The sequence below is a fragment of the Humulus lupulus genome, chromosome X (genome assembly GCF_963169125.1).
Source record: "Humulus lupulus chromosome X, drHumLupu1.1, whole genome shotgun sequence".
NCBI lineage: Eukaryota > Viridiplantae > Streptophyta > Magnoliopsida > Rosales > Cannabaceae > Humulus > Humulus lupulus.
The window spans coordinates 85259649-85331737 of NC_084802.1; the positions used below are offsets into that span (position 1 = coordinate 85259649).

Sequence of the window (72089 nt, forward strand, 5' to 3'; positions counted from 1 at the left end):
AGGGTGCATTGCTAGGCACCAAGTTCACGGTCTTAACCGAGCGGGTGTGTACAACACCCTTAGAATGACCCACCCTGGAAGTCTGCATTCAGCATGCTTAATGTCGATCCCGGCCTTTTCCGCTCCCGACCTTTGTCGTTCCCGGCCTTTGCCGATCCCGTCACAAACCCACGTATGACATAGAAGTTACACACGCCTGCATTCATCATGCTTAATGCCAATCCCGGCCTTTGCTACTCCCAGCCTTTGCCGATCCCATCACAAACACACATAAGATATAGAAGTTAGACACAATTACACATAAAACTAGACACAATATAAGCACAGATAATCAGGTCATGTCCTGATCTATGGGTACAGACAGTTTTCTTACCTGAGCTCGAGCTGACTGTATAGTGCGATCCCGAGCACGATATCCTAAACCCGAGCCTTAGCGGTAAAACCTCTGAATCTCTCAGCATAATTTGAATCCTCTCAGCTGTTGGTACTCCTTAGCTGCCTTTAGTCCTCAATTCTAACTAAATTCATCACTAGATTAAGAGCCCCAAGAATTTCCACACTTCCTAGCTTGAGAGAAAACTTAGAAGGAGATAGAGAGAGAGCTAGTGTATGGCATAATGACTAAACCTTTAGAAAAACTGTAGTGACCCAATTTTGCTAATAAGGCTTGGGGCCTTAATTAGCGTGCCTGGAGGGCAATAATTGTTATATTGTATTAATATATGTGAATTTAATGAATATGTGATTAGAGTGCATGTTTAGGCGATTACATATGCATGTGGGCCCCGTTTGGATGTTAGGGGCATATTTGAAATCTTAGCCCGTTGAGGGCATAAATGTGATATATGTGATATTTGTGATATAATGGTGATATATTTGTGATGCACGTTTCGAGACGGTCCTAGGGAGCTGTTCAGCTAGGAAGTCACAACGGGGTCAAATACCCGGCTCGGGAGGAGCTTAAGGGTATTTTGGGAATATTATAAGGTGTTCGGGAATTATTGAGTAGTGGTTAATGATAGTAATCGTTTAGACATGTCGGGATTAAAACGGGGATTTTTAGGCATACTCGAGGATTTAGCGGGATGTGTTAAAAGACTAAATCGCCCTTGGTGGCATATGAGGACTTAGGGTAACTTAAGGGGCAATTGGGTCTTTTTGGCAGCTGGTTATGATGAGATAAGGACTGGGAAATTTTAGAACGTTTTAGAAAGGCAAAGGAAAGAAAAAGAACAGAACTTCTCAGCTCTCTCTCTCTCCCATGCGGTTTCCTCTTTCCCTCTCCTTGATGATTGAGAGCTTGCTGAGTCTTGAGAATTTTGGACTAGGAAGTTGAAGGATTTTGGATGCTGTGACTAGGTAAGTTAGCTCAAGGGTGTGTTAAGCTCAGAGGTAAGGAATTCATCTCTGTTTTCTTTAAGTTTCCAAGCTTGACTTCGAGAGTTTGAAAATGGAAGCTGAAAGCTGGATTTGTGGCTGGTTAGTGTGAGAATTCAGCTAGGTAATCAGGGGGCTTAGCTTGGAATTGGAATTGGAGGAAGCTCAAGGTCAAATTCTTAATTGAGGTAAGAATTCCATGCATTTCTGAGGTTAAGCTCTGTTATGGTTTAAGGTTTATAAAGTTTTAAACCAATTTGTGAATCATGGGTTTGAATGTGTGTCTAGGCTTGTTGTTGATGTTTCTGAGTTGTTAGATGGTCTATATGGGGTTTTGGATTGAATTTGAGACTTAGGTATGCTTTGGTATTGATTTGGGAGTGTTTTGGCTCGGGGAAAATGTTGGGAAAAACCCAGATTTCTAGGTTCACGTATGGCCGTTGTGGCCCTGTTCTTCCATGCCGCGGCACTAGGATGCATCAAGGGAAGGGCACCATTCTGGGCGCCGCGGCCCTTATGGGTTAGTGCCGCGGCGCTAAGCCATTTCTGGGCAGGGGAAATTTTCAGTTTTTAGGCTTTTGCCCAGGGGGCTCGGGGGATGCTTCTGTTACCTTGTGGGGGGAAACGGGAGGTCCCAAGAGCTCGGGATTGGCACTGGAAGATGGTTTTAATTGGTTAGTAATGATAGTGCTATGTATGTGTTGTGACTAGGTTTTTAGCGAGGCTTGGGTTAGAGGACCGTGCTCGTGATTTCGGTGCTCAAGAAGCTCAGGACACAGGTAAGAAAACCGCTGCACCCATAGAGCAGGGCGAGGCCACATAGTTGTGCTGCAAGGCATGGCCCTATATGATTATGTGCAGGGCATAGCCCATTGAATATTTTAATGCATGTTTAAGTGTTTGACTAATTATGCTATGTATGCAAATATGTGAAAGATCGGCAAGATCCGGGAACGGTGAAGGCCGAGAACGGCGAAGGTTGAGAGCGGCAAAGGGTCGGGAGCAGTGTTTAGCACGCGGAGTGAGAGTTTCCAGGGTAAGACCCTAAAGGATACCTGGGATATCCTTACGGTGTAGATCGCGAACCCAGGGCCTGGTAAAGCACCTGGGACAGCATGGTCGTATGTGTATAGCCTATTGATGGCCTGTTTATATACTAAGTGATTTATATGCATATGTTATCTGTTTGTATGGGGTTTTCTTGCTGGGCTTCGGCTCACGGGTGCTCTGTGGTGCAGGTAAGGGCAAGAGGAAGATTGGCCAACCTTGAGTACGGAGGGCGTGAGGCAAAGCGTACATGTCTGGTCTGCCTAGCTGCCACTGCCACGGGTATTTTTGGGAGATGTTTTGTACTGGATTCTATTTTGTCGTTTAGTCGACCTAAAACATATTTTGAGATGTAAATATTTATAAACGGTATTTTTGGGATCCCTAATGTAAAACACTTATAATTTTCAATGAATGATTACATATTCAAATTATGTGATTTTAATACATTTTAGTTACACTTTTGAGCTAAACGCTTGGTTATCAAGTTGAATGCACATTTTAAACTCACTTAGTAACAGCTCTAAGGTGGTAGGGCGTTACAAAAATGGTTACCCTTATTCTAGTTATATGGTCAAATGACCAACTTTCCCCCAACCCCTCTTAACCTTCAAGACAACCTCCAAGGGTAATTTAGTCATTTTACCACTACTTCCCCCTAATCCTCAATTATACTTAAGGTTCTCAATTAATCCTGACGTACCCAATTAACCACCAAATAACTACCCGTTACCCGATAAATTCTGAATACTCAATAAGTTCCCAAAATACGCCTAGGCTCACCCCAAGCCGGGTATTTAACCCGGTGTGACTATTCCTCTAATCCGCTTACTAGGATCGCCTCAGACCACACATCTCAAATATATCCCCATAACACCGAGGTCTCACTCATAACACATACATAATACAAATACACCCTCAACAGGTCAAAAATTACAGATGCCCCAATTTACAAAAACGAGCCCACATGCATATTTAATACACATAAACATGCATAACTATTCATACTACTCCATAAATCATTTATAACACATAATCACACGTATATTCAATTAATTCCACATATAAGTCTGATTATGCTCTCCTGGCACAGTAACCAAGGCATTCAGCCTTAATAGAAAATTCAGGACATTACAGGCTCATCCTCAAAATCATCATCAGAAGTGGCCACATGAGCAAACTCAAAACCATATAGATCAAGGATTTCCTTCTCACCAACAGAAGAAACAACAGTCACTACTTTCAGTTATGTAATAGTACAAAAAAACTAATTAGTATAAAAAAAACTTTAAAATAAAAAAATATTTAAACAACAATTGATAAATAAGCCAATCACCTTGGTTGATGAAAAAACTTTAATCTCCAGCTCTTTAAAATTAGGATTTCTAACACTAGACCATCTACAAATCCTATAAACTGCATCATGATCATACTTACATATTCGCTGCTTTTTTAAAACTGGCATGATCTCATAGAACCAAACCTGAAAGGTACAAGGAAATCCAGACAATTTGTAACTTTTAACAGGATTTTTCTCTTTTGCCTTCCCTTTTCCTTTTACTTTATCACCAGAATCCTTATGATTTTTTTTCTTAATTTTTCCCCTAAGACCTAGCCTCAAATTATAAAGAGTCATGTCATAAACTAATTTCCACCATGGAAAACTATCAAACTTACCAAGACCAACCATATTAATTAACTCAGACTTTACTTTTTTGGTAACAGGCTTACTAAGCAAACATCTTGTAGCAAAGTACAAAATGGTCATTTTAACAACAAAATCATTTGTCTTGAAATCATTGTATAAAAACCTCTGTTCCACAGCACTGTTAGTAACTTGTTGGTCACTAAAATACTTTTCAACAAAATCATTTTCCTTCTTAGCAAACTTTGACATATTTGAATCACCTACACGCTTTAGACCAGTTATAACTACAAACTCTTGCAGAATAAACCTAAACTTATCTCACCCAAATTTAAACCACATTTGACGCTCATTTTTTTGATGAATTTCCCTAGATTAAGCACAGCGAATCAACTGAGCCTGCATTGCCATCGGCTTCATCTCTAAAAAGTGACCAAAACATGTACCACTAAACAGATTAAGTTGTTCGCTAGTAAACTTAGACTTTATAGTAGCAATATAGGACATCTCTACAGAAGGATAGAAAATGATTTTACCAGGAACCCTGTTTTTCAGGCTTGAAATAAAACTCTCATTCCCGAAAAAGTAAATTAAATAAAATAGGTTAGAAAAAAAACAAACATGAAACTTAATCTAAAAAATTGGAAACCAAACATATTCTAAAACATACAATAACAACAGAAACCATTTCGAAACCCCAAAAACAATGACACCAAAAAGTAACCAAAAATATAAACCCAAAAATAAATGAACAACTAACTCATTTGAAACCCCTAAAAAAGATACCAACAAGATAAAAATTTAACAAAAAAATGCAAAAAAAAAATCAAACTGAAACCCTAACAAAAGACACCAAGATGTAACCAATAACTAAAAAATTAAACAAAATTGCGTACATTAAAAAAATCCTTAAAAAAAAGAAACCAAAAAGAAAATCAAATTGAAACCCTAAAAATAAAAGATACCAAAAAGTAACCAATAAATAAAAATTTTAACAAACTTGCATACAATAAAAAAAAAAAACTAAAAAAGAAACCAAATAGGTAACCAAAAATGCATATGAAAAATCAAAGGAAAAAGAAAAAAATAAATATCTCACAAACTCCAGACCCACAACAAAAGAAACCAAAAAGAACCCAGAACTGATACTCTTACAAAAAAACACAAAGCGCATACAAAAAAACGTAAAATCAGAAACCATAAATTGTAAAATAATTTCCAGAACGAATGCAAAAAAAGAAAATAAACAGAAACTTAAAACAACAAATATACATTGATTTTCTTAGGGACTTCAATCTCTAAATCATCACTCTCATTACCATCCTCATCTACTACCTTCAACTTCTTCACTGGACGATCATCATTTGAAGACTTCCCCTTAGATTTCTTCTTCACGTACTTTCTCTTACTAGAACCCTCACTCTTACTTAGATTCTTTGAAAAGAAACCACATCAACTGCTATGTCAACACATGTGTAGCCACTCTTGGTGACTCTGCATAATGACTCAAATGCTCTAGAATACTTAGCCAGGACCACAAAGATTAACAAATCACCTTTTGTAACAAATTCTTGTTATTCAGAATATTTTCTATTAGAGATTTATAGCAACATGTATAGAGTCTATTGGACCCCATTGTATTTGTACACTCATACAATAATATATTTATACATTTACTGCAACAGTCTTATTTTGAGCTGCCTATTCTCATTCAACAGAGTCTAAAAATATCACACCAGCATATATTTTCTCTTAGTTTCAGAAGCCCTAGGCCTCCGCCATCATGTCTGAAGCTCCAGTCGACTCCACCTCCGCCAGTGTCGTTGCTACGACTCCGGTGACTGTCGTCGTCAAGGTTCCTGTGGCCCCTGCCACTTCTCCTGCTACTCCCTTCAATACAAACACCCTATCCCAGCATTTTTCCCTTAAGCTCGATCATCAAAAAAATTCCCTCTGGAAGACGATGGTTCTGACCATTATCCAAGGCCATCGCCTCTCTGGGTACTCGACGACACCTTTTCTTGCCCCCCTGAGACCATACCTGACTCCTCTGCTGCTGTTTCTAGCACTACGACTGCCCCACCTCACCCTAATCCCAATTTTGACACATGGATTGTCCATGTCCAGCTCCTTATGGGCTGGCTCTATGGGTCCATGATGGAAGTTGTGGCCATGGAAGTCATGGGGTGCCAGTCCGCTGCTAATCTTTAGCAGTTCCTCGAGCTGCTCTACAAAGCTCACTCCAAGGCTCAGGAAGATGACATTCGAACCAAGATTCAAACTGCTCACAAAGGCTCTTAGTCCATGGCTGATTATCTCCGTCAAATGCGTGTGTGGGAGGATTCTCGCCCTTGCAGGTAGTCCCTATCCTAAATCTCATTTGGTAACTAACGCTCTGAATTGCTTGGACTCAGATTACTTGTCAATTTTGGTTCAAATTGAGGCATGCCCATCTATCAGGTGGCAAGAGCTCCAAGATGTGCTTCTCCGCTATGATAGTCGTCTTGAGCACCTTCATGCCTTACCCACGCCCAAGTTGCTCAGCTCTGTTACTGCCAATGTGGCCACCAAGATTGATTCGTCGTTCTCATTAAAACGTTCTTTGTCATCCTCTAGTGGTGCCTTTCCTACTCGAAGTTGATCTTCTTCCTTTGGTGGTCCTCGGTCTGACCATGGGTTCCGCCAACGCTCCCGAGGAAGGGGAGGCAGAGGACATGGCTCTCGCCCAACATGCCAAGTATGTGGGAAACTTGGTCACACAGCAACAGTGTGCTATAACTGGTTCAATGAAGCATATATGGGTTTGGACCCAAACTACACTCCGACACAACCAGCCTCTCATCATATTTCCTTTGTAGCCTCTCATGAGATCGTTGACAATGTTGATTGGTATGATGACAATGGGGCTAGTGATCATCTTACTTCAGATCTGGCCAAACTTACCACGACAACAGGTTATAATGGTAAGGAATTGGTAGTAATTGGTAACGGTAAGGCACTACCTATAAAAAATATTGGTTCTGACAGCTTGTACACTCATTCACCTAACCCCCTTATTCTTAAACACCTACTTCATGTCCCACAAATAACCAAAAATCTTATAAGTGTTTCAAGACTAACCTTTGATAATAATGTTCACATTGAGTTTCACTTTGATTTTTGTTGTGTGAAGGACAAGGTGACAGGGGCGATGCTACTTCAAGGGCGTCTTAAAGATGGTCTCTACAAGTTTGACATCCCAACTTCCATTTCCCAGTTGCACTCCTCTACTCCAACCAGCCATGTTACCAAGTGTCTACTTAGCTCAGCCCTTAAGATCAATGTAGATCAAACATCTAAGTCTGAAATGTTTTGTACTTCCAAGAACGATGTATGGCATAGGAGACTAGGCCACCCTTCTATTCGAGTTTTAACTCAAGTTTTACAAAAAGTTAATGAAAAATCGTTGATCAATACCTCTATACATTTCTGTGATGCTTGTCAAATGGGCAAATCCCATGCTCTTCCTTTAAAAACTTTTGTTACTAGAGCTTCCCATGCACTAGATCCGATCCGCACGGACCTTTGGAGTCCAACACCAGTTTTGTCTAATACTAAATACAAATTTTATATTCACTTTATCGATTATTTCAGCCGCTTCACTTGGATTTATCCATTATGAGCAAAATCTGAGGCTCTTGCTGCCCTTATTGACTTTAAGAAACTAGTAGTACCACAGTTTGACAGGAAAACCAAAGCACTCAGATCTGATTGGGGAAGGGAATACCTTTCTTCCTCTTAATTTTTGCAAGAACATGGTGTGGTATTTCAACACTCCTACCCACATACTTCCGCTCAAAACAAAAGAGCTAAGCACGAACATAGGCACATCATGGAGATGGATCTTACGTTGCTTGCCCAAGCAGCAATGCCACTAAAATTCTGGGTTGATGCCTTCCACATTTTGGTCTATTTGATCAATAGACTCCCCACACCAGTCCTAGAAAACAAGTCACCCTTTAAAGTCTTAATGTCTAAACAACTAGATTATAGCTCTCTTCGCATGTTTGGTGCAGCATGCTTCCCATGCCTACGCTCTTACAACACCCACAAATTCTAATTTCATGCTCTCAAGTGTGTCAATCTGGGGTTTAGTGAAACTTTTAAGGGGTACAAGTCCCTTAGCTCCTTGGTGAGAGTCTATATTTCTCGTCATGTCACCTTCAATGAGTCTAATTTCCATTTCTGAAATAGTTTTCTAAACACGCACAACTCAGAACTTTAGGCTGAGCATCATATACAGGGTGGTCACACTTGCCATATGTTGAACCTGAACCCGTACCTACCAGCCCTCCTCTTAATGACGACGCCCCTCCAGTAGCACCACCTGCCGTCAACTCCTCTTCTAGTCATACTCAGGTATCATCTCCTTCACCTTCCTCACCTTTACCTTGTACACCTAACTCTACTTGCCCTGTTGCTTCACCTATTGGGTCTCAGCTATCTTCTAGCAGCTCTAGTTCACCTCAACCTCCAGCTCTGCCCAAACCAACTCACCCCATGGTCACTCGGTCCAAGCATGGCATCTACAAACCCAAAGTATATCTTGGCCAATCCAAATGGACTCCCAATAGTGATGAACCAACCACTGTTGATTATGTCTTACAACATGAAGGTTGTCGTGCTGCTATGCAAGAGAAATTTCGTGCTTTAACAGACAACAAAACTTGGACTCTTGTTCCTCACCAAACTCATTACAATCTTGTTGGCAACAAGTGGGTTTTCAAAGTGAAAACCAACTCCAATGGTTCTTTTTAGCAGTTCAAAGCTTGTCTAGTTCCAATGGCTTTCACCAAAAGCCCGACATCGATTTTGGTGAGACATTCAGTCCTGTGGTGAAAGCCTCTACAGATCAGATAGTGCTTACAATAGTTGTCTCCATAAATTGGGATATTAGACAACTCGACATCAATAATGCTTTCTTAAACGGAAACCTTGAGGAAGATGTTTTTATGGCTTAGACATAAGGCTTTGAAGATCAAGATAAACCTCACCATGTGTGCAAACTCCACAAGTCGTTAGACGGGCTGAAACAAGCGCCCCGTGCATGGTTCGATAGACTCAAACAAACATTGGTTTCTTGGAATTTCATTAACTCGAAGGCAGATAATTCATTGTTTTTCTATACTCACGGCAAGATCAAGATATTAGTCCTAATATATGTGGACGATATTATCATTATAAGGAACAATTATAAAGAAGTACAAGGGTTCATAGCTGCTCTCAATAAGAGCTTCACTCTCAAATATCTCGGACCTCTGAATTTCTTCCTTGGTATAGAGGTCGACGACACTGGACTGTATTTGACTCAGACCAAATATATTGAAGAGCTTCTAACTAAGTTTGGCATGAAGAATCTAAAACCAATCTCTACTCCTTTGACTGTGGGAAGACCAATATCTCGAACAGATGGAGAACCCTTGCAAAATCCAACTCACTACGGAAGTCTCATAGGTGCTCTTCAATACCTTTTTCACACAAGACCGGACATAGCATACTCAGTAAACAAACTGAGTCAATTCCTTCCAGAACCAACCAACACACATTGGAGTGCTGCAAAAAGGATCCTGCGATATCTGAAAGGTAGTGCTATTGTTGGTCTTCACATTGCTTATAGTGAGAGTTTGAAATAATAGGATATTCGAATGCTGATTGGGCTTGTTGCCCAAATGATAGACGTTCAGTGGCTGGATATTGTGTCTATCTTGGCAACATGTTGGTGTCATGGTTCTCTAAGAAACAAGCTGTTGTGTCAAGGTCCAACATTGAATCCGAATACAGAGCCTTAACTCAAGTTGCTGCTGAGATTGCGTGGATTGAGTCATTGCACAAGAGCTGAAGTTTCCTGTCATTCAGAAACCAATTACTTGGTGCGATAATTTCAATGTAAGTGCTCAATGAACACTTTGTACGTGACAAAGTATTGAAGAAAGAACTTGAAGTTTGTTACATTCCCTCTACAAACCAAGTAACCGACTACCTCACCAAAAGTCTCTCTCACACTCGATTTCAGTTTCTAGTTTCCAAACTTGGAGTGTTGCCATCACCCTTTCGTTTGAGGGGAGGTGTAAAAGAAACCACACCAGCTGCTATGTCAATACCTGTGTAGCCACTCTTGATGACTCGACATAATGACTCAAATGCTCTAGAATATTCAGCCGGTACCACAAAGATGAGCAAATCACCTTTTGTAACAAATTTTTGTTATTTAGAATATTTTCTATTAGAGATTTATAGCTACGTGTATATTGTCTATTGGACCCCATTGTATTTGTATACTCATAGAATAATATATATATATATATATATGTATGTTTACTGCAACATTCTCATTTTGAGCTACCTATTCTCATTCAACTGAGTCCAAAATTATCACACCTGCATATATTTTCTCGTTCTTCACAAAAGAATCACTAACAACTTCATCTGAATCATTTTTCCCCAAATCAGACATGACTTTTTTCTTTTTATTTTTCTTTTTAGTGCCAGACTTGGACAATGGAGAAATTGACGAACGAGCTATTGCCATTACTTAAACTCTTCCAATATTTAAAGAAGGAACCCTCAAGAACACCACTAACCTATAACTACTATATCGACTATAGCACTACTCGATAATGGCGGGATTAAGAAGACCATATAAACCACAATCGAACAGAAAAACTTTAATTAGACTAGACGTGCTGCAAAAACATGCTAGAGACGTGCTTCACAAAAAGTACACGTGTCATACGTGAAGCAAAAGGTGGCAACCTATTAAAGTCTAAAAGACCGTATATAAAATTTAAAAACTGGTATATTAGCAAATAAAAAAAAGCAACCGTAAAATCATAATTAAAATGTAAAAAAGGATGTCACATGTAATTTTTCCGAGAATATTATCCTTCGGGGGTCCTGATACACTAGAAGGATCAATGAAGAGAATACCAAAGGTCGCTTTAATTTTATATTTAGATGCCATGAATATTTTTTTGTTGTAAATACAAAAATGAATACACGATACAGTCATTTTCAATACAACTATAATAACGCACACAAAGCTACAGGAAAAGGAAAGGGAATAAAAAAAAAATCTCCAAAAGAATTTTCTTTTTGTTGTGAATTTGTGGTGCAAGGGTGTTGATATTGTGTTTACACACAATAAACATTAGCACAACTTGGACACAAAAAATAAAAAATGAGAAGAGAAAAAAATAAGACATTTTCACACACATCTATATGACTACAGAAGAATTTCTTCTCCTGAAAACTTTGCTGTTAACAAACATTGTAGAACTCCTCGATGAGGGAGACCTTTTCTCCCCAAAGGTTCATGACTTGCTGTCACACCTTTGGTGTCTTCTTCTAACTATGTAGGCAACCTGACTAGCATCAACACAGCTTTACAAGATGCACCAAGGGTGGTGTAGCCATGGCCAAATTTTCAAGATCACAAACCTAACTTTTTCCAATCAGGTAATCATCCTTGGCATAAACAGAGATCCCCAACAGCTACTTACAGCATGCTGCATCATTCAAACGAGGCACTACAAGTAACATTCTTTCTTTTTCTGAAACAGCTGATCATGAAGATCTTATTTTAGAAGAAACTGTGAGAATGAAATTTATAATTGTTACCTGCACTTATTTCTATGTTTCCCATGCCACATGTTTGGGACCAATGCTTTTTAGGCCAAGGACGAAACGTGGTTAACAAAAGGCTGGTGATCCACGAACAATTAATCACCTTGAACTACTTCTAACAGCTTGTAGCCGAGGCCTTGATCTCATGAGTGTTTCATCACTGTATCTAATCCATTCCGACAGTTTCCATGGCTTCTGCCATTTCCATTTGAATTGTAACAGCCACTGATGATGACTCCTCTTCCATCTCCATAGCTTTCCAGATTGTCCTAGAGCTGCTAACTTTTTCATTGACAACTGCCCAATGGGTACTATCTGCAATAACAGAAACTCACTTAATAGATGAAGAGGAAAGACATCAAAATTTCCATAATCAAGGAAGAAAAAAATTAACCTTTCGAGTTTGATCCAAGAATGCCGCTGGGCCCTTGACTAAACCATTCGCAATGCCTGCTGTATACTTTATTTGTTTATGTGCTGGCACAGGTACTGGAGACAGTGAACCACTCACTTCTTCAGCCATGTGTTCCAATGAATTGGGTGAGTTACCCTGCTGAAGTCCAGTGCGAAGCATTGAAACAAGGTAATTTCTAAGGTACTGAATATAAAGCTCTTGGATTAACAATCAATGTAACTTAATAGAATATTATAGTAATTGTAATTTCACATCTTTGATGTTTCTCATGCAAAAAAAGTCTCACCGGCGCTGTCGTAGCCAATGCAATTGCAATGGCTTGCTCTCTCACTTTTAGTTCCTTCTCAACTTCTTTTCTTCGCATCTCACTCTGCCGCAAAAGACCTACGAGTTCCTTAAGTTGCTCTTGCATTTCCTTAATTTCAATTTCCTTCTCCCATAATTGGCACCTGTGAACATGTCATTTGATACTAAAACTTTCAGAGCAAATTTCAGAATAGAACAACCCTGATAAACAAATTTATCGAAAGAGATTAATAATGGTTTTTATTATTCAACATTGCAAACAGCAAGCTAAAACCAGACTATTTAAAATGTCTGGTAAGATCAGGATTAACCGATCTATAAGCTCAAGTTGCAGTTTAAAAATTAGAAAGAAGAAAAACTGCACACAAAAAGAAAAGAAACAAAAAGCTAAAAAGAAAACATTTAAAAAAACAATCATTTTAAAAAAACAAAAACAAGGGTTCTACTTTCTAAAACCACTTAACACAAGTAAATGAGATTCATAGCAAAAAGTCAAAAGCTGTTTAGGACACTAGGTCAAAACTGCACCTTGCATCTGCAACAGAAGTAAACATATATTGAAGCAAATTCTTTGCATCCCCCATGGAGCGTAGCTGGTTCCAACGCCCACGGCTAGTGAATGCACGTTCCCGTTCTTCTGCCTCTGAAAGTTGGGATGCCATTGCCACAAGTGAGTTGGATGAAATGCTCAGCATGTTCTCAAGTGAAGATATTCTTGCCATTCTTGCATTTGGTGACATGGAACACACTCTGAGAGACAAAGTTGACTAGTAAAGAGACAACAGAGTGATTGAATTATGTAATATTATTTATTTCACAAACACAACTAGTACCTGGCAAAACCATTCTTTCCTCTTGGAGGCCTAAGGCCTTTCGAAGAAAATTCATCCACTTGCCTAAGCATGGATAACTCTTCCGCCAGTGCAGCTCGCCTGGGGATTACATCATAATTTTAAAAAGTTAAAATAATGGTTTATTTAAAAACTTAAGCTTATAATAAAGACAAATCAAATACATACACTTGACTTTGCTTCTCATATTCATAACGAACTTCGTGCACATTCACCATCACTTCTAACTCATTGTCAAGCCAACGTTGCAAAGATTTTTCATTGCTCTGTAATACAGCTGAAGTTAAATTAATTGTAAACTCAGGAAGAAGAAAACACGGACCAAGAAAAGGAAACAATCCATTACCTGTCCATTTGTTCCATTCCCATTGGCAGCAACTGCTAATTGACACAATGAGAAAATCAAGATGAAAAGGAAATGGTAAAGATTTGGTAGAAACATCCCTTCTGTTTTCTAGTGTTTGTTCTAGGTATCAGGTAAAAAAATCATAGCACAACAAAGGTTTCAGATGCTTCATACCTGAGTTGTCACGAACAGAAGATTTGCGAGCTTCTAGCAATTCCTTTAGCCTCTTGGTAGCCATCGCAGCCTCTTCAGTTTTCCTCTGAAGAACCTGAATGAATGAATTGTATAACAGTCAGCTTCAAGTGCCTCTCTCTCTCTCTCTCTCTCTCTCTCTCTCTCTCTCTTCCCCTTATTCATCTACTACCATTGCATTGGTTCTCAACTCACCAGTTTCTGATGCTGGTTCAGAGCTTGCAGTTTCTGCCTTTCATATTCATTTCTCCTGCCCTCCTTCCGCAACTAAGATTGCAAATAAAAAATCAAAATTGAAGAACAAGGCAAAATAATATAGGCTAATCAATAAAATTTAAGAGAGTTAGAATGAAACAAACTTTTGGATGAGCAAATACACCTATTTAACAATTATAGAAAGATATCTTGAAAGGTGATTTACTGAACAGAAACTACCAATCATGATTCATGATAAATGAAACCAATTTATGTGTTAATTCCAAACTTTTGAACAATTAAGTGTAAAGTCTCAGCAGGAAATTTCTATTGATGCCCAAAACTAGCTAGACACCATTTGTTGCGTAACAGATACTGTTAATCCACACTACTTTAAGGAATATATACCTGCAGCAGTTCCTTCTCTCGAGATGCTTTCCAATGCCTGAATTGTTCTGCTTCTTGTTTTATTCTTTGTTGTAATTGAACCTATGAGTTAACATAATACATAAGATCCAATAAATAAATTTATGAATTATTATGTTATGAAAGTCCGTAATAAACATTCAACCTTCTGTGCTTTTATAGAATGAATTTCATCTTGTAGGCGCTTTGCCGCTTCATCACTTTTCTGTTTTTGCTTTAAAAGCTGCACCTGGTTCTCTTGCTTCTTCTTAAGATCCAGAATCTGGGACAAATACATTGTACAAGATCATACAATTTAGTTGCTTAACAGGTTATATTCTTAAAAACTGAGAACACACACACATGCACACTCTGGCAGAAGAAAAAATAGTCACCTGTGCCTCGAGTGTTTTCAACTTCAGGGAATGGACATCTTGCAATTTCTGAGTTTGTCCATCAGTGTTAGCAGCAAGGTTTTCAACTTCAGCTAGCAAACGATCTCTTTCTTGCTGCTTGATTTAATTTGAACAAGTGAATATCCCTTTTCTCAATAAATAAGATGAAGAAGTTCAAAATCTTTAAATTAACCTGCACGGTTTTCTTCTCATCTTCTAATTCCACTATTTTCTTTCCAAAATGCTGCTTGAGGGCCACAGGGTCAGAAACTCTAAAAAGTTTCATCTCAGACTGCATAGACATTACAAAAATGAAGATAAATATTTTAGACAACATCAGCTATAATCCATTCAACCAATGAAAACAATAGATCACCTCTTTCTCTTCTAGACGTTTATTCAGTTCATGCAACTCCTTGTCCATAGAACTCTGCAGAAGTGTATGCTCCCACTCTTTGGCTACTTCTTCATCAATTTCCCGTGCCTCACCTGTTTAAATTGGCAATACCTTAAATAAGATGGTTCAAAGTAAAAAGCTTAAATGCAATATTGCTTAATGCATATTGTTTAAAGATGACTGGTTAAGGGTACTGAAATCCCATCAAATAGGCACCGAAAAATACTTTAAAAAAAATATTTCCACAGCAAGTTTTAATCCAGAGAGGATTCATACTTGACAAGGTTTCAGTCATTTGATTTTCAGCTGAGTCTATTATTTGCAAGCCCCTCTTAAGACTCTCACTTCTCCCCATGTAGGTAGCTGTAGTAGTAGTGGGAGTAGTACCATCCTGAAATGTGACAATGTAAATATAAATGTGTATATATATTGTACACAGTAGTTTTTTGGGATTAATTCTTCTAATCTAGTTTTATTGAAGAATAGTAAAGCCAATATATAGGCAGATTACAATGTACAAGATAGCTAAAAATGAAAAAAATAAATATTACAACCTATGCTCAGCTGTACAACACACCCTAGGTATTTACACATGCTATCTGATAAGATAATTCTTAGAGAATAAAATTATCCATCAAATTCTGAACACAGTATTATGAAATCCCTCACAAAAAACATCTTTATTGATGATGAAATAAAAGAACAATCTAGCCTTCGAGATGCTAGTATCTCCAATTACAACCTTTCTAGAGGGCTGCTCTCTCTTAGAGTCTATTCTCTTCTATTTCCAAAGCTAAGTTACAAATGACTCTCTCCTCCTATTTATAGGCACTGGATAGTTTAAAGAAAGTGACAGCTAGGATAAAAATAGAATTAATACAACTCAGCCCCCCATTACACAAAAAGACAGCTAGATAAAAAATAAAACACCAATATGCAGATATAAAAATACAACTGCAGGAATAAAAATACAACAGTCCTATTCTTAGGTATCACGTGGCCTCCTAGTGTAGACAAACTTAACTGGGGGTTTATCAGTACCCCCAAAAACCTTCACCTTGTCCTCAAGGTGAAACATAGGAAACTGGTCTAGGATGGTGGGGAAAGGTTCCATGTAGCTTCAAAGTCTGGCAGGTTCTTCCACTTGATGAGAACTTCGAAAGGAAGGGGTGCAGCAGTAGTGGGGAAGCAGATATTTAACACAGCCTCGGGTTTCTAGCTCAGGAGTGAGCTGTGGTGATATAGTATGCGTGGCTGGTGAAGTCCCAATGGCTCTACGGAGTTGGGAAATGTGGAATACAGGATGGATACGAGCATGATCTGGTAGTTGAAGCTTGTAAGCGACCGAACCTACTCGTTGGATGATGGGAAATGACCCATAGTAGCGGGCGGAAAGCTTCTCATTGGAGCGCTTGGCAAGTGATTTTTGGCAATAGGGTCTGAGTTTAAGGTAGACGTGATATCCAATGGTAAACTCGTCTGATCTTCTCTTCAAATCAGCTTGTATCTTCATGTGATGTTGAGCTCAAAGAAGATGCATTCTTAGGTCATCCAAGATGTCACCTCGTGATGTAAGGAGCTCATCAACCGCAGACACTATGGCAATACCTTTGTGATAGGGTATGAGTGGGGGAGGGTCTCTCCCATAAAGAGCACGGAATGGAGTACTCTTTAATGAAGTATGGTAGGAGGTGTTGTAAGAATACTCGGGCCAAGCAAGCCATTTTGACCATTGTTTCGACTGTTGGTAGGAGTAACACCTTAACTATGTCTCAAGGCAATGGTTGAGGACTTCCGATTGTCCATCAGTTTGCAGATGGTATGTTGTGCTTTTCTTTAGTGTAGTTCCTTGAAGCTTAAATAGGTGACTCCAAAATAAGTTGAGGAAAATCCGGTCCCAATCTGAAATAATGGATTGGGGAACGCCATGTAGCCTAATCACTTCCCTTGTTAATGCTTCAGCCACTGTGGGGGCAAAAAAGGGGTGCTTCAGTTTGATAAAAATGGCATATTTGGACAAGCAGTCTACTACAACAAATATGGTACCCCATCCATCTGATTTAGGAAGTCCCTTGATGAAATCTATAGTCATTTCGTCCCAAACTTGTGCTGGAAGTGCTAAGGGATGTAGAAGACCGACTAGGGAAGTTGTGAGGAACTTATTTTGTTGACAAACTGGACATTACTGGACGAATTTGTGGACATCTGCTTTTAATCCTTCCCAAAATAATTTGGCTGCCACCCTTTTGTATGTCTTAAGCTCACTCGAATGACCTCTAAATGATGTAGTATGAAATTCCTTCAAAATTTGTGGAATCAAGGTTGGTTTTTTTGGAATTACTAGGTAGTTTTTGAAATGCAGAAGGTCGTTGTAGAGCTGGAAGTGGTGGTGGAGCTTGCTATCGCTTTTCAAATCTTCATGTATTTTCCTCAACACCGAGTCAACTGCTATTTCTTGTCCCAATTCAAGCCATAGTTTCCACTCCATGGTGACCAAGAAATCCAAGGTGGGTGCCTCAACTTGCCTTGATAACGCATCAACCACTTTATGGTGGGATCCGAGCTTATACTCTATTTCAAAATCCATTCCCATTAGTTTAGAGACCCACTTCTGATAATCTGAGCCAATTACTAGTTACTTAAATAAATGGCTCAGACTTTGTTGATCAGTTCACACCACAAATTTTTGTCCCAGCCAATAAGGGCGCCATTTGGCAATCGCATAAACGATGGCCATTAATTCCTTCTCATATATTGATTTTTTCCTGGCTTGAACTCCCAAGACCTGATTGAAATAAGAAATTGGGTGTTGTTTTTGTAGAAGAACAGCCCCTAAACCATGTCTTGGGGCATCTATTTCGATGACAAAAGGCTGAGAAAAATCAAGTAGTGCCAGTACAAGTACAGTAGTCATTGTTGTTTGTAATTTACGGAAGGCTTGTTCAGGTTCCAGTCCCCATTGGAATTGATCCTTCTTCAACTGGTCTGTTAAAGGTTGTGCTATGCGGGCATAGTTGGCCACGAACTTTCGATAGTACCCTGTTAGGCCTAAGAATCCACGTAGACCTCTTTGAATGTTTTGGGAGTCGGCCACTCGAGCATTGCTGAAATTTTTTGAGGATCTGCTGCCATTCCTTGATGAGATATGATATGGCCGAGGTACTCTATTTGCATCTGCCCAAAAACGCACTTCTTCTGGTTTGCATAAAGCTAATGTTTGCAGAGGAGCTCGAAAACTTGAGCTAAGTGTTGTTGGTGTAGCTCTCAAGTCTTGCTGTAAACTAGAATATCGTCGAAAAATACCAGCACAAGTGTCGTAAGTAAGGCCGGAATAAGTTATTAATTAATGAATGGAAGGTGGCGGGTGCATTGGTCAAACCGAAGGGCATGACAAGGAACTTGTAGTGGCCATCATGAGTTCGAAACGATGTTTTGTGAACATCCTCTTGTCGCACTATGATCTGGTGATATCCTGATTTAAGGTCTAATTTAGAAAAAATTAGAGCACCATTTAGTTCATCCAATAATTCATTGATGACGGGAATTAGAAACTTATCTGGAATGGTAGCTCTATTAAGAGCGCGATAGTTCACACAGAAACGCCATGAGCCATCTTTCTTTTTTACTAGAAGAACCGAACTTGAAAATGGGCTAGTGCTTGGTTGAATTATTCCAACAGTAAGCATCTCCGAAATCAACTTTTCAATCCCTGCCTTTTGGAATGGGCATATCGGTAAGGTCTCACACTTATTGGTGTCGTTCCTGGCTGTAGTGTAATGGCATGCTCGTGGAAACAGTTTGGTGGAAGACCTACAGGCATATCAAATACATCAGAAAATTCAGCAAGAGTTTTAGTCCAAAAATCAGGTACTTGTGGATCCGAATTGCTGGGGTCTAGGCTGTTGTAGTTGAACTCTAAAATGATGCCTTGCTTCTGTACTTGGAGAGTCTTGGCCATGTTTTTTAGGGTCACCAAGGACCTGTCCAGGGAAGGATCTCCCTTAATAATGACTGTGCACTTGCCCCAGCTGAAACTCTATTGTTTGTAGCCGCCAATCTTTCTTAGTCATGCCAAGAGTAGCCAACCATTGCAACCCCAGAATTATATCAGCACTTCCCAGGGTTAAAGACAAAATCATCCAATACTTCCACACCTTGGAAGTGAACATTCAGATTTTTGCAAATCCCTTCACACTTCATAGAAGCTCCATATGTAACTCCATAAGCCTTTGTGCTAGTTATAGGGAGTAGCAACTGAGTGACCAAAGTTTAGGAAATAAAATTATGAGTGGCCCCTGAATCAATGAGGATTACCACCTCTTTGGAGCCGAGGTTCCCCTTTATTTTCATGGTGGAATTTGTAGAGTCCAGCCACGGACTGGAATGAAACAACCACATTTTTTTGCACTTCTGTGGAGTCTAACTCCAAATTTTCCTTGTTGTCATCGTCGGATTCGTGGTCTGAAACATCATCATAAATTTCTTCGGGTACCATGATCACTGGAAGCTCCTTTTTTTTCCTTTTCTTGCAACGATGGCCTGGGAACCACTTGTCATCACATTTAAAACACAACCCTTTTTGCCTTTTTTGCTGGATTTCCGAATCGGTAAGTCTGCAAACAGCTGTGGTGGAATGGGTAGGTGTTGGACTGAATGATGGCTTGTCAGGTTTCATGGTTGTGTCATTGAATTGTGATTTGTTCGAGTGGTTGTATCGCTGTCGTGCCACCCTATTCTTGTCTTCAATATCTTGAACGATATCCATGGCTTCATCAACATTCCTTGGTCTCAAGATCTGCAACTCAGCCCTCAAAGATGGGAGTAAATCGTTCAAGAAAGTACTCAATTGCACTGATGGATCAACAGTTTTGAAGGGTGCTAATAACCTTGTAAATTTCCTCTTAAAATCTTAAACAAACCCCTCCTTTTTAATGGTTAAAAACTGATTGTAAAGGGAACCTTCTTGGGTGTCTTGGAAATGGCGAAGGAGCAGCCTCTTCAATTCTTCCCAGCTTGTTGTTCTCATATTGGTACCAAAGCAGAGCATCTCCAGAAAACGAAATGAAGGCTGCTTCGACCTTCTCTTCTTCATCATAGCCGTGGCAAATAAAGAACCTTTCTGCTTGCATTATCCACCCATCTGGATTTTCTCCATCAAAGGTTGGCATCTTCAGCTTTTTGAGTCAATTTTCATGGCAAAATCGAGTCTCTTGGCGATCCCTGTCATTAAAACTCCTGGCCGAGCCATAATTCATTCGGAACTCCACCAGCAGAGTTGTTCCAGTGGTTGTGCGTCACTACTCCAGTGTGTTGGCGCTGGTATGGGGTTCGATCATGGTCGCCATCCCTGTATTGTCCTCCCGCTCCCTGTTTCCAGCAACTCTAGCTGCTCTGGCCTCATCCTCCTTGACTTCTTGGGCAATTCTTGACTTTTCTAGAACCTCGGATTGAGTTCTTGATTTTTCTTGAAGTTCCAAGAAGGCCTTGAATTGTTGTTGGAGCGAATCTTGCAATTTCTATTGAAGCTGCGTAGCCATTTGTTGCATCGAATCATGAAGAGAGTCTTTGAGTTTCGAAACCTCAATCTTCAAATCTGATTTCAAGGCTTCAAGATCTTCCTCCAAAACTGTGGATGAATCCATCCTCTTCGACTGTTTCTTTGGTGCCATGTCTGCAGCTCACCGCACCAAATTGATAAGATAATTCTTAGAGAATAAAATTATCCATCAAATTCTGAACACAGTATTATGAAATCCCTCACAAAAAACATCTTTATTGATGATGAAATAAAAGAACAATCTAGCCTTCGAGATGCTAGTATCTCCAATTACAACCTTTCTAGAGGGCTGCTCTCTCTTAGAGTCTATTCTCTTCTATTTCCAAAGCTAAGTTACAAATGACTCTCTCCTCCTATTTATAGGCACTGGATAGTTTAAAGAAAGTGACAGCTAGGATAAAAATAGAATTAATACAACTCAGCCCCCCATTAAACAAAAAGACAGCTAGATAAAAAATAAAACACCAATATGCAGGAATAAAAATACAACAGTCCTATTCTTAGGTATCACGTGGTCTCCTAGTGTAGACAAACTTAACTGGGGGTTTATCACTATTTCTACACTCCCTCAAGCTGAGTTGTATATGTTATACAAACCCAGCTAGGAATTGAATTCTTCAAAATTTGATCTTGGTAGGGCCTTTGTTAGGATGTCGGCAATCTATTTCTTTGTGGGAACGTAGTTGAGCTCAATGACCTTTGAATTTACTTTTTCAAAAATGAAGTGTCGATCTATTTCAACGTGTTTAGTTTTATCATGGTGAACCGGATTCTTAGCAATGTTGATTGCAGCTTGACTATCACTATACATCTTAAATGACTTAGGAGAGTCAATTCTCAACTCATTCATCAGCCTTTTGAGCCACATTCCTTCACATATACCTAAGGTCAAAGTACGATATTCTGACTCTGCACTACTCCTTGAGACCACAGACTGCTTTTTGCTGCGCCAAGTGATTAAATTACCCCATACATAGGTGCAATAACCATTGGTTGATCGTCTATCGGTCAGCTCTCCAGCCCAACTAGAATATGTGTAGAAATCTAAGTTTTGATTGTTGTGTTTCCTGAAGTGCAAATCGAAACCTGGTGTCATTTTCAAATATCATAGAATACGACGAACTGCTTCCAAGTGCTCCTCAAAAGGATTGTGCATATGTTGGCTTACCACGTTGACAGAGAAAGCGATATCAGGTCTAGTATGAGAGAAATAAATTAGTTTACCTACTAATCTTTGATAACTCCCCCTCTCTACTAGAGTTCAATCCTCACTTAAAATTGCTTTCAAGTTTGGATCCATTGGAGTGTCAACAGGCTTACTCCCAATCATTCCAGTTTCTTTTAAAAGGTCTAGGATATACTTTTGTTGAGATATAACAATTTCATCTTTGGATCGGGCTACTTCCATTCCAAGAAAGTATTTGAGGGGTTCTAAATATTTGATTTCAAACTCTGAGGCAAGAAGTCTTTTGAGATCTAAAATTTCACATGAATCGTCTCTAGTTATGATTATGTCATCCACATAGACAATGAGAATTGTCAGCTTCCCTATTGAAGAGAACTTAACAAACAGGGTATGATCAGTCTGGCTTTGAGAATATCCATGTTTAATAACCGACTTTGCAAATCTATCAAACCATGCCCAAGGTGACTGCTTCAAGTCATGAAGAAATTTGAGAAGTTTGCACACTACTCGACTACTGGAGTATTTTTACCATCCTGGTGGAATTTCCATATAGACTTCTTCTTCGAGTTCCCCATTCAAGAAGTCATTTTTTACATCCAACTGATATAAGGGTCAATCACAATTTACAGCAAGTGATAACAAAAGTCTTAATGTATTAAGCTTGGCGATGGGAGCAAAGGTCTCCTGAGAGTCTGACACCATATGATTAAGCAAACCCTTTCGCCAAAAACCAAACCTTGAATCTGTAGATACTCCCATCTGAGTTATACTTGACGGTGAAAATCCACTTACAACCAACTGTCTGCTTTCCTTGAGGTAACTCAGTGAGAACCCAAGTACCATTTTTCTCAAGAGCATTGATTTCTTCAACGACTACAATCTTCCATTTAGGATCTTTCAAGGCCTCATAAATTCTATAGGAATCTAAATAAGATCAAGGAAAGAGACAAAGGCTCGGTACATAGGTGTTAGTTTCCCATAAGCAACATTTTTCTTTATTGGGTGATTAGTACAAGTTCAAAACACCCTTTCGAAGAGCAATAGGCAAGTCAATGTCATCAATAGTAGGAGAAACTAACTCATGAGTCATAGAATCCTTACCTTCATGATTTTTAAGGTCGCGAGAGCTCGGATGAGTGTTTGAACAGTCCTTTTCTTGCATGTTAACCTCTATATTCCCAATTTTTCTCCTGCTATAAACACGAAGTTATTTGTTATTTATATCAAATTGTGCTTGAGTTTGAAGTGGCGGTACGTTTGAGAGAGTGTTTGGATTTTCATCGAAGGAAAATGAGGTCAGACTAACTATAGGAAGTGAGGAGGACGGGCTGGATGTGTTTTCTGGGATGAGATTTGGTTGGATAGGCAAAGAAGAAGGCAAGGGAGAACCAGTTGACTGTGACAACATAGGTAAGGGTTGAGATATTGGGTTGAAGAAATGCAGTCTGAAAATCTTGAAGAGTTTCCGAAAGCTAATATTCCTTTGAATGCTCCCCCTGAATACCAGGTTTCGGAAAAGAAAGATTGGTGTTCAAAAAAGGTGACATCCAAAGTGTTATAAACCCTTTTTGTAACTGGGGAGTAACATTTGTATCCCTTTTGAGTGCTGGAATAGCCGATGAAGAGACATTTGTGAGACTTTGGATCAAGCTTTGTTCTTTCATGATCATAAATATGGACAAAAGCAATACAACCATAGACTTTGAGTGGAAGATTTGACGAGAAAGTTGAGATATGAGGGAATGTTGCGAGTAACAGATTTCTTGGGGTTTTGAATTGCAATACTTGGCTAGGCATACGATTTATGAGATAGGAGCTGTGAGTACGACTTCCTCCCAAAACTGTTTAAGAACATGATTTGAAAACATGATGGATCTAGAAACTTCAAGAAGATACCTGTTTTTTCTCTCAGCCACCCCATTTTACTATGGAGTATCCACACATGAACTAATATGAACACTCCCTTGCTTTGACAAGTATAGACCAAGAATGAAGTTAAAGTATTCTTTCCCTTCGTCAGTTTTTAGAATTTGGATATTTTGGTTGAATTGATTTTTGATAACTCTATGGTATAGAGTTATTTTTATTAACTTTAAACTTGATTTTTCGTGAAAAGAGTAACGAATGTGATGTTGTTTGTAAGTTTGATTAGTTTTTATCTTTCTTTTCTAGTTAGTGTACTAATTTAGGAGTCTTTTAAGTTGTTAGTGTTAAATGTAATTAATTAATTAATTCTGTTTGTTTTGTTGTTTAGGAAATGAATTTTTGAATTGCCAAGAGAAAGAAAGGAATTCAAGGCCAAAGTGAACACTAAAGCTGGAAATGCTTCTGATTTGCTGGAGAACAAAATGCTATAGCATTTCTGGGTACTGGGAAATGACGTGGACAAAATACCAGCAGGAATTTCTTCATCTACTTCAGCGCCTATGTGGCAGTCACTTAAAATTATGTCAGCTGGCTGATGTGGATTGGACTAGTGGGCCAAAGAGAAGAAAGTGGGCTTTCTAATTCGGGAAAAGGAAATTGTACCCTAGGCAGGAGAAGCAACCAAGTACAGCTGCATAGAGGAAAAAGAAGGACATTAACTCAGCTGGAAAAAGAGAGAAGGAATATTGCAGAGAGATATACACAGAAAACCAAGTACCCATAAGAGGATATCCACGAGAAAAGGAGGAGGACGAAAGCATACTTTGATTCTACTTCTTCTTTTTCTTCTATCTTTTCCTTTTCTGTAGTATATACTCTTAATTCTATATTTTGTGAAACTGCAGTATTAGTCATGGATGAACAAACTCTGTTTTGGATTGTAATTACTGGTTTGAACATGAGCTAAACCTTTTGAGATTTGAATAGCTATGAACCCCTATGCTTTGAATTAATTAATCTTGATGCATGACTTTAGTAAATTTGCCTTTGTTCATTCAAGTGAGCTTACTGTTTTTTAATTGTTATTAATTGGCCATGAGTAACAATTTGCTAAGCTAGATCTGGTTCTGGAAAGGCTAAATCTAGTGGATATAACTTGGATGATGCAAGAGAATTTCCATGTTTAGGTTGTTCTTAGTAAGTAAGATAGGAATATTTTACTACCTTGCATAACTTGAGAATTGGTGTTTAATTGATGTTCTGCAACCTGATTAAATATAGGACTATATTAATTTAAGTAGTAGAACAAAATCAGAGTTTTGGAAAAATCTCACGAGCAATTCTAGAATTCTGTTAACTCTGTGCAACTTTTCTGAACGAAATGCTGTAACAACTGGGCAGATTAGACATAGGGGGGATTTAGCTATTCAAGTCTATCATTCCATAGATACTTTTTCTTGCAATTATTTTTCCAGTAATTGTAGCCACATTTTAAGCAGGTTTTATTTACAGTCACTTAAATTTAGATTCATCACTCAATCATTCCCATATTTTCCATTTATTTTAAGTTGTTAATTAGTTGGTTTTACATTGAATTTTGTTTGCAATCCCTGTGGAGACGATCTTGCTTATCATTATATTACTTGTGTGACTGTGTATACTTGCGTATATTAATTTTCACAACAATTTTGAATCATGGAATGGAAATTTTTAAAGATAGAAGTAGTTTCTAATTTTTCTTTCATGAGAAAAGTCCATGTTGTCCTAGTGTGATCATCGATAAAGGATACGAACTATCTAGATCCATTGATATTTGTTACCCATGAGGGTCCCCAAATATCATTGTGTATCATTGAAAAAGGTTTTGAAAGTTTGTAAGAAAAATTGGGATAAGAGTTTTGAGTGTATTTAGAAAGTTGGTGGGCTTCACAATGAAAGATTTTTGGTCGTTTGTGGATAAATAACTGAGGAAAGAGCTTTTCAAGATAACCAAAATTTGGATGTCCAAGGCGAAAATGCCACAACATGATAAGATTGCCATTCGAAATAGACACAGAATGAGAAACAGAATTGAAATGGTTACCACAACTCGATTTGTGAACTTGATTACTTTTAGGAGAATTCTTGAGAATACAGAGTCCATCTTGCATTTCAGCGCTGCCAATCACCTTCACCGAGCCCACAACCTGAAATTCACAAAGATTTGGATAGAATCTAGTCATACAATTCAAGTGTCTTGTGAAATTGCTTATTGAGAGACAATTGCAACTTAATTTAGGGACAAATAAAAAAGATGAAAGGAGAAGTCATCTGATAATTTTACAGATGCAATCCCTATCACTTTTGAGAGGGATCATCGGCAATTCTGATTGTGGGGCAATAAGTACATTGTTTGAAGATGGTGAAGACTAGTAAATCATCCGTCGTGTGGTCGGAAGCCCCTGAATCCACTATCCAAAAACCTTTGTTGGCGGATGCAGTGAATGTGTGAGACGAAGAACCTTGATGACACATTATATATTGACATTTGCCTTAATTGTATGTGGTCGTGGCTGCATCATAAAATGTTGAAGAGGGTTCGGAAGTGTTTTGAGAGATGGCAAACGTTGTTCCTTTGAGATGTGGCTGACTTTGTGATAGTTGGTTGGTAGAGGGCTCCCATAAAGTTGAAACAAATTTCTGAGATTGATTGGCTGAGTGAGCAGCCACGAAATTTGGAGATTGGATTTTCATGATGAATGGGCAGCAGAGAAGGGTGTATGAATGGGCAGCAGGGAAAAAAAAAAAAAAGATGTTGATGAACTCAAGATAGATGGAAAAAACTTAGCACAAAAATGCAACTCTTTGATGAAATGGTAGGAGAACCCAAGATGAAGAGTCACAGCCGAAGCAGGAAGTGTCGAGGAAGAAGACGCTGGAGAAAGGTGGCCAGCTGTGCTGTCACGTGCCTACACACGCGTGCGTGGGAGAAGACGTCGGGGAGTGTGGCGGCGCGTGTGACTCACGCACCACTCTTCTGGACCCCGAACTTTGGGGTTTTGCTAATCGAAGGTGGGGCAAGTTTTCTAGGTAGGAGGTAAGATTAGAAGACAACTCTAAAAATGATTTCTAAGTTTGAGCCTCAAAGAACTTTATTTTTTTATTTTTTTTTTCTTAAGAAATGGCAAAAAAAAATTGGAAAGATTTCCCAATTTTGGACTACAACTGCTCTGATACCATGTAGGTTTTTGTGATTAATTCTTCTAGTCAGATTTTATTGAAGAATAGAAATGCCAATATATAGGCAATATACAATATACAAGATAGCTAAAAAGGAAAGAAATAAATATTACAACCTATGCTTAGTACAACACACCCTAAGTATTTACACACATGCTATCACTATTTCTACATACACCAATTGTTAAGAAGAAAAAAAAAAGAAGAAATTGTACACGAAGTGGAACAAGAAACTAAACAGGATATAACTGAAATTTATACAAATTGATCAAGTAAACACTAGTGACACATCAAAAAAGAGTAACACATACTTGAGCATCTCTGTCACGCTCCTCTGCAACAGGACATTTACTTCGATATTCATGAAGTTCACAGCAAAGATCCTCATTTGCAGCTTCGAGCCAAACAATTCTTTCCTTGAGAACCTGTAAATTTTATTACATTAGTTTACAAATTCAAATAATTTGTTTAAAGAAAAATTATGTCTAGATTAAATACTCTTTACTCTTCAATATTTGGTGCTTGTTTATAGTTCCTTTTATTTAACTTTCTTTAAACAAATGACAGTATCAGCATCCATCCATGGGATACCCTTCCTTAGCTACTGTCCTCTGATAGACAATCAATTCCACATGTCTATTTGTAGAACCCTATTACCTGTATTTCATCAGCCGAAGAACCTCCTCCTCGCGCACAAAGTTCAGCCTGCAGAAACTCAAGTTGTTGGCGCATCTTCAGCATCTCGCTGGACATGGGATCTCTATTGACCTGTTACAGATATATTTTTCATTAAGAAAGATATACACGTGTGAGACCCTGACAAAGGCAGACAAACTTCATCTATATTTTGTTGAAGAAAAGATAGTAATAATAATATTTTTGCAACACATATAATAACGAACAACTTACAATAGGTTTATTTTTAATATTTCGGGCACGATTTGCATACTTTAAAGTGTTGAGTGTCTCCTCCGCATTGATATCAGCAGGACTTATGCAGGCTAAAATTTGACAGAATTTGAAGCATAAGATATGATAAAACTCTGGGATCACACACAAGGACAAAACTAGAAAAATTCTACATGATATTCAAACAATCATCTCCATCAATAAACAATTACTATTGTGAAAAATATCAAATGCAAGAGAGAGTGAAAGGTGATGTATTGGCCATATATATATATATATATATATAATTCATAACATGCCCGTCGTGATGTTAAAAAAATGTTGCGGCTACGTAAGAGCATGAAACAACATAAACCCCTCCTTAGCATGAATACATGATGGAAACCATATACCATCTACAAAAAGAACTTTTCTTTGCCCAAACTAAAAAATAGAAATAAAAAGTCCAAACCAAAACAATGATACTTATCAAGTTACCTATCATAACAGTCCGGCTGTTACCACCTAGTGAGTCCTGCCAAAATGCATTTACATTATTAGGTAAGCAATCATAGTCATAATAATGGTATAGTGCTTCATTTTAATTAAATACCAGTAAAATGTCAAGCTCCAGCAAAGCCATGTTTCAAATAAGTATTGCGGTCTGCTATATTTTACTGCATGATATATATACGTTCAAGCGAAAATAAAAAGGTATATAAATAAACAACTCCCCAAACAGAGGGAAGACGAGGAATTCCAGCCAAAAAAAAAGACATAAATAAATACTCCACCAGCAGATCATTTTTTTTTTGAAAAACAGACAGAGGTCAATGGAAGTTGACCTCCTCCCAATAAAATTAAAATTGAGAGCCCTTACTTATGGCGGAGGAAAACCGTGGTTACAAATAGAAACAAATAGAAGGAAAAAAACACATAAACAAACCCACCCCAAAAAGTCTAAGTCCAAAAATTTCTCCAATCCCTAGAAAGATCAGAGAATGCCACTCCTAAAAAACATTTGTTTCTATACACCCAAGTAGACACCCAAAATTGGATCTTATCCCAAATACTCCACCAGCAGATCATTAGTAATGAAAATTTAGCATTTACAGAATACAAGTAAAAACTTTAGATGAATCAAACCTGCAAAAGCCGAGTAAGTTTACTATCTCGATATGGAACATGGACACCCTCTTTGCGCTTCTTTTCATCACCAAGTGCACTAATGACATTGCCAAGTGCAAGAAGGCCTTTATTAATATGAACTCCTGTTAAAAGAAGTATCCATGTGATTAATAAACAATCAAAATGAAATGTATTAAACACAACTCATGAATGGTTCCATTTACCTTCCTTAAAACGTAAACCATCAGAACCTGTTCTCTTTGCTCGCTCGGACCCAGCAAGATCTACTAAGTGCAATTTAGCACACAAATATTCATTATTCATACTCTCAGTAGGACTGGTATCGCCAGGAGATGCCGCCGGATCAACCTTATGCATTTGCTCTAGTGTGATGGTGAAGATGGCATGTGAACGACTATAACATATATGGAAATTGACAAATGTCATTAACAAAAATGTCATGAATATTCTTTTTCTTTGACCTCTGTGTTTGGATTTATAAACTATGAAATACTTTTCCTATTAAAATATAAAGTAAACTTTGATATTTTAGTTTAGATTTATGAGGTTACTAATAAAAACTTTTATAAAAGGGAAAATTTGTCTTTTTTGCAGAGTTCTTTTCGAATTTGGTGATTTTGAATATGGGTGATTTGATTATCATTACGTTAAAGGTTTTCCAACAAAATGTGTAATTCTCAGATATATTTAAGTATACTGGTTTGCCATCTAACTTTGTTAACATTTAAGTTTTTCTATCATTATTTACCGAAAAGAAGAAAAGACAAATGAGCCTTAATGAGGATACAGTACTAGTGGCTTCTGTTACCCTAACCCTACATGGTAAATAACCTCTCACCAAGAGAACGAATTGGAGTGAAAGGGACATCTGTTCTCAACTTTGACTCGTATTTATGTAGTAAAACGAGGGATGAAGTATATGAGTTTTAGACTTCTAGAAAGAGTGTACTTTTCTTCAAATCAAATTTAACAAAATGGACAAGCCTTGTATCTTCAACAAAATCATAACTGTTGTTCTAGATCTTGCTGGAGCATTAGAAGTGGAGTATAAATGATATCTGAAATTTTCAAGTGTTAGGAGACATTAATTCTTTTGCTATTATTGTTGTTGTTGTTATAAGAAATACAAATATCATTCAAATAAAAGGTCCTCTGTAATTTACCTTGACTGGTTGTTCATATTTGTACTTCCTGTTGCTCTACTCAACGACCCTTGTTCCAGGCAAGCAGCCATTTCTTTCAGTGTGCTTACACCAATTTCCGTAGAGCCTGCCAATGTAATAACACCATTTGATGTTTCTCGAATTTGTATTGGCGGCTTCCCAGGTACTGTTACTCTCCCTGCATGCCCGTTTGCAGCCTCTGGTTTGCTAATAAAAGTTGGATCAAGCAAGTCTCTTACTTCTTCTTTTAAAATCTATGAATCAAGACCATTTGGTCAGCTAACTCAGAAACAAGTAAAGACGCATAGCATTACAAAGAAGTAGCCGATAACTATCAATATCACTGATGTGACATTAATATCAAGGGTTAGAATCATGTTTTCATAGCAGATAGAACGCTACATAATCTATTGCTACAACCAAACTGCCCGATATACTTGGGATTTGTAGTATGCTATTTTAAGGACCTACAAAAAGCCACGTTGATGGTTACAAATTGATACTTTTAGCTCAGTGAAATTTATTCAGCATTAAAAACACCACAGTTGATAAAACACCATGGTAATAAGGCTGCATTGTATCCTTAAACAAGATATGATTGGCATCGGTCAGCTATAAAGAAAATGAAATAGCTCAAGGTTAACACGACATGGTGACAAGGATGAACATTTGAACTACTAACGCATCAAACACAATAAGAATGAAGTTCTTTGACAAACCTCAATAAAAGAAACATGCAATTGGAATTCCGTTTGATGCTTCAGAGTTCCAATCTTGCTAAACAAACCACTCATAACTTGGGGAATTATTCCTGACTGAATACCATCTTTAAAGCCAGTGCCCATGGTATATGTTTTACCCGAACCAGTCTGCAATATATAAAATTGTTAACGAAAGGGACAGGTCACCGAAAATTGCAAGGCAATGCACTCTCTTGCTCTCCCTTTTGAGTACTGTTCGAAATGTAATATTACCTGACCATAAGCAAGAACTGTAGCATTGTATCCTTGGAACAGCCCATCGACCAGGGGAGCAATGCATTCTTCAAACATTGCAGACGAAGGGGAACTGGTGCTCCCATAGACATGATCAAAAGTAAACGAATGCGTACCAATTTGTACCTGCATATTTGGAACATGAAATCCCCGATAAAGCACACTTGTATTACTGGGACTCGAAGGATGGGTTTTTACTCATATGGATGCACATATAGACATTACTGTGCTGTCTAAGCTCACTCGTTTTTCGTTTCTAACGAAGGGAATTTATATATATATGTATTTATTTATTTGAGGGGAAAAAAAATATTTTTTGATTATAGAATGTTTAATAATACGAGTTTTGTGAAATCATGCTCATGAATAATAATGAAAGTTAAAGAACTAATATGTATCATAAAAGTTGCAACATACAGAAGCAGTTGATAATTTTATACGACAAAAATAGCAAGGACCGACATTCCGCATTTCTTCTCACCAAAACAGGAAGAAGAAAAAAGAAATTCTCTTTTTTTTTGGAGGGGAAATAGAAAAAAGAAATTCTTGTTTCCATTGGAAGCACATACCTTTTACACCTATTACCACTATACCCCTTCACTAGAATTTGCATTACGAACAAGTCAACTATATGACTCTAAACATTAGAATAAAATTAGGCTCATTTACTCCCTTTAAATCCGAAATATTAAAGAGTAATAAAATTAAAATCTAAATTTTGCGTGGATAACCGTACTCCCTAAATAAAGACATGACATTTCTTCTGCTAAGTTGTGTATAGAACAAAGCTCTGGTGCGACTGTTCAAATCTTAACTGGATTCTTCATGACCTCCCCAAATTAGAAGTATACGAGAGTGTAATTAATTATCTTCCTACATGATAATGATCAATCTAAGCACTAATCAATCCTTTATCCCGAATGACTCATTTAGTTTCGATATAAATGCAATCCAATTATAGAGTTATGCTCAATTACGGAAATTTCCGCTGAAACCTGAATTCCGACGAAATCAGATTGTGACACCGTCTTAATCTCAAAAAGTTAATCCAGAAGCAGTAATAAAATTCGGATCTAGATCTTTTCGAAACATTATGAACAGACTGTAAAAGAAAAAGAGAAATGAGAATGAATTACAGAGATTACTCCCTTGAAAAGCACTAAGCAACTTTTAAGAGTAGCGAATGAGTATGTAGCTATAGACATTGAAAAAGTAATTAAAAAAAACCGAAGTAAATAACTTTGATGAGTAGTGTAAGGAAGGTGAGTTCACCTGAGGCTTCCCAGAGACGACAGTGACGCAGTCTTTACAGCCTTGAAGCTTCTCGTCACCGATGAGAGGTCTGATGTGAACCGCAACCTTCACACAACAATCTTCTCCTGCTTCCATAGCAAGTAGAAAAAAGAACGACGAGACCAACTTTCCAGATTTGAGAGAAAACGAGAGAAAATGAAAGAAAAATAATCAGAGTGAGGATTGATTTGAGTGAATGAACATGAATGTGTAAAGTATTATTATTTGAAGGAAAGGATCAGCTTTGTCGGGAAACCGTTCTCATTGTCTAAGAAGATTTGGAGGATTTTGCAGGACGAGGAAAGTGATACAGCAATAAAGAAAACAAAAGAGGAGAGAAGTCGTATGGGAGTTTTAACACACCAACGTTTAGAGAGAGAAAGTAAATAGTAAGAAGAATTGAAGAGAGAAAGAGTAGTTAGGGTAATTGTCAGATTGCGATTCGTGATAGTAGGGGCATATAAGTATAGTTAGTAGTAGCGGGTACTATTCTACTATCATTTTCCTTGAGCTTCACTACTTTGCAAAACACAACACAATACTACTCACAGGCAGTTGCGTTTGCCTTTTCTCTCTTCCCGGCTGTACTACTCTTGCAATTACCTTCTTACCCTTATTCACTTATTTATTTATTTAAGAAATATTGGCGGCATTATCTGCCAGGATAACTCCATTAATTAACCATTTTTCACCATATATTTATAACCATAACCTCTCATTAATGATCTTATAGGCACTTAAAAAGACATTAATACCCTTCAATAGATATTAAGTTGTTCTCTCTTTTGTTTGTCTTGCACGTACCTAGCAGCCACGAAAATGATCTACTCTCACAAAATATAGCAAACACATATTCTCTCTCAAATCATCAAATCTCAAAGGTCATCACCATTTTTTCGCACCAAGATTTAAAAAGTGACGTTATCTCCCACATCTCTTTTCTTCCCACCCAAGTTGAAGAAGATTAAATAAAAATCATCTCCCAAACTTGAAGAAGATTGAACATTTGATTTGATAATGAGTAAGTATTTTTTTTATTTATAGGTTATGAGTGTCTTGTGTAATAGTTTAAATAGATTTTTGGAACTACTATACACTAAAAAATCTGTGAAAAGAAATAATTTTATGTTGAGATGACGAATTTTCAAATGATTTTCGCGATTTAAGTCATTGTGTTCACACATTATTCACACTTGGTTCACATTTTCGCAATTTAGGTCACTGCGTTCACACTTTGTTCACACATTATTCACACTTTGTTCACACATTATTCATACTTGGTTCAGACTTGGTTCACGAGTACTTAACACATGATTCACATTTGGTTCACATATGATTCACACTTGGTTCACACATAATTCACACTGGGTTCACACACAGTTCACATACGTTTCACACTTGGTTCACACATGCTTCACACATGCTTGCTTCACACATTTATTTCTTGTTTCTTTTGGCTAGTTTTACCTAATAACCTTTGGATTTCGAACCTTTTGTCATATGTTATACAGGTCAAACACATATAAATATTGTGGTGTTATATAATGGATCGTGGGAACAAGTTTTGAACGAAGGTTGGTCATTTAGTGCTAAACAAAGCAAAGGTATGAAGGTGCCAAAGACTATCTGTTATCCCAAAATTTGAAAATGATGATGTGGCAATAAAATTGACATATAGCATGGATTAGTTGGGTGATCTAGCTTAGCAGTAGACCAATGCATCGGTGAAAAGTTTGGACTGATTGAGAGATGTCATAACCAGGCCAAGTGCACCTGAGGAGTCCAAATGGTGTGCTCGGACCCTAGTCCGAGGAGTCCAAGAGAATGGCTCGGACCCTAGTCCGAGGAGATGCCCCAAGTCATTGGCTCGGACCCAAGTCCGAGGAGAGGCCACAAGTCATTGGGTCGGACCATGATTCGAGGAGAAGCCCCAAGCAAGTGTGGCTCGGACCTTGGTCCGAGGAGAGCCAAGGTGTGGCTCGGACCTTGGTCCGAGGAGTGCCCCTAGTGGTTGGCTCGGACCCTAGCCCGAGGAGAGGCCAAATGGTTGGCTCGGACCCTAGTCTGAGGAGAAGCCAGGTGGTTGGCTCGGACCCTAGTCCGAGGAGAGGCCACAAGAAGTGTGGCTCGGACCTTGGTCTGAGGAGAGCCAAGGAAGGAGTGACTCGGACCCTAATCCGAGGAGCCCCAATGCATGTGTTCAGACCTTAGTCCAAGGAGAACCAAGGAGGGTGTGGTCGGATCTTGGTCCGAGGAGAGTAAGGGGTATGGTCCGTATGCAGGTGTCCAGCATGCATATGTCCGACCAGAAGACGATATTCATCAAACAAATGGATCAGACTACGTTAAATTCCCAGAAACGGCTTCAGCAAGAATCGGTCTGGGCATCGCGGGAATCTCTCATTCCTCACTCAAATTGAGGAATCTGTTGTATTTTGAATATTTTGTGTAATTTAAATATAATATAAATAAAATAATATCCCGATTCTAGAGGGATATCAGTTTAGGATCCCAAGCCTATAAATAGAGGGTTAATGGGATCAGAAAAGGACTTTTTGGCAATTTAAGATTTGGTCTGAGTTCTAGAGAGAGAAAGTACGTTTTTCTTGAGAGAGAAATCCTTTTTGTATTCCTATTTACACTGAAGAAACTCAGTTGACACTGGTTCATCTGATCTTGAGTGTGGATAAAATAATAAAATCTCTAAGTGGATTAGGCTATTACCGACTGATCGGGGCTGAACCACTATAAAATCTCTTGTGTTATTTACTTTTCTTGATTAAACTATCTGTGTCGTTTAACTTCTCTTGAAGGTTCATCGTTTTTGACGTTCTCACGTCGTTGGCTAAAAACACAATCAACATTTTGGTGCTTTCATTGAGAGCCTGAAGAGAAGAATAGACAGTCCCTGAAGCAATATGGCGCCTAAGAACACCACTGCAGCCTCCAAGAAGACGAGTTCCTTCAAGGAGCATGCTAGATCGGAAGGTCCCAGCTTTCAAGATCGTGAAACTAAGCCTAGAGTCGTGTTCGAGGATGTAGCTCCAGAATTTGAAGAACTCCAGGAGGCCATGAGCGCATTCCAGGAGGAGATGGCTCAGTTAAACGCCAGGCAGGAGGCGTTTGCTGAGGAAATGGCTAGGCAGAATGCCGCATTCGAGCAGTAGAAACGGGAGATAGACGCTAGGAGTGAGGAGATCCGTCGACAGCAGGAGGAGGCCGACAGGCGACATCGCGAAGCTGCACTCGCTCTGGAGGCAGCTACGCAACTGACCCGAGCCAATGCCCAGGCGGCACCTAGAGTGGCAACCACCCCAGAGGCAAGGACCACAGAAGGTGGTCGTAAGAAAACTGATAGACCAGGCAGGGGTGGTGGTAACCCACCTGGTCATGAGGAGGATGGAGTCCGATCACGCACTGCCTCAACTCAAAGGGGGAACTCCAAAACCCCCTCAAAGAGTCACCGATCAGAGACTTCCAGGTCAGGGAGTCATAAGTCAGGCAGTAAGAAAACACCTTCTGAGCAGGAGCACAATAGAGCTCCTCGTGGCAATGAGACTTCCCACTTCAAAGATGGGCATGGGCGTGATGAAGTTGACAGTCATCACACCAATCGTTCGAAGGAGAAGAATAATAACCAACGAGGAGGAGAGGATCGACCAGCTCAAACAGGAAAGCCACCACGGCATCCCAACCAGCGCAATGGCAAGGAGCACGCTCCACCCAGCAGACCTTCCGAGAAGACTCGGAGTACGGTGTTCGACCCGTTGGGAAAGAACACTGCTCAGAAGGACCCGAGGGACGTCATTGATGATAGAAGGAGGACCGTCCCGGTCGAAGGGCAAGAGCCAATTCGTCCTACCAGTCGAGTAGAAATACTCGATGATGGTTTGCCGGATAGGAGTGCCCGACCAGGCGGTCCCGAGAGTGAGTCACCAGCAGTGGCCCCAGGCATCCAAGCCCAACTTGATGCTTTGACAGCAGCAGTCCAAAGTTTGTCAAAACAACCAGCTGCGATTGATCCGATAGACCACAGAAGTGGCAGCCCTTTTTGTGCTCGAATTAGAGCAGCTCAACCACCAAAGAAATATAAAGCACCGGTACTGCCAGTTTATACAGAAAAGGCAGACCCGGTAAGACACGTTGGGAAGTTTGAAGATCAGATGGAACTGCTCGGGGTGAGTGATGACTACCGCTGCAGAGTCTTCCCCACCACATTGTCAGACATTGCCCAGGAGTGGTACTGGAAATTCAAACCAGACTCCATCACCTCTTGGGAGAGTTTTAGGAAGGAGTTTTGTAGGCAGTTTAGTACTGCCCGAACCCCTCCTGTTTACGCCAATCACTTGGTGGATATTAGGCAGGGTAAAGATGAGTCCCTCAAGAACTACATTCAAAGGTTCATGAGAGAAGCTAACCGAGCTACCGCGGTTGGAGATGAGGGAAAGATGGTGGCAATCTCTTCCGGTATTATCTATCGAAGTCCTTTGTGGGACAGCATCCATCGCCATCCAATTTCAACTTTACAGCAGTTTTTGGACCGGGCAGATAAGTATATGAAGTTGGACGATGCAATTGAGAAGGGAGAAAATGGATTGAACAATCCAAGCGGGTCAAATGATCCCCCCAAGAATGGTGGGAATGATCAGAATGGCGGTAAGAAACGTGGGAATAACGGGTTTGACCGCCACAATGAGAAGAAGGCTAAGTCGGGACCAAACGACAAGCCAACGAAGTATGAACCTCGATTTACCAACTACACCACTCTATCGGCGAGCCGAGCAGAGATCTATTTGGCTAGTCATCAAGAGGTCCCTTACCGGAAACCCCCACCAATCAAGAAGGAGATGAGTCAGAGGGATATGAACAAGTTCTGTCGTTTCCATGGAGACTTTGGTCACGACACGAATGAGTGTAATCACCTCAAAGATGAGATAGAGTTTCTCCTCTGGTCGGGAAAGCTAAAAAAGTACCGAACAGAGAAGACCCAAGGAGAGGGGAGCAATAATAATCCTGGATTCAAGCAGCAACGGTCCCCACCTTTGCAACCCGAACCTATGGACTTCACACTAGATACTATATGTGGAGGACCACACCTTGCTGGAGACAGCAACAAGGCGAGGGAGAGGTATGCCCGCTCCCTTCGTCATGAGTTGGGTGCGGCATCCACCTCCGAAGTTATGACGGTGGAGGAGCGACCAACAAAGAACCCAAGATATGAAAGTGAGTCCCTCACTTTCACTGAAGAAGATGCTAAACACGTGAGGTATCCTCACAATGACCCTCTTTTTTGTGACAGTCCAAATTGCTAATATGAAGGTGAAGAGGTGTCTGGTCGACACAGGGAGCTCTGTAAACATTATCTATAAGTCCTCCTTCGAGAAAATGAAGCTGGCTGTAAATGACTTGAAGCCGTGCTCTCAAGTCATTTATGGTTTTACTGGAGAAGGATTGTCACCAGCTGGGACAATCAAATTACCAGTCACGACGGGGGAAGCTCCCAAGCATGAAACCTTAATGACTGAGTTTTTGACTGTTGACTGCCCGTCCGCCTACAATGTGGTTATTGGTCGACCACTACTCACCAACTTGCATGCACTAGTTTCAATCTGGCACCTTTCCATGAAGTTCCCGACCAGTGCTGGCATAGGCTGTGTCCAAGGAGACCAAAGGGAGGCTAGGGAGTGCTATAATGCCTCGGTAGCCAAGGCGAAGAAAGGGGCCAAGGAGAACACCATGATTGTATGTGTTGAGAGAGAGGAGGTGGACAAGATGGATGTAGACCAGAGTCTTGCAGTAGTGACCGATGAAGAGATGTTAGAGGAGTGTGGCCAGAAGAGCACTCTTAGTTTGAAAGAGCAGAAGACCCCATCCGGTGATGAAGTCACCAAACAGGGCGTTGCCCAAAGCGAGGGAAGGGATTTTGATCCTCGCTTTGGGGATTATGAAAGTGATGTGGGACCGTCCGAGGAGTTAGAGGAGGTCCCTAAAGATGAGAATGACCCGACGAGAGGGGTCAAGATTGGAAAAAAGTTGAAAGCTGAGGTGAGAGCACAGCTGATAGAATTCTTGCGAAGGAATCAAGATGTCTTCGCCTGGTCTCACAAGGATATGGTGGGTATCTCACCAACTGTGATCAGCCACGTGCTCAACGTGGATGAAAGCTATCCAGCAGTGCAGCAGAAGAGGAGATTGCTTGACAAGGATCGAGCAAAAGCTCTTAAGGAGGAGGTAGAGCGATTAAAGGAGAATGGGTTTATCAGAGAGGCATACTACCCTGCTTGGGTTTCAAACCCAGTGTTGGTGCCCAAACCCAATGGAAAGTGGAGGACTTGTGTAGATTTTACTGATCTAAACAAGGCATGCCCGAAGGATTGCTTTCCTTTACCGAGAATAGACCAGTTGGTAGATGCAACCTCTTGTCATGAAACATTGTCCTTCATGGATGCATATTCAGGGTACAACCAGATCAGCATGCATCCTCCTGATGAAGAGCATACCAGCTTTCGAACAGATATAGGGCTATACTGCTATAAGGTCATGCCCTTCGGATTGAAGAATGCAGGAGCTACCTACCAGCGCTTGGTGAATGGTATGTTTCATGACTTAATCGGCAAAAGCATGGAGGTGTACGTAGACGATATGCTGGTGAAGTCAAAGGAAGCTGAAGGGCACGTGCGAGACTTAGAGGAGTGCTTCACAATACTGAGGAAGTATAGCATGAAGTTAAACCCCCTCAAGTGTTCATTTGGAGTGGGTTCTGGAAAATTTCTTGGGTTTATTGTGAACTCCCGAGGAATAGAGGAAAACCTAGAGAAGATCAAGGCCCTCGTTGAAATGAAGTCTCCAGCTAAAATAAAGGATGTGCAAAGCTTGACTGGACGGATTGCAGCTCTAAGCATGTTCGTTTCGAAATCAACGAACAAGTGCGTCCCATTTTTTAACCTGCTTAGGGGAGGCAAGAAGTTTGAGTGGACCGCAGAGTGTTAACAAGCTTTCCAAGCCATAAAGGAGCATTTGGCCCAACCTCCTGTTCTTTCTAAGCCAGTTGATGGAGAAGACCTATTTCTGTACCTAGCAGTCACGGAGCATGCTATTAGTGCTGCCTTAGTGCGTGAGGAGGACAGAGTGCAACACTCGGTGTATTATGTTAGCAAGCGATTGATAGGAGCGGAGTCCCGATATCCCGTGATTGAGAAGTTGGCTTACTGCTTGGTACTTGCATCACAAAAATTGCGGCCATACTTCTAAGCACACCCCATTAAGGTCCTTACTGACCAGCCTCTACGCCAAGTCTTACAGAAGCCGGAGTCGTCTGGTCGGCTACTTAAATGGGCGGTTGAGCTAGGCCAATTTGAAATCAAGTACCAGCCGAGGACTGCTATTAAAGGCCAAGCTTTGGCATATTTCATCGCTGAGTGTACCGGGATCGCTGATGTTCCCGACCAGCAAGAGAGTGTAACTGGGCAGAAAGAATAAATTCCTACGTGGCAACTGTTTGTTGATGGGTCATCAAATAAGCATCATTCAGGAGCTGGGATTATATTAGTCACACCAGAGAAGCACCGAATTCATTGTGCCCTGAGATTCGGATTTAATGCTTCTAATAATGAGGCAGAATATGAGGCCCTCCTAGCAGGCTTGCGACTGGCTAGAGATGTACGTGCCCGGTCGGTGGAAATAAATAGCGATTCCCAATTGGTGGTCTACCAAGTATTGGGGGAATACCAGGCAAGAGGCCTACGCATGGTGGCATACTTAAACAAGACCAACGATCTACTAGCACAGTTCGAGGAGTATACCATCAAGCTAGTACCACGGGAGCAGAACTCTAATGCAGATGCTCTAGCAAAGCTTGCTAGTGCAAAAGACGCCAAAACTCTGAATATAGTACCGGTAGAATACTTGGCGGAGCCGAGCATTGATAAACAAGAGGCCATGCCGATCACGATAGCCGACACCTGGATGACTCCCATCATTGCTTACCTTGAGCAAGGGACCCTCCCAGTGGAACGTAATGAAGCAAGGAAGATTATGAGGCAAGCTGCTAGGTACACCATGGTGGATGGGGTGTTGTATAGAAGAGGGTATTCCTTACCTCTACTCAGGTGCATAACACCCGACCAGTCAAAGAGTTTATTAGCTGAGGTGCATGAAGGGTTTTGTGGAGATCATGCTGGGGGGCAGAGTCTATCTAAAAAGATCTCGAGGCAAGGATTTTTCTGGCCTACCATGAACGAGGACTCTATGGAATACGTGAGGAGGTGTGACAAATGCCAAAGATTTTCTAAAGTGCCCAGAGCGCCCCCAAATGTCTTGAAGCAAATGCAAAGTCCATGGCCTTTTGTAGTGTGGGGTATTGATCTGATCGGGAAGTTGCCCAAAGGAAAAGGAGGAGTACAGTTTGCGGTGGTTGCAGTAGATTATTTCACTAAGTGGACTGAGGCCGAACCATTAGCCACGATCACTTCGAAGAAAGTATTGGACTTTGTGGTTAAGAACATAATATGTCGCTATGGTCTGCCTAAGAAGATAGTGTCTGACAACGACACCCAATTTGACAGCGACATATTTACCGATTTTTGTACTCGGCATGGCATCACAAAAAGTTTCTCCTCGGTAGCCCATCCGCAAGCCAATGGGCAGGTTGAAGCGGTAAACAAAACACTGAAGGACACTCTGAAAAAGCGCCTGGAGCGAGCTAAGGGTGCTTGGGCGGAAGAATTACCAGAAGTCCTTTGGTCATATAGGACTACTGCTCGGACAGCAATTGGACATACCCCTTTTTCTTTGGCATATGGGTATGAGGCCATGATACATGTGGAGATAGACCCCCCATCTCATAGAAGGACCATGTACAACCAAGAGGAGAATCATCAGTTGCTAGCAGAATCCTTGGACTTCCTCAAGGAGAGAAGAGAGGAGGCAAACCTGAGAGTTGCTGCTCACCAGCAAAAAGTGGCGAGCTACTTCAATTCCAAAGTGCGAGATCGAAAGTTCCAGGTCAGAGATTTGGTCCTAAGAAAGGTGTTTGTTAGAGACCCAGCAGCTGGTGTGCTAGGACCAAACTGGGAAGGACCGTATCAAATTGAGCAAGTCTTGCCACCCGGCACCTACAAGCTTGCTCGGCTGAATGGAGAGCTGATCAGGAACTACTGGAATGGTGAGCACTTGAGAAAATATTATCAATAAATACTGCTTGCAGAGTAGTAGCTTTGTATCAAGTGCTTAACTTGTTATTTAAGTTTTTTGTTTGTGAACTGGTTATTTGCTACCCAGTCACATTATTTTGAACAATGTTATTTTGTTTGGAACTCGTTGTTAGACACGTTTTGTCATTTATTATTACGAGTAATAAAAGAGATCACGCACAGCGTGGTCGAATCTTGCTACAAATTTTGCATATGTGTTGATTATTCTTGCTTGGCAGTGTTCAACTGTCATTATGATTTAAACAAAACAGGTCTTCTAAAAACTAAGTGTAAATATATACCGGATAGTGTTCAACTGGTCGGTATCATGAGATGAATGACCAATGTTTAAATAATGTTTTTGTAGTGGTCAACTACTGAAATATGTTTGTATATTTTATGTGTTTCACGAGTAGTAACTGCTCGGACAAATTTGGTCAAGTAGCAAGTGATCAAGGATTTTTCAACCCTCAATTACTTGGGGGGCACATAGGGTATACTGGTTTGTACTTCAACACAGGCAATAAGAGCACGAGCAAAGATATCTATTTTTGGGCTGACTTGTAAATTTGGAAGTCTAAAAAGGCCATTAAGCTAGCTTGTTTGACAAAGCTTAAGTAACTTAGAATTTTTAAAAAAAATTTAAGTTAGAATAGATATTCGTGTAATAATATAAGTTATGCTCATAAAAAGTTAGAGCAATAAGAGCATGAGGAAGTATATTTGGTATAGGCTTATGAAATGTTTAGAATTTCTAAGTTAGAAAACTAAATACTCATGTGAAATTTAAGGCACATAGGAATTTTACTATTCACAATAAAGACTTAAAAGTTTATAGCTAGTCAAAAAATAAAAGTAAAATGCAAGTGTCAAGTTGCTCATTCTCACGAGCAAAAGTGTACAAAATAAAATAAACTATGATAAAAACTAGTAAGACTACAACTAGTCATGCAGGTGTGCTATAGCGGGATGAGGAGTCACTGGCGTGCTTCTCTGGTGGGTTGATCAACCCCCTCCTCGGCCTCAGCTGCTCCTCTTGCTCGGAATGATAATGTAGAGGAGGCTGGTGTAGGGCTAGGAGGATTGGCAGCTTCCTCAGCAGCCCTTGCTTCACATCTAGCAAGCTCCTCTGCCTGAACCTCCTTGGTGAAAAAATCGAGCTTGAGAGGTTTATTCAGTTTCCAGACCTGATAAAAGCAGTCGAAGCTAGCCTCCTCGTAGCGAGTTAAATCAAACTCCTTCTCTTGTTTCAACTCTTCATTCTCGCTGATTAGTCCCTCATTCTCACGAGCTAACTCCTTATTCTTAAGGGTCAGCTCCTCCAGTTGAGCGGTCAAGGACTGGTTGGTTTGAACTTGCTGCTGATTCTCATCAGATAGTCTCCTAAGAGACTCATCCCGTTCAGCCACGGTCTTCTCCGCCTGCTCCAACTTAGATTTGGAGTCTTTTTCTGAGGCAGTTAGAGTCTCTACTTTAGCTTGGGCCTCCACCAGTTGATCATTCAGCACCTTGATCAACTCCTTGTAATCAACTGACTGCTGTTGGGCGTGACAGAAGGTCATAAGCGTCTGCATGAAAAACAAAAAGTTACTACAAAGCAATAACGTAAGTAATAATCTATCTTATGGTGGAGTACTTACGTGTGTCAGCTGAGCAATCCTTCTATCTAGGACAACATTGACACTAAGCCGGGGAATAGATTCAAAGCTTTGAATCGTTGATGCATCGCGGAGGGTCTGATCAGCTGACCCCCTGAGCTTGGTGTCAGCAGCCCGGAGTGCCTCGCTCGGGCCAGGCGGGCCTGGAGGAGTTAGGCTCGCTGATAGAGGAAGTGACGAAGGAGTTAACGGTGGGAGTGTAGTCGACCCCTCGAGTTGTCTCCCTCGGCTAGGCGGCACTGCCTTCGGAATCTTCCTCGGGGGCGTGGAGCCACTTCCATCGCCAGCTTTCCTCTTTGGAGCAGAAGCAATGCACTGCCTGAACATATCCGGATCTGCAATAGAGGAAACACAAAGTTGTTAGAGATATAAACATAATAAAATGTAGATGAGTATATTACTACTACAATTTTGTTAGTCTCGAATCACCAAGTTATTAAATGTATTCCTATGGTTACTGGACCTGAGTTGAGCATCTGGTCAATAAACTCGTCCTCGTCATCCAAAGATGAGCTGGATTCTCTCTTAATCTGGATGGCCTTTCCTTTCCCAGACTGAGCAGGAATAGCAGATCTGTGCTGAGGCTGAGGCTGAGGCTCCCTAATAACAAGGTCACCGGGCCTATGAGAAAGCGGAGAGGGTCCAGGAGAAAACTGGTCAGTCACTATCTCCGTGCCCGCATTGGACTGATCAGTTGTATTGTTCTCCCCGGTGGTACTTTCCACCGCCATATCTTGGTCACACGGTACCAGGCCCACCATCTGAAGGTAGTCCACAGTGACCAATTTTTTATCATCTTTCTCCGCAGGACTCATGCTAGCCAACTTCTCTGCTCGATCAAACATCCCTTCAGTAGGCAAGGGTCGCTGGAATGGAACTGCATGTGTAAAGGCCAAGTTGTTGGCCTTAATGTCTGATGTAAGGAAATATTCTTTGTAATACTTCCTGGGGTTCGATTTGTGAGAGATACCATTAAGGTATGTAGTCCCCCTTTGCCTGTGGTAGAGGTGGAAGAAGCCCGTGTAGTTGTGGGTGGGATTGGTCCTGAAGTCAAATAAGTAGTGCACCTCGTGACGGGTAGGCTCATCCCAACCATGCAGGAAGTAGAGAATGTATAATGCAAACAATACCTGGATCCCATTCGGTGCAATCTGGAATGGGGAGACATTGAAATAGTCCGCTATAGATCGAAAGTAGGGATGTAATGGAAGTGTCGCTCCGGCGTGGACATGATGCCTGGACTAAGCGCAGTATGCTCCACCAGGCCTATTGGCTCTCTGGTGAGAGCCCGGGCATATCACGTTCACCCCGCTCAAACCCAAAGCCTCGATGTGCTTGCGGAACGACGCGGGATTAAGCTTTGAAGCTTCGGCAATGAACCAGGAAGGTTCTTCTCCTCCCCCCCCCCCCCTTCCGTGGCTTTTGAACGGCCAAGTTCTGGATCACGGTGGCAAATTTTTTAGAAGGTGAACCTGAAGGAGTTGCAGTGCGGGTGTGACTGCGCTCCACCACCTTCTGCACCGCTCTGCGGGCAACTTGTGGATCTTGTTCCTGGGGAAGTCTGTTGGATTTCTTCACCCTCATTGTCGACTGAGAAACTTGTTGAAGAAACTGTTCCTCTTGGAGGAAGTACAAGGCTGAGCGGGGAAGGATCTGCTTGAAGCGGCGAAGGCGGTCCTCTGGAGTACAACTAGTGGACGATTTTGATGAGGAATCGCTGTTTAGAGGAGTCTCGGTTGACTGCGGGATGGATGTGTCGGAGTCCGTATGGTTGTCACCTCCCCTATAATCAGAGCGATTCATCTACAAAAATAAATAAAAAATGGGGAGGTGAGTAACCATATAGAGAAAATTCAACAAGAATAAAATTTATTTTCACACTTAGAAAAATTTATCTAAGTGGAAAAAGTATAGAATGCATGGAAAAAAGATTTTAATCCTTAAAGGTGCCTAAGAAATATTTGAAAAATATAGCTTGAAGAACGCCATAATTGAGCTTAAAATTGTGCCTAAGTGCGAAGGCCAGGCGTGTGTGTCCGATCGGACAACAAGGGCCCAAGGAAAGGCCAAGGGATGCTTAAAGTGGGAGTGGTACGCCTAGTGCCTAAAATGTGTAGGTCCGAGCAGATGCACCAGGCAGCTGCCATGAGGAGTGACGCCCGAGGAGAAGCATGCCCCACGGTCCGAGCGAGTGGTGTCCGAACGTCCGAGCGTCTTGCACGCCTTGCACCTCCGAGGAGCCCAGCACCAAACAGCCCCTGATGTCCGATCGGACATGGGCGTTCGAGGAGCATAAATGTGGTCCGATCGGACCACATGTTTGCCCAGAATTTTAAGTGGCCGATCGGCCACTTCCTTAATCTACCCATTTTTTATACCCCAACTCTAACCATAAAACCCAAACCATAAGAGCAAAGCTCTAGATTCCCTAGCATAAACACATTTCTTCATCCATACATACAAAAACAAGATCAAAACATGGAAGAGGAAAGGTTTTTTCATGTTCTTGAAAGTTTCTATGCTATCAAAAACCCCAAAACCCATACTCATGATTTATATCAAACTAACCCATTTTTCTTGAAATTCCTATGAAATTAAAGGTAATGTTGGGTTACCCATAGCACAAACATCCTCAAAACCCAACAAACCAACACATTATACAAGCATTCATATGAGATTCATGAACAAACTCAACAAAAAAGCTATCAATGGGTTTCGGCCATGGCATGGGTTTTCATGAATTTTTTTGAAAAATAACCACAATGTAAAGACATGGAAAAGAAGACTTACTCAAGGTTGGAGAACCTTTGACTTTCTTGGAGATTACTTGAAGAGATGGAGAGCTTCCCTTGAAGTCCTTGAAGATTCGGCCAAAGAGAAGATAAATCTTGGGGTTTCGGCCAAGAGAGAAGAAAGAAGAAAGGAGGTTTTTTTTTTATGTGATTTTCTTGTGTGAAGAAAAGTGTGTAAGAGTGGGGAATATTTAAAGAAAAAAAGTGGGGCTTATTGGTTATTTTTGGACCCTTGGCATTCCAGAGCTATTTTTTCTCCCCACGATCATAGACAGTTTTTTGCAGTGATCGTGGCCTATAAGTTGTGGTCTACTGCATGGAGGGAAGATGAACAGTTAATTTTTATAAATGCTGTCAACTGGAGAAAAAGTTTATTATGTGAATGTATCATATAATAAACTTGGGGGGCAAATGTTATCCCAAAATTTGAAAATGATGATGTGGCAATAAAATTGACATATGGCATGGATTAGTTGGGTGATCTGGCTTAGCAGTAGACCAATGCATCGGTGAAAAGTTTGGACTGATTGAGAGATGTCATAACCAGGCCAAGTGCACCTGAGGAGTCCAAATGGTGTGCTCGGACCCTAGTCCGAGGAGTCCAAGAGATTGGCTTAGACCCTAGTCCGAGGAGATGCCCCAAGTCATTGGCTCGGACCCTAGTCCAAGGAGAGGCCACAAGTCATTGGGTCAGACCATGATCCGAGGAGAAGCCCCATGCAAGTGTGGCTCGGACCTTGGTCCGAGGAGAGCCAAGGTGTGGCTCGGACCTTGGTCTGAGGAGTGCCCCTAGTGGTTGGCTCGGACCCTAGCCCGAGGAGAGGCCAAATGGTTGGCTTGGACCCTAGTCCGAGGAGAAGCCAGGTGGTTGGCTCGGACCCTAGTTCAAGGAGAGGCCACAAGAAGTGTGGCTCGGACCTTGGTCCGAGGAGAGCCAAGGAAGGAGTGGCTCGGACCCTAGTCCGAGGAGCCCTAATGCATGTGTTCGGACCTTAGTCCGAGGAGAACCAAGGAGGGTGTGGTCGGATCTTGGTCCGAGGAGAGTAAGGGGTATGGTCCGTATGCAGGTGTCCAGCATGCATATGTTCGACCAGAAGACGATATTCATCAAACAAATGGACCAGACTACGTCAAATTCCCAGAAATGGCTTCAGCAAGAATCGGTCTGGGCATCGCGGGAATTTCTCATTCCTCACTCAAATTGAGGAATCTGTTGTATTTTGAATATTTTGTGTAATTTAAATATAATATAAATAAAATAATATCCCGATTCTAGAGGGATATCAGTTTAGGATCCCAAGCCTATAAATAGAGGGTTAATGGGATCAGAAAAGGACTTTTTGGCAATTTAAGATTTGGTCTGAGTTCTAGAGAGAGAAAGTACATTTTTCTTGAGAGAGAAACGCTTTTTGTATTCCTATTTACACTGAAGAAACTCAGTTGACACTGGTTCATCTGATCTTGAGTGTGGATAAAATAATAAAATCTCTAAGTGGATTAGGCTATTACCGACTGATCGGGGCTGAACCACTATAAAATCTCTTGTGTTATTTACTTTTCTTGATTAAACTATCTGTGTCGTTTAACTTCTCTTGAAGGTTCATCGTTTTTGACGTTCTCACGTCATTGGCTAAAAACACAGTCAACACTACCACTTACAATAGTCTTGTTGATCAATTGTATACTTTAATCGGAGCTGACAAGTCTCGTATTGATCTTGACTTAAATGTAATCTATCATTTTGGAAGTAAAGGTATCCCTCCATCTTTGATTAGTAATGATGATGATGTTGCTTTTTTTCTTGATGAGATAGGAACATCTATCAATCATCGGACAACCCTATGTGTGTCTACTATAGGGAAGAGAAGTAATGATCCTTTGGTTACTAAAACACGTGAGTTGTATACTATTCCTCCAGTTGAAACCAAAGTGAATGATGATTTTTGCATTGATGGCAATGAAGACAGTTGTGATGATAATAATAATGATGCAGATGGCAATGAAGACAGTTGTGATGGTGATAATAATGATGCAGATGGCAATGAAGACAGTTGTGATGGTGATAATAATGATGCAGATGGCAATGAAGACAGTTGTGATGATGATAATAATGATGCATTAAGCTCAGATGATAATGAAAATATTGATAGGTCTACCTGCAATGATGTACTTGTGAAGCATAATTTACAACAGTCAACCTCCAATGAAGTATTGAAGAGCCATGATTCCTCAAATAATAGAGGTCGTAAAGTAAGATAGGTTGGTGAAGATAATCTATGGAGTACTCCACTTTTGTTGAATCAAGGGGAAAAAGGCTCTACTTCAGCCTCAACAGCTCAATTACTAACATCTTCTTCGAGTATCAATTCGTGGGAAATAAAAGAGGGTCAAATATTTGAGAACAAGCAAGAGTTGAAGATGAAACTCCATCTTTATGCATTAAAGAAAAACTTTGAGTTTAAAGTAAAGAAGTCTGCGAAAAATATATGGTGTACAGTATGTGTTGATGAAAAATGCAAATGGAGGTTGAGGGCTACAAAATTGGTTAATTCCAATATGTTCAAGGTTCGTAAATTTTTCGGTGAACACACATGCTCATTGGATGTTCGACATAAAGATCACCGTCAGGCATCCCCATGGCTCATTGGACATGTCATAAGGAGAAAATTTGAGGGTGATGATGTTAATTACAAGCCAAGGTCAATTGTAAAAGATATGAGTTTATCATATGGAGTTCATATGAGCTATGCTAAAGCTTGGAGGTGTCGAGAGCATGCATTGGCTTACATAAGAGGTACACCAGAATCACCATTTCAGAAACTTCCCTCATTTCTATACATGATGGAGCAAAAAAATCCTGGAACTGTTACTCATTTGCAGATGGACAATGAAGGTAGGTTCAAATATTGCTTCATGGCCTTAGGTGTTTCTATAATGGGGTTTAAAACATATATTCGCCCAGTTATATGTGTAGATAGAACCTTCTTGACTACTCGGTGTGGAGGTACTTTGTTATGTGCCATGGGACAAGATGCTAACAAGCAAATATATCCAATTGCATTTTCAGTAGTTGACTCAGAGAATAATGACTCATGGTTGTATTTACTACTTAGGTTGAAGGAAGCGATTGGTGAAGTGGAGAATCTAGTATTCGTGTCTGATAGACATACTAGTATAGCAAGTGCCTTGACTAAAAATTTTCCTGAGGCACACCACGGTGCTTGTATACATCATGTTAGCATGAATATCCGTGCGAAGTTCAAAACTGACCATTGCCATGAAGAATTCTTCCTTGCAGTGAAAGCTTATAGAAAGCAAGAGTTTTTATGCCATTTTGAGAAGATTAAATTCAAAGATCTTGCAATTTCTCAATACTTAGAGAATCAAGTGGGTTTTGAAAAGTGGGCTTGTTCTTTCTTTCCTGGTCATCGATATCATTTAATGACTACAGGTATTGCTGAGGCACGTGGGTGGCCAATTACTTGTCCCATGGAATTTATGAGGCACACTTTACAAAAATGGTTTTTCGAGCATCGAACTGCAGCATCAGCGGCTACAAGTCCTCTTGCCACAGAAGTGGAAGCTGATTTGCGAAAGTTAGCAGACAAGTCCACTACCTCGTTCTCTTTTCTGTCTAGTCAATATGAAATAACAGTATTGGATGGTGATCTTGATGGAGATGTCGACCTGAGGAGGAAAACATGTAGTTGTAGAAGATTTGATTTGACAAGTCTTCCTTGTGAACACGCTCTAGCTGGTGCTCGAGATCGTGGCATTAGTCCATATAGTTTATGCTCCAGATTCTACACAGTTGAAGCATGGTTGTCATCCTATGGTGGATCTGTATATACGCTGGGTAATGAAGAATCTTGGGTGATACCAAATGACATAGGAAGTATGATGATAGCTCCTCCTTTAGTGAAGCAGAAGGCTGGTTGTCCAAAGAAGAAACGACGTTTATCAAAGGGTGAGAAGAATAGCAAACAACATAGATGTAGTAGATGTGGTGTCCTGGGCCACAATCGAGTGACGTGCACCACTGTTTGTCCCCCGCCGTCTAGACATGCTTAGTTTGTACTTTTATTGTTTTACTTTGTACTCTTCAATTGCGAAATTTGAATTTTTAGATTGGTTCAGTAATACGACTTTTTGTGTTAAAGTTTGCTGTTTCGGACACACCGAATTCATATTCACACTTAATTCACACCTAATTCACATATAGTTCACACATTATTCACACATATTTCACACGCGGTTCACACATAATTCACACATAATTGACACCTGGTTCACACCTAATTCACACATAGTTCACACATAGTTCAATCCCGATTCACACATATTTCAATCCTGATTCACACTTAATTCACACCCAATTCACACATAACTTAATAAGATAAAAGTGATAAAGATTTATCCATTCCACTATTAAGATGAAATAAACGAAGTCATTCAATACCATTTAATGAGATGAAGTTGACATAGTTTCTTCATACATTCAAAAGTAAGATACATATATTTAAATAAAAGACAACTATGGTTGTAAGTTATGGTAAAACAAATCTACACAAGTCTTTTTTCTAAAGAAATTCATGTTGTCGTCATTTACTTCGGATAGCAGTTTTTTGGCTAGCAAGTACTCCAGATGTTTGATGACATATACCCCACAATCGCCACTGCAAAGGAAATAAAGTTTTTTAATTATTGGAAGACCATAGTGATTATTTGCAATATAAATATGGTTAACAGAGTTATACCTAGTTTTGGTCTGTGGCACTTTTTCTGTGCCAAGTCTTGTGAACTCAAAACGCACTTTCTCTACTTGTAGTTGGACTTCTTTCCTATGGCTTAACAGCCCACTGGATTGAATTAGAAATGGTAGCATTTTTCCCCATCTGCTCATTTTATTCTCAAACTCCTTGTTGGAGACCACAGTGATATCAGAGTCATAAGCTTTTATAAGATAGCTTGTCAATGATATCTCTAACAACACCCAATATGTCCCAGAAAAATTAATTGGGGTAAACACATCGTCAATGTCTTTCCAACTCCTTTTGAAATTGTTATCATCACCTACCAAGTAATCAAGCACTTCTTGTGGCCAAATGTAGCTTGATTTGATTTTCCTCTTGTTGAATTGTTCCCAATGTGGTTCGAAGAACTGTTGGAACATAGAATCCACGATGGTGAATCTTTCGGAGTGAGTCTTCTTGTAAGTGTACACTCGTTCTTTCATCAACCCTAAAGCTGCATCAATGTGCTGCATGCCAAATATTATAAGTATATATACATTCAAATTATATATATTTTTAAAAAAAAAAATTATTTCAGTAGTCTTACCAGTCCGTCCAGCCATGTACGTGGTGTAAGTAGCTGAATAAACCATTTCGCAGTGCACGAACCAGCCAAGAGAGAAATAGGCTTATCATTCTTTTTTAAACCAATTACCCATTTCTTAAAACGTCTCATTTGCTTTTCGTCATATGGCTGTAGGGGATTAATTTCACAAGGATCAGTTACAATTGTCTTTGCTTTCTTTTTCTTCTTAGTTGGATCAGTAAACTCGGAACCAAAAATTCTTTTCGTTGGAACCCTCCTTCTCTTGAATTCCACCCCAGCCATAGCTTCAGGAGATACCATCTTACAGCTAGGGCTATCTTCTCCAACAACGTGCTCCATAATAAATGTACGGTGTGGTGAAGCAAGATGCTCATCTGATAATGAATCCTCAGAATCACTACCTTTACGTTGCGAGAGCACTAATTCAATTAGATAATCCAACTTCTCCTCCATTCTGTGTTGGTTACTTTTCAAAGTGTCAATATTAGCTAACAACTTTTCATGGTGGGTGTTAATTGGAGTTGGTATCTCTTTCTTGTCTTGCTCGTGATGATGCCCATCTGCTACATCGGGCTTTGTGGGAGATTCCTCACGTTCTTCCCTTTCAAACTCCAATTCCACATCATCGTCTACAAAGCTAATAACACATCCCACGAGTAGTTCATCTGGTCCTTGAATAATAGAGTCATGAAATTCTTTCTCTTCGGGTCTTGGATTGAGCGTGGCCTTCACAAGATTCTGCAACAAAATAATAAATTAATAAGGTATAAACATTACTTATAAATCACAAACTCAAATAAAATCTTAACGACTTACACTTTTTTTCTTAAATACACCTTCAATATCTTTCTCTTTCAGCATTTTATGCGCTGACCAGCTAAGCATTCTTAGAAAGGCAAGGGGTTGTTGATCAGCAAATGCAGAGAACTTTGTGAAAATTTCATAGGCCCAATATTGCAGAGCAATGGCATAACCATAAATTGTGTACTGAGGTGCTGGTCTTTTTCTCTTTTGCTCAACATTCTTCAAGTATTTATTCCTTATCCTTTCCATATCTTTTGTCAAGCCGAATAATGTCTTCTCGTACGATAATCTCCCCCAAGGATAGTTGAAGAAGTCATCTTCATTTTCCACCATGGAAAGGACATCAATAAAGCATTTCTTCTTTGGTTCAGTAGGTAATAAAAGATAGTCTACCAAAAAACATAAACCTAATTTCCATACGTCTTCTTTCACATCGCACCTTTTGAATCCATCTTCCAACTCTTCAGAAGACAAACATTCTTTATTGTTCAAGTATGTCTGGAGAAGTCTTTTACTCTTGGTCATTTCTTTATACTTTGCCTGATCCGGAGAAATTCCACAATTCAATCCAGTGATCAAACCAAATTCACTAATTCCAAACCTTGTATTCTAACCACAAATATTAAAATTCAAGCAGTATTCGTTCTTTCCTCCACCAACAACTCTCCTAAGCAGTAACTGGTGAATAATAACTCCATAATATTGTAGAGGCGGAGCTAAGAAGAATTGCTTGAATGGTGACTGTTTCGCTCGTTCCAACAAGTCAAATGTCGTGAACTTCGCTATTATTGTACTCATAATGCTCCCTCCCATATACGCAGCCTTTGCTGGATAATGCCTTTCAGTAGGAAGCATGAGGAGTGACATCTGAAAAGGTAAATTAAATAAGTGCTTAATACATAACTTAGATATATTCACACTTTCTTCACATATGGTTCACACATTATTTACACATGGTTCGCGCATAGCTCACCCAAATTCACACCAACCTCACACATAATTCACACCAAATTCAGACATAGTTCACACTAAATTCACCTCTGTTCACACAAAATTCTAACAAAGTTAGTATTTAACAAATATATACACATAATAATCCATAAGCCATCCCACTGTTGGTCTTGCTTGAGCTAAGATATTTCTCAATCAAAAACCCAAAACACATCAGAAAATGATTGCCAAACCAATTATGCAGCCCCACGTGTACCAACTGCAAATTCTAGTTGTCACCTTAATTTTAAACCACCTTTTCTCCACTGTTGAGTTGTTTGCTTTGCCATAAATATATATCAGAACATGTGGTCTAAATATGATTATGATCCTCAACAATATTGCTCAAGACAATTGTTTGGACAATGTGAGATATTAACACATATTCTAAAGATTTTTCACTCACTGTTGCTTTCCCATTGGCTGCAATTGCGCAAGAAGATGAGCTTCGTAGAGAAATTCATAGGCCAAATCTGCATTTGGACTAAAGAAATATGCAGAAGTTATTTCATCTCTAAAGAAAATGCAGAACCAAATGCAACTCTGGCCAGCATTGCCATAAGCTATGTCTTACTCTTGACCACTTAGTACATATGGTAACTAATGTGAGAGACATCCTTAAATAACAATTATTATAACTAAAACAAGCCTAATCATAGTGCATACCCCACAACAACCAGAATATTATTTCCTCAAAAGTTCCCAAAATACAATCCCATTCCTCATTCTAGTCAACCTAAGAAACAGAAATTACCACTCTTTCGTCTATTATAGATAATCTTAATAGGTGTTTTATCATCTTCAATCCTAATCAATATTCTAGAGTAGTCTACTCCAATCTGCACACTAAACGAGCCATAAGGTTCATAAGACCAAATAAGAACTCTCTCTCTCTCTCAGTCCAAATTTTCAAAGATTCTCATATTAAGTACTTGCTTTATAGCCTTATAGGTCTATGGAAATACTTGCTCATTCAATATACATCTATGTTACAAACTTTTTCTTCGAATTTTTACAATATTTATCATGTTTGACTAAAAAAAATCCCCCACATTTTAGTTAAAAATGCTACCTAAATAAGAAAAGTCAGTAGTTTTGATTCCTTGATCTAAAAGACCAATAATTTTGCTGTCATAAGCTATTATAATATCTTTAAATTCAAATTTACTATTAGTCCATCTACATTTGATTGGACACTGATTGGTTGGTAGTTTGAGACATTATATTTTTAATACAAGCCAGTCAGTCAATCAAATCTTCTCTTGCAAAAACTATATCAAATTTTACTTTTTCGTTTATCAAGTTATGCATCAGTCTGTAGATTTGTGGTGGAATTTCATATATAAGTTATGCATCATAAGTTTTCATGTAACCAGTGCTTATTTCTTGGTTATATTAAAGAAATATATGTATATATATATTCATGATTTCAGCCGAGGCCATACCATAATACACATCACTTAGAAATTATTTCAACACTTCAAAATAAGATAGTACAATTTGATATTGACAGTATGTAAAAGTTTCTCATCATACTCTTGCCTCACTATAAGGAAATAAGTCTAATAATGGCTTATTATAATCAAGAAAAGGTTCAAGAATCACTTTTAATAGGGTTAGTTAGTGTAGTTTCCTTTTATAATTCACACATTATTCACCATAAGTTCTAAACATGGTCACACACCATTCACACCAAATTCACACATGGTTCACACATCATTCTCCCATTGTTCACCATAATTTTGGAACATGGTTCGCACATCGTTCACACACTATTCACACCAAATTCACACACTATTCACACTAAAATCACACATGGTTCACACCAACTTCACTTCATACATGGTTCACACCACAATCACACATGGTTCACACCAATTTCACACATTGTTCACACTGAAATTACATATGGTTCACAACAACTTCACTTCACACATGGTTCACACTAAATTCACACCACAATCACACATGGTTCACACCAATTTCACACATTGTTCACACTGAAATTACATATGGTTCACAATAACTTCACTTCACACCAAATTCACACTAAATTCACTCCTTATTTCCCAATTAAAACATGCCTCAAGTAGTTAGAAATTTAACCAAAGTCCAAACCTTACATTCTTCTAACATGTTTCCAACCACAACCATCAAATCTCAAAGCATCAATATGACAAATTCAAAATAAACAAAGGAGTCATAATAACAACAAGGGATCTCAACAACAATACCTTGAGCTAGGGTATCAGGCTTGCAAGGGGAGTGTGGGGTCTTAGGTGTTGTAAACCTTGGGCTCCGGCGACGTGGGCTCGACGATATGGCTGCGAAGCACGGCTAGGCAGCAATGTGGGTGGGTTCGGGGTCGGGACCAAGCGGAGGGGATGGGTTCGTGGGGTCGGGACCAAGAGTGTAAAAGGGGCTGGTGGCTGTGGAGATGATGACGCGACTGGGAGGAGGGACGAGGTGGGTGCTGGCCGGAGTACCACCGCAGCTTCGACGGGAAGAAATCTGGGTTTGGGAGGGAGGGTTTTCAACGGACGGGAAGGGGGAAGAGTAAGAAACTGAAATAGAGTTTTATTTGTTTAACAAAGGGGTAATTTTGTCTTAAAGAGTCAAAAATGTGAAAAACTTTAACTAAGGGTTAGAGTTATAAATATAGGGCTGAATAGGGTTAATTCATGGAGTTACCCTTATCTAAGTTTTTTTGTTGCGCTTAATTACTGAATTTTTTTTTTTGGGCATAAATATTTGATTTTTTTTTTTAACTTTTATATTTTTTGTTAAGTGACAAATATAAACAAATTTAAATGCTAACCCCATAAATATTTAAATTTATATAATTATTGTACTTAAATTTTAATATTTATAGCATAAAATATTCATTATTTATGTTATAAATATTAAAAATTAAATATTTAAATATAATAATTATATAATCTTATTTATTAATAGCACTAATATCTTTAATTAAAAATTTTAATATTTTCATATTAAAAAAAAAAACTGTTGCAACAATTCGGTATGACGTATGGGCAACGCAGCATCGCTGCTACTAGTACCATATTTGTGGCGAGAATGTGGTAATCCAAAAGTGATGTATTCAAACACCACGCGATTGACCAATAACTACAAAATTATTAGAAAGGCAATATTCACAAATCAATTTTCCAATGATTTTTTATTATGTCAAAATATGAATTACACTGTTGTTATTAATAAAAGTAATTAACTTTAAAATTTAGTGTAATTTTGGAAGCACGAGGGGGTCGCCGTCATTGTCGCTAATTTATATACCATTAATTCATGATTTTAAGTTGGTAATAGATCGCTATTGCTTGTATAATGTTGTTATTATATGCATGTGCCTATTATTATACGAGTAATGATATATCCGCTAAAAGTATACTTCAAAACATTATCAAAATTACCACGAGAGTTTTTTTTAGCCAATTATATTTATTTCAAATGGACTTAATATTTTAAAAACTAGTGTCATATTAATTGGTATACGTAATGTTTTGATACATAATTTTAGTGTACATATCAATATTCTTATTATATATATTATTATCTCTATATATTCTTTATATATAAAAAGGTGTAGATAACATAAATTATTAGTTTTAATGGTTTTTTTTATTAATCTTAACAGAATATTATAAATATTTAACGAAATATATTTTTAAACTAAATTAAATATATATTTATTAATTGTATTAATATAGATTTAATTATTATAAAATATCATTATTATAATTAAATATAGTACGATATATTTAATAATTAACAAATTACATTATTATAACTAGATAATTATTAATTATATCAATATAAATTCAAATATTATAAAATATCATTGTTATATTAATATATTATACAAGACTAGATATTATAATATAAAATCAAATGTTATAGATATTATTGTTATAATAATTTATAACATATAATATATATTCCTAACTTTTATAACAATTTTCTAGAATAAATATTTAGTAATTATAATAATATAAATTCAAATATTATAAAATATCATTATTAAAATAATATTTAATAATTGTCTCTTCTATATAAAAAGTGTGTAGATAACGGAAATTCTTAGTTTTAACAATTTTTTTTTTTAACTTTAACGGAATATTCTAAATATTTAACGGAATATATCTTTAAGACTAACTTAAAAATAGATATTTATCAATTATATTAATATAAATTCAAATATTATAAAATATCATTATTATAATAATATTTAATATAAGACTACAAATAGAATAATTATATTAATATAAAATAAAATATCATTACTACAATAGTATATAATGCAAGACTAGATATTTAATTATTATATTAATATAAATTTAAATGTTATAATATATTATTATGATAATAATATATAATCCTAATTTTTTACTATTCAAATATTATAAAATATTATTACTATTGTTGACGCGGTTATTCGGCAACAAATAATTATACGAATAAACGGGACGGATTAGTGCTAAAAAGTAAACCGTAATATGAAGATAACTTAATTCTAAACTGGCGAATGGGTAGGTTATCACTCCTTTCCTTTTAGGTGGTTCGAAGGTTAAAATCCTTCTAGTCCACCAATTAATATTATTGATATCTCTCGAGTATTCCTTAATGAGTGTTTCTTTACAATAAAAACGCTAACCCCTTACAACGCCCAGGGTCTCGGTATTTATAGGGAGATGATATCTGGGTGTTGGTAAAGGGGGTCATCCCGTGACCTTCTTACCCGTCATGTCATCTCTGTGACACTTATGATTAATTCCTAAAACCTGACAATGAGGTGTTGTCTAATCAATAGGTAAGGGGAGATAATTGGCTGCATGGCCCAAACCAGTCGTGGGATGCCTGAACACGCACGTTTATGCTGCGTGTCTGAGAATTCAGGAATGGAATAGACACGTGATGTCTGATATGTGCATGTTTACATTGCGGGGTAGCCTTTACAAGGATTCGAGTGTCAGATCTATGCTGCACCTCGAGCTCGATGTAGCGCCAGCTCGTGATATCCATACTGCTGACCCACTGCCTACGAGTAGACTGCTAACTCTCTGACCAACTTTGGGCTAGGGAGGTGGATACTTGTAACAGCAGCTTCGGGTGGACGATTTACACGTGGCGGACTGAATTACGCCCTTTCCCAGCTCGCTAATAACTCGTGGATATTTAGGACGTACATTTGCCCCCCAAACCCCTGCTCGTGACACATGACATCATCTGTGGCCACAACGGGGGCTTTTAGGTTTCTTTTTCGACTCTTCATGTCCCGTCCATTGCATTGGTATCGGACATGTGGAGCACCGTGGTTGGCGATGGTCCAGCTTCCAAGAATCGCATTAAATGGCCTAGCCTAACTTCGGCCGTCGTTTCGTCTTTCAAGTTGTGACCCTCATATCTCGCATTAAGGCGATCGAACGGTCCTCGCTCCTTTGCCTTTTACGTATATATAAGGTTGGCCACCTTTCGCATGAGCCACCCTTTATTTGAAAAAGATTTCCTCATCTTCTCTCTTCTTTAGCCTCAGAAGTCTTTCTCCTTCTGGTTATCGTCCCAGAGGTCTCTACGTTCCAGACACAAGGGTTTCTTCGTGACTCCGGTTCTAAAGGCTCCACCAGGACTCCGACTCCTACGCTTCTTGCGATTTTCACACGATAAAAACATTGTAAGTCCTCTGCCTGTTGTACGTTTAGATGTTTCTGTTTCTCTTGTTAGGTAAACTTCTTTCTTAGTTGCACACTGTAGGTTGTTTTTCTTTTTGGCTGGTGTTTTGTGCGTAGGATTTTATCCTAGGGGTATCGATCATATGAGAATATGTTTAGGAATGTGACATATAGGACAAGATAATTCCGGGGTAACCTTTCTGGTAGCTTTTCTGAGTAGCTTTTTGGAATGCCTGTTTGGAGAAGGGAAGGCGATAGGTTTCTGGGGTGCAAAACCGGGTAGCTTAGGGGTCACGCTTCCCAGGCAGTTTTGCTTTTTGAAAATTTCCCTCCAAGGCAAGCATTATCCTGACCCTCCTGACACACGGATCCTGGGCAATCGGGGACCCGTTGGGAACATAGGCGCGTGTTCATAGAACTGCGTGGCCTCACGCACCGCAGGCTGAGATTACCTCAGCCAGTGTATGAAAATCATTTCTCGCGCTAGATTCCCTTTCCTATTTTTGGGTCGCCTATCTAAACTTTCTAGATCTTTGTTCGTTAGGCAACCAGATGGGACCCAGGAAGAACATGCCCAAAAGGATCGCCGCTGACTCGTCATCCCAGCAGGCCAACAAGGGGAAGGAGGTGGTAGCTGAATCCCCGATCCCCCACTTTGGTCCCACCGTGGAGAAAGAGGTCGAGGTGGGACCTGACGCCTTCTTCGAGGCTGAGAGGATAGTCTCGAAGGTTCAACTCAAGGGAAGGTAAACAAGATCCTACTGTCCCATAACATCAAAATTGGGACAGGCGCTCTTGTTGCCTGACCTCCCCTCGAGGGCGAACGGAGCTGCACACCGCTCGACGAGGAGTTCGTGGCCTGGAGCGACGAACATCTCAAGGTTGGGGCATTTCTACCTCTGGACCAGTACTTCGCGGACTTTCTGAACTACGTGAAGTTGGCCCCCTTTCAACTGCCCCTAACTCCTACCGCCTGTTAGCGGGGCTGAGGTATCTGTTCCTGAAGCAAGAATGGGAGGTCCCTACACCGGTGGACATTCTCTACTTCTTCTACCTCAAAGCCAGCCCGGATCAACGGGGGTGAGGCGACGGGTTCTATTACTTGACCTGTTTTCCCAACTCTGCTGCAGTCATCGAGCTGCCCAGCCACCCCAACGACTTCAAGGACCTGTTTTTTATGTCGACGGGGTTTTGCAACTGCGAACACCACTACTTCAACCGTCCTCGTAAGTTCTTTCTATCCTCAACTCGCAAAATCATCACTGATTTGTTTCTTTCCATGCGTATTGACTTGAATACCATCGTGCAGCTATTTTTGCGAGGACGGCTAAATCGGTGACCCTCGGGGGTCAATATGAGACTTTGGTGGGGCTCCCATCAAGTGAAAAAGACTACCGCCAGCTCGTGTCTGATGAGATGATATTGGCATGTAAGTTAATTTGTCTGGGTCAAACCTTGGCATTGAGGAGGCCGCAGGCCGTCCCAGCAGCTCGCGATTTGGCACCCATCCCCGAGGGGGGTGCTGCGGATGACGACGAGCAGGACGAGGAAGACGAGGTGCCGCTCGTGCGTCGAAACCGGGCTCTTGAGATCACCCAGGGGGTCGACGCGGAGTGAATCCAGTCCGGGGCAGCAGCTGGCCCCTCCGGCCAAGGTAACCCATACTTGTTTAAGGACTTAGACAGGGCTGCCGCAGACCTACGGCTTGCTAGGTTTAACCCCAGCCATCTCGTACATCGTCATCAAAATGACCCAGACCGTAACATAACTCTACTCCAGTGCATTGATCAACTAGTGTTGCGCCATGACATGGGCCGCCCTAGGGGCACTGTAGTAGTAGACAACACCCTGGCTTTTAGGTCAACCTTTTTTGAGGAGTATAGGACCAACCTTAGGTCGTGGCCCTCCCTTCTGGAGGGTGTAGTCACTCCGGGGCTTAGGCAGTATGTAGAGGAGTCCAGTCCTGAGGCAGATCCAGACCCAGAGCGCCCTCTCATTCGTGAAGTTATAATCTTAGACTCCCCCGTAGAAGCTCCACGGCTGGAGGTCGTGGCGATATATTCCTCCTCTAGCTCGGAGGGTAGGACCTTTTCAATACATTCTTAGATTTTTTGTGATCAAGTATTTTTACATGTATACCAACGCTTCCTTGTCTTTGTTTTAGGCGAGGAGATGGCACAGCCTGGGGACAACGTCCTGCGATCCACTTTCCAGGGGGGGAATCCTCCCTCCGGGTCGTCTAGGCCATTGGTAAAGAAGCCCTGGTTGACCAAGAAAACTCCCCCTCCCGGGACCACCTCCAAGTCTCCCACCAAGGGGAGGGGCCAGGTCCCTCCCGCCGTAAAGAAGATGCCCCCACCTCCCCCACGACCTCCAGTCCCTACTCGGGAACTGGAGGTACCAACTGGAACCTTGCCAGCTCCGACTCCCACTGTGCGCATCCCGATCAACACTCAGGCCCTAGAGAAAATCCCCGAGGCCTTTCGATGGACGGTTTACGAAACCGCGAGCTATACGGTGGATCATTACTACAATGCCACCCCAAGGGACTTGCAGGAGATTGAGACGAGGAGCCTCGAGAATGTTATGGAGTCTTCACTGGGGATGACCCTCACGGTAAGTTTACCTAATCAATGGTTCTCTTTGCTTTTTCTATAGCACATGTATTATTATCTTTTGACCTTGCAGGCAGCTTTGGCTCTACATCGAAGCATAGCTCGGTCCAGGGCCAGGTTTGACGAGATCAGGGGCGAGTTCCATACTGCTCAAGCCGCTTTCGTGTCTGCACAACAACAAGAGCGAGATGCCAAGGCTGCCCTGACGGCTGCCAAGGAAAGCGAGAAGGTCACGCATGCCGCCTTGGTCGCTGCGCAGGCTGATCTGAAGGCAAACTGGGCTAAGCTAATGGAGGGAGAGGCTACACAGGTCACCTTGGATGCCGCGAGGGTCGAGCTTGAGGAGGCCAAGGCCGCCCTTATGGCAGAGAGGGCATCTTCTAGCTCCTCCATGGAGGCCATGCTTTATCATTGCTGGGCCTTCAACCAGGATGGCGATTTTTCCTTCCTGGCGCTGGAGGTGTGGGAGCCCTTCCTCGAGAAGTTTAAGGCTCAACTTCAATAGGAGGCGCCCTCTGAGACTGGGAAGACTTCCGCTGCAGGCGAGCAGGATGCCGAAGGGGTGACTTCGTCGGAGCGGCCTGGGGGGGCCTAGGACTTTTGATCCTTCTTTTTTTTTGTTATTTGTAATCTTTTACCACAAGGTTTTTTCTCCTCGAGACAATTGGTTTCCCCAGATTTCACTTTAATCTATTTTTTACCTTTATCGTTATTTATTTTCAACACATTTGGTATGAACTTAGTTTCTGTTAGTGTTTTTATTGATATCTCGTACTTTTTAAGAAAAACATTGATCGATCAATTTAAACCAACTTCTAAGTTTTGGGACCTGGTTGTATCCAGGACATTAACTTTAAAAACTTAGTTCGCGTTAATTTTTTATTGATATCTCGTGCTTTTTAAGAAAAACATCGATCAATCAATTTAAACCAACTTCTAAGTTTTAGGACCTAGTTGTATCCAGGACGTTGACTTTAAAAAACTTAGTTCGCGTTAATTTTTTATTGATATCTCGTGCTTTTTAAGAAAAACATCAATCAATCAATTTAAACCAACTTATAAGTTTTAGGACCTAGTTGTATCCAAGACGTTGACTTTAAAAAACTTAGTTCGCGTTAATTTTTTATTGATATCTCGTGCTTTTTAAGAAAAACATCGATTAATCAATTTAAATAAACTTCTAAGTTTTAGGACCTGGTCGTATCCAGGACGTTGACTTTAAAAACTTAGTTCGCGTTAATTCTTTATTGATATCTCGTGCTTTTTAAGAAAAACATCGATTAATCAATTTGAATCAACTTCTAAGTTTAGGGCCTGGTTGCATCCAGGACATTAATTTTGAAAAACTTAGTTCGCGTTAATTCTTTATTGATATCTTGTGCTTTTTAAGAAAAACATCGATTAATCAATTTGAATCAACTTCCAAGTTTAGGACCTGGTTGTATCCTGGATATATGCCCCCCAAGTAACCAGGAAAGGACATTTTGTGGTTGCTTGAAACGTGCTTTTTTAACATTACATCCACAAACATATACGATAAAACGAAAAGACTATCTCTCATTATTTAATAAACAAAGGTGGCTTTTCGAATTAAGCCTTACAAAAGTATTACTGATAATATTTCTTCAGATGTATAGCGTTCCAAGTCTGTGGGACCATTTCTCCATTAAGCCGAGCTAGCTTAAAGGTTCCTTCTTTCACGACCTCCGTTATTTGATAGGGCCCTTCCCAGTTTGGTCCCAACACTCCGTCCTTGGGATCCTTACCGGCTAAGAAGACTCTTCTGAGTACCAGGTCGCCTACGCTAAAGATGCGCTTCTTGACCTTTGAGTTGAAATAACGAGTGATCTTCTATTGATAATGTGCGAGCTACAGCTGTGAAGCTTCTCATTTTTTGCTAATTAGGTCGAGGGACGCGCAGAGCAATTCGTCGTTGCGGTCTTGGTCAAATGTCTATACTCTATGCGAGGCTACCTTTACTTCGACAGGAAGGACGACCTCACTCCCGAAAGCCAGGGAGAAAGGAGTGTGACCCGTCGAAGTTCGGTGCGAGGTCCGGTATGCCCACAGTACCTGGGGGAGCTGTTCGGGCCAAACTCCCTTGGCTTCATCCAGTCTCTTCTTAAGGCTTGCTTTTAGCGTCTTATTGACATCCTTGACCTGCCCATTGGCCTGGGGATAGGCCACGGAGGATAAGCTTTTAACTATGTCGTGCCTCTCGCAGAATTCGGTGAAGAGATCGCTATTGAACTGTGTTCCATTATCCGACATGATCTTCTTTGGCAGCCTGAATCGACAGACAATATTCTTGACCACGAAGTTGAGGACCCTCTTTGAAGTGATCGTCGCCAGGGGCTCTGCTTCTGCCCACTTTGTGAAGTAGTCGATAGCCACCACCGCCTAGCGAACTCCTCCTTTTCCTGTGGGAAGGGCACCAACTATGTCAATCCCCCAGGCCGCAAATGACCATGGGGATGAGATCATCTTCAGCTCGATTGGAGGAGCTCGGGCAATTGTGGCGAATCGCTGGCACTTGTTACACTTTCAGACATAGGAAATTGAGTCCTTTGACTGAGTGGGCCAATAATACCCTTGCCTCAATATCTTAAAGGCCAGGTTTTGCCCCCCAGCGTGATCTTTGCAAAAGCCCTCATGCACCTCCTGCAAAATGGTCTTCGCCTCGCCTGGCAGAATACACCACAGAAGAGGTAAAGAGTGGCCACGCCGGTACAATATCTCGTCTACCATTACATACCTCGGAGCCTGGTAAAGTACCCTCCTTGCGTCGTTCCGCTCCTCGGGTAACTTCCCTGTTGTGAGGTACTTGAGGATGGGAGTCATCCAGGTCGGTCTGGTGTCGATCATCTCGACCTCCGCCCCGATTTCCTCTATGCTTGGTCTTTCCAAGAACTCTACCGGCACCAGCCCCAAAGTTTCTGCCTCCCCGGAGGTGGCGAGCTTTCCTAGGGCGTCAGCGTTGGCATTCTGCTCCCGAGGTATATGCTCAATTAAGCCGTGCTCAAAGGCGGATAGCTCTTTCTTTACCTTGGCCAGGTAAGCAGCCATCTTGGTTCCCCGTGCTTGGTATTCTCCTAATACTTGGTTTACCATGAGCTGGGAATCGCTGTAGCACTGGACGGAGCTGGCCTTCAGCTCTTAGGCCACCCTTAGCCCAGCCAATAAATTTTCGTATTCGGCCTCGTTGTTGGACGCTTTGAATCTAAATCACAATGCAGAGTGGAATCGATGTCCCTTTGGGGATATCAATATGATTCCAGTCCCGGAGCCATTCTTGTTAGACGAGCCATCTACGAAGACTTTCCATGAGGCTCGAGCAGGTTCTTCCACTGGGTCTTCTCGAAATCCTGTGCATTCTACCACAAAATCAGCCAGGGCTTGGCTTTTTATAGCAGTTCGCGACGCGTACAGTATCTCAAATTGGCTGAGCTCGATAGCCCATTTCAACAGATGTCCCGATGCTTCAGGTTTCTGCAAAACCTGCCTTAAAGGCTTATCGATTATGACGTGTATTGAATGGGACTAAAAATATGGTTTGAGCTTTCGAGAGGCCGTAATAAGGCAGAAGGCCATCTTTTCCATCAACGGATATCGAGATTCAGCTCCGAGAAGCTTCTTGCTGATGTAATAGACTGGCTTTTGAGACCGGTCTTCTTCTCGGACCAGTATGGCGCTAGCCGCGTCTTCCGTGACAGCTAGGTAAAGGAAAAGAGGTTCTCCTGCTGTTGGTCTGGACAATACGGGCGACTCGGCTAAATGTGCTTTCAGGTCGAGGAAGGCACGTTCGCACTCTTCGGCCCACTCGAATTTTTTATTTCCCCGGAGCAGGTTGTAGAATGGCAAACACTTGTCAGTAGATTTGGAAATAAACCGATTAAGGGCTGCCACCCTTCCTGTCAGACTTTGACCGTCTTTTCGCAACCGGGGTGAGGGCATCTCGAGTAGCGACTTGATCTTATCGGGGTTCGCCTCTATTCCTCTGGTATTGACAATGAAACCCAAGAATTTTCCTGACGCAACCCCGAAAGTACACTTTTGGGGGTTTAGCCTCATGCCGTATTCTCTTAAAATCTTAAAGCATTCCTTTAGATCGGAGACATGGTTATCGGCAGTTTTTTACTTGACCAACATGTCGTCAACATACACTTCCATATTTTTCCCGATCTGATTGGTAAACATCCTATTTACCAACCTCTAGTATGTAGCTCCTGTGTTTTTCAGCCCGAAAGGCATGACCTTGTAACAATAAACATTAGCTGGGGTCATGAAGCTAGTGTGTTCCTGGTCCGCCGGATTCATGGTGATCTGGTTATAGCCTGAGTAGGCATCCATCAAAGACATGAGCTCGTGGCCCGCCGTGGCATCTACCAATTGGTCAATCCTTGGCAAAGGGAAGCAATCTTTGGGGCAGGCTTTGTTTAGATTGAAAAAGTCGATGCAGGTTCGCCACTTCCCGTTGGGCTTCGGGACCAAAACAGGATTGGTGATCCAGATCGGGAACTTTGCCTCGCGGATAAAGCCGCACTTTAAGAGCCGAGCTACTTCCTCCTCTAGGGCCTCAGCTCGGGTCGTGCCCAGGCGCCTTTGTTTCTGGGACTTTGCAAGCACGTTCTTATCCAGGTGGAGGGTGTGCATGATGACGCTTGGGCTGATCCCTACCATGTCTCCATGAGACCAGGCGAACACATCTAGATTTTCTTGTAGAAACCTAATCAGCTCCGCCTTCCTTTCGCTACATAGGTTTTTCTTGAGCTTTACCACCTTCGAGGGGTCTTGTGGGTCGATATTCACCTCCTCGAGCTCTTCGATGGCCTGGAGCTCGGATCTATCCTCGCCTATTCTGGGGTCGATATCATTATTTAAGATGATACTCTCCCCCCTGGCATTCTGAGGTTTTTCTATCTCAGGAATAGGTACTATTTCCTGAGATTCCTCATTCCCGCCCTGAATGGTCATTGCCTGCTGCCCAGGTCGTGACTTTCCCTTCATGGAAATGCTATAGCATTCCCTGGCAGCGAGCTGATCTCCTCAAATTGTGCATATCCCCGTGGAGGAGGGGAATTCGACAGCGAGATGGCGGATAGAGGTTATGGCTTCAAATGCTATCAATGTAGGTCGGCCCAGAATAGCGTTGTATGCGGCGGGACAATCGATGACCACAAACTCGAGGAGTTTAGAGACAGTCCGGGGTCCCTTTCCCAAGGTAATCACCAGCTCAATTGTTCCTATTGCTGCCAACCCTTCTCCGGAAAATCCATACAGCATCATGGAGGTGGCCCTCAATTCGGTGACGGATAGCCCCATCTTCTCCAGCGCAGATTAGAACAACAGGTTCACCAAACTCCCATTATCGACCAGTATTCTCCTAACTCTCCGGTTGGCGAGTTGGGCAGTTATGACTAGTGGATCATTATGGGGGAATTGGACGTGACTAGCATCCTCCTCGATAAAATTGATGGGCTGCTTCTCTAGTCGTTGCTGTTTGGGCAGGTGCCGCTTTGGGACGAATTCCACTCCATTATGAGCCTTCAACTCATTGACATACCTCTTTTGGGCACCTCTGCTCGGGCCGGCCAAATGGGGGCCTCTGGAGATCGTGGATATCTCTCCTCCTATCGCAGGAGGAGGGGTGTCCTGATTTATCCAGGGCCCGGGTTGACTTACCGGAGCTTCTGGAGCCAGTTGATCGGTGGGAACTCTATTCCGTGCATATTGAGCCAAGGGTCTGGCTCAGATGAGAGTCTCGATCTCATCCTTCAAATTCCTACAATCGTCAGTGTTGTGGCCAATGTCATTGTGGAATCGACAAAACTTGGAGGGGTCCCTCTTGGCCTTCTGGTGCTTCAAAGGCTCCGGCTTTTTCTAGGGAAGGCGGGCAGAGTTTGCTAGGAAAATGTTCTCCCTAGTGTTTGTGAGCTCGGTGAAAGTCGCATAGACTAGCTTAAATTTTTCCATGGGCTTGTTCTTCTTTGGGTTGTGCTAGCTGCCCTCACTGCTCCCTTTTCTCTTGCCTCCACCCAATTGGTTATTCTTTGTAATAGTTTGAGTCATTTTCACGACATCCGTTCCCACTCCAACGGGCTGATCAGGGGCTTGGCTGGTTCCCGCGACCGATGCTCGCACCTCTTCCAGGTTTATCCATCCCTGGGCCTTGTTTAGGAATTCGTCTACGGTGCTGACACATTTTCTCTGTATCTCTTTCCATAGTCTGCCTCCAACGAGGATTCCAGTCCTCAAGGCCATAAGCTTGGAATTATCATCCGCGTCCCTGGCTCGAGCCACGACGTTTGTGAACCTGCTCAGGTAAGCTTTCAAAGGTTCCTCGGGCTGCTGCTTCACGTTTGCCAGGGTGTCGGCTTTGACGCGGGCAGCCTGAGAAGCTCGGAATGCCCTCTTGAAGTCAGCAGAAAAGGTCTTCCACGAGCTAATGGACTGCTTTTTATTCTGCTTGAACCATTGCCTGGCCGGCCCAGTCAAGGTGGAAGGAAATACCAAACATCTTAGCTCGGGGCCGATGTTGTGGGCCATCATCAGGGTGTTGAACATACCCAAATGATCCGACGGGTCTCCGTCTCCATCGAACTTGGACAAGTGGGGCATACGGAAACCAGGTGGATACGCTGTGGCTGCTATGCTGGGGGCGAAGAGCTCGAGTTCGTCCCCCGAGTCATACTCATCTTTTTCCTTTTCCGATAAGAGCTTCTTCATCAGCTCCATCTGAGCTAGACGCTCTAGGGTTTGGTCCTTACTTCCTTGGTTGTTCTGGGGCTGTTCAACAGCTCCAGTTCCATTGTAAGCGTTAGGCGGGTTATTTTCCCTCCAAGCTTGAGCTTGGTTAGGTGGGACATTCCCACTGTCACGTACTTTCGACAGACCCTCTCCTTGGTGAGCATGACTACCATTTCTAGCCGGATCTCCTCTCTGTGAGTTAAGGCGATCTCGAAGGTCGGCCCGAGGGGCGGCCCAAGGGCTTTGAGTTGAACTCAAACGATGGCGCAGGTCTTCACTGGACATGCCACTTCGATGACTCCCGGTACAGTAACTCCCGTTTGAAAAACTTGGAGCCTGCTGCTGAGGCTGAGGATCCGGGATTTCCCCGTGCGCTCGGCTGCGATGGGAAGGACCGGCGGAAGAAGGATTTCTCCTACTGCTCCCATGAGCCAGAATGTCCCGGACTGGACGGGGAGGAGATGGATATCTTATGGGCGACGGGGGATGCCTAACTGGTGAAGTGATCCTAGTCCCATCTAGGTAGATCAAGCTAGGTCACGGCCGCTCCACTCTACCATTCCCCGCGTCCTACGCTCGTCGGTCTGATCGTAGTGTAGGATGGCTGGCCAGAGCAGGCTGTCTTCACGAGCCCTCCCCAGATCTCCTCCGCGAGCTACCTCGGGCCCTTCTGGGTGCGTTCAAGGGTGGAATCGAGCTAGGAGTTGAGGTTCAGACCGATCGGCTGAATTGCTAATCGGCCCTAGGAAACTCCTCAAACACAGTTTCCTGGTGGTGGTGTGACGTGGGAGTAGAACTCGAAGTTGAGGTTCTGACTGATCGACTGGGCCTGGACCGGTCATCCCGGCGGGACCTATGAGTCCCACTATGCCTCTTTCTGATGTTAGCGTCGGTTGTAAGAGGGGGTAACCGGGCCAAGACCTATTCGATTTGCTTGTTTGCTTTTGACAGCTAACTTCTCAACTATGTGTTCTCCATCTCTATCGCCGTGTAGAAATCCGGGTTCGGATTTGGTGGCCGGGGTGCTGAACTCCCGGTGTCGCCCTGGCCCATAGGTTGCTTTCCCGGTCGCTGCTGGACCTCAGGGTTTTGTTCCTCGGATATGGTGGCATGGTGGGCCTCATGTCCATCATGTTGATCCGCTTCGTTACCATGCCTCGAACGAGTAACCACCATGGTCAAGTTTCTGTGATAGCACCAATCTAAATCCTCTCAATGAAAGCACCAAATTGTTGACGCGGTTATTCGGCAACAGATAATTATACGAATAAACGGGATGGATTAGTGCTAAAAAATGAACCGTAATATGAAGATAACTTAATTCTAAACTGGTGAATGGGTAGGTTATCACTCCTTTCCTTTTGGGTGGTTCGAAGGTTAAAATCCTTCTAGTCCACCAGTCAATATTATTGATATCTCTCAAGTATTCCTTACAGAGTGTTTCTTTACAATAAAAATGCCAACCCCTTGCAACGCCCAGGGTCTTGGTATTTATAGGGAGAGGATATTTGGGTGTTAGTAAAGGGGGTCATCCCGTGACCTTCTTACCCATCATGTCATATCTGTGAAACTTATGATTAATTCCTAAAACCTGACAATGAGGTGTTGTCTAATCAATAGGTAAGGGGAGATAAAGGGTCGCATGGCCCAAACCTGTCGTGGGGTGCCTGAACACGCACGTTTATGCTACGTGTCCGAGAATTCAGGAATGGAATAGACACGTGATGTCTGATATGTGAACGTTTACATTGCGTGGTAGCCTTTACAAGGATTCGAGTGTCAGATCTATGCTGCACCTTGAGCTCGATGTAGCGCCAGCTCATGATATCCATAGTGCTGACCCACTGCCTTCGAGTAGACTGCTAACTCTCTGACCAGCTTCGGGCTAGGGAGGCGGAGACTTGTAACAACAGCTTCGGGTGGACGATTTACATGTGGCGGACTGAATTACACCCTTTACCAGCTTGCTAATAACTCGTGGATATTTAGGGCGTACAACTATAATAATATTTATTTTGTGCGATTGGTTTTCCTTCTCCCCGTGGTGAGGCGAAAGAAAGCTTCTCAGAAGCCTGATATTCGATCACCTGAGAAAGTGGTTAGTTCTGTCAAGCCTCATTCTGTTATAGAGGAGATACCTGATGACGTGAGTGGGAATCCTCCGGAGGAGATCTTTTCTGATACCGTTGCTGAATTTCAAGTGATTGGGGAGGGCCGAATACTAGATGACTGTGAATTGATTGCAGATGAGGGAATTTCTGGTTCTAGGTCTAGGGTGAAGGAAATCGAGGAACAGGATTTCCATGAATTGGCCAAAGAAAAATGGTCCAAATTTCAGGATTCTTTTATTGCTCAGGGTGGTGCTCGGCTTACTTATGAGGAGCCCTTGATCCGAGATGGGAAATTGATTGCTCAAGTAAATGTGGAGGAGATAGAGGTGGAAGCTTCCTTTTGGCAATCAGCTATGGTATATGTTGTTTTAGGAGCGAATCCCCCTTTTGCTGTTTTTGAAGGGTTTGTCAAACGATTATGGGGTAAACTTGGTATTGAGTGAATTGCTCATATGAATGCAGGTCATACTATTGTCAAATTCTGAGATGTTGCTACTCGAGATATGGTGTTGGAATCTGGTGTTGTTCATTTTGACAGGAAACCTGTTCTGCTGAGGCCTTGGTCAACTGATTTAGACAATATGAGTCTGGTGAAATCAGTTCCGGTTTGGATTAGGTTACCTGATCTTGGTCTTCAATATTGGGGTATTAAAAGTTTGAGTGCTCTTGTTAGTACCATTGGTAAACCCATGATGATTGATAAGGTTACAAAGGAAAGGTCTATGGTGAAGTTTGCTAGAGTTTTGTGGGTATTGAGATTTCAGATCGTATACCTCAGTTCATCAGTTTTATTAATGAGCGAGGTCAACTAATGGAGCAGGTTATAGAGTTTGAATGGCTTCCTACTCATTGTTCGAATTGTAAAAATTTTGGTCATTCTTCTGGTAGTTGCAAGTGTGTTCAGGAGGCAGTTTGGAGGCCAAAGAAGAAGGAATCTGGTCTGGAGTTAGGGGAATTTGTGGGTTCCCATGCTCCTCCTGTACCTGGTTCTGAATCTTTGGCCAAGGATCCTCAAGAGCTGGTGGCTGGCGAGGTTGTACAAAAAGGTAAATTAAAGGAGGCTAGTTGTTCTACAGATGGGCAGGAGATGAAGTGGACTACCCCAAAAAAAGTGGGAGGAAATAAACAAAATGCTACAGCTTCTCTGAATTTGAGGACTAACAAATATAGTGTCTTGCAGGAGAATCATTTGGAGGTCTCAAAGAAGAGTCAACAAGAGGTCAAGGATTCCAATGGAAGGGTGCAACATACTGTGTTAGAACATTAGGGGTCTGAATAATAGGAATAAGCAAATGTCTTGGATAGATTTTTGTAGGTTCAATAAAGTTGGCTTAGGTGCTTTTCTAGAAACTAAATTGCGAGGCAATAAGATTGAGGAAATGATGCGGAATGCTTTCATGGGCTGGGACTGGATTAGTAGCCCGACTGTGGAGGGTAGGATTTTGTTAGTTTGGAAGGCTGATATTGTGACCCTAAGTTTACTTCAGGAAGATGACCAATTCATTCATTGCTATGTGAAGATTAAGGGTGTTTCGCTGAAGTTTTGCTTGACTCTTGTGTATGGTAGGAATTCAGTGGAGGAGAGGAAAAGTCTTTGGCCTCAGT

The 72089-nt window shown here is 41.0% G+C and overlaps 3 protein-coding genes and 1 long non-coding RNA gene across 8 annotated transcripts in view; 3 read left to right on the plus strand and 1 right to left on the minus strand.

Annotated features, from left to right (window-relative positions):
• Nucleotides 1-11043: 11043 nt before the first annotated feature.
• LOC133804272 (kinesin-like protein KIN-4A) lies at nucleotides 11044-33005 on the minus strand. Of its 5 annotated transcripts, XR_009878394.1 has the most exons (26): nucleotides 32529-33001; nucleotides 31236-31382; nucleotides 30981-31130; nucleotides 30262-30515; nucleotides 29302-29492; nucleotides 29096-29220; nucleotides 28448-28484; nucleotides 27971-28062; nucleotides 27719-27829; nucleotides 27373-27486; nucleotides 15510-15624; nucleotides 15213-15325; nucleotides 15030-15128; nucleotides 14837-14950; nucleotides 14608-14724; nucleotides 14445-14525; nucleotides 14037-14108; nucleotides 13824-13917; nucleotides 13650-13684; nucleotides 13472-13569; nucleotides 13286-13384; nucleotides 12981-13202; nucleotides 12433-12595; nucleotides 12126-12284; nucleotides 11726-12046; nucleotides 11044-11613 (listed from the first exon to the last, which is right to left on the minus strand). XR_009878394.1 is itself a non-coding variant. In XM_062242422.1 (25 exons), the coding sequence occupies exons 1-25, from the start codon at nucleotides 32643-32645 to the stop codon at nucleotides 11831-11833; spliced, it is 3132 nt and encodes a 1043-aa protein (XP_062098406.1). In that variant the 5' UTR covers nucleotides 32646-33005; the 3' UTR covers nucleotides 11044-11830. The 5 variants fall into 5 exon arrangements, 4 of the variants coding, with proteins under 4 accessions (XP_062098406.1, XP_062098407.1, XP_062098403.1 ...); XM_062242422.1 differs by having other exon boundaries at nucleotides 11044-12046; nucleotides 12126-12281; nucleotides 32529-33005; XM_062242423.1 differs by having other exon boundaries at nucleotides 11044-12046; nucleotides 12126-12281; nucleotides 13650-13681.
• On the plus strand, nucleotides 12186-24882 carry LOC133804273 (uncharacterized). Its single transcript, XR_009878395.1, has 2 exons — nucleotides 12186-12314; nucleotides 24231-24882. It is a non-coding gene; the product is annotated as an uncharacterized LOC133804273 (long non-coding RNA).
• A 15603-nt stretch (nucleotides 33006-48608) lies between the features above and the next one.
• LOC133806010 (uncharacterized) lies at nucleotides 48609-50261 on the plus strand. Its single transcript, XM_062244145.1, has one exon. It carries the CDS (start codon nucleotides 48609-48611, stop codon nucleotides 50259-50261), a length of 1653 nt encoding a protein of 550 aa, XP_062100129.1.
• Nucleotides 50262-70987: 20726 nt separating this feature from the next.
• Nucleotides 70988-72089, plus strand: part of LOC133806011 (uncharacterized) — a 2220-nt gene continuing 1118 nt past the window's right edge. Inside the window, exons 1-3 of the mRNA XM_062244146.1 lie at nucleotides 70988-71165; nucleotides 71249-71738; nucleotides 71800-72040. Of these exons, the coding sequence (XP_062100130.1) occupies nucleotides 70988-71165; nucleotides 71249-71738; nucleotides 71800-72040 (909 nt within the window). The remainder of the gene's footprint in view (nucleotides 71166-71248; nucleotides 71739-71799; nucleotides 72041-72089) is intronic.

Coding starts and splice junctions, on each gene's coding strand:
- LOC133806010 (XM_062244145.1), top strand. CDS start 48,609: ATGAAACTCCATCTTTATGCATTAAAGAAAAACTTTGAGTTTAAAGTA.
- LOC133804272 (XM_062242419.1), bottom strand. CDS start 32,645: ATGGAAGCAGGAGAAGATTGTTGTGTGAAGGTTGCGGTTCACATCAGA. Junction 14,109..14,444: donor GAGAGAAGGAACTGCTGCAG/GTATATATTCCT, acceptor TTGCAATCTTAG/TTGCGGAAGGAGGGCAGGAG. Junction 13,203..13,285: donor GGAAAGAATGGTTTTGCCAG/GTACTAGTTGTG, acceptor TTTGTCTCTCAG/AGTGTGTTCCATGTCACCAA.